This window comes from Phalacrocorax aristotelis, chromosome W (genome assembly GCF_949628215.1).
Source record: "Phalacrocorax aristotelis chromosome W, bGulAri2.1, whole genome shotgun sequence".
NCBI lineage: Eukaryota > Metazoa > Chordata > Aves > Suliformes > Phalacrocoracidae > Phalacrocorax > Phalacrocorax aristotelis.
Window position 1 is genome coordinate 6613810 of NC_134310.1, and position 69760 is coordinate 6683569.

The following is a 69760-nucleotide window of genomic DNA, read 5'->3' on the forward strand; positions in this document are numbered from 1 at the left end:
TCTTGAGCACGACCAGCGTCCCCTCCAGCAGGGACAGGGCTCATTGCAAAGGCCCTCAAAGCCAATCAAGACAATCACACCCTTCCTCAGGCCCACCTCACTCAGCCCCAGAGACCGGCTTTGCCTCCCTCACCCCCCAAAATAACCCAAATCACCCCCAGAATGGCGAGGGAGGGAGCTGCAGGCCAGCCAGGGACCCCCCTCCCCTTCTCTGCCTCCACTGTGGGCAGCCGCAACACTAAATAGGATGGGGGGTGGGGGTGAGAGGGGTTGGAAATAATTAAAAAGAAAAAACTCACTGCAGCAGCCAGAAAGTGCCTGGAAGTTTCACCCCTCTTTATTGCCTATTTCCCATCCGAGAGCCACAACGTGGGCCAGTGCAGCCAACGACGACTTCGGGGAGCCACCTCAGCTTTGCGGGTGGGGCTTGCAGAAGGTGCGGGGTGAGGTCCCGTCAGAGCAGCCCCCAGCACCGGCGGTCGTAGGGGATAAGCCCCTTCCTTTGAGCAGTCTCAGTGACGCCGCTGGGGTGCTGGGAGCCCCTCTGGAGCCTGCACAGGCGCGCTCTCGGTGCCACCAGCATGTTATGGCGCAGCTCCCGGGGTCGCTGCTGCTCAGCATCTCGTCTCACATGCTGACCTGCTCCGAGCATCGTCATCAACCGATAACTACCGTCCCCTGCACCAGCTGCACCACCACTGCCCGCAGCTCTCAGGGCCCACACAGAGTTATTGTGCTCGAGTGAAGTGGAAAAGAAAAAAAGAAAAATCCCCAAACGCAAAGGTCAATGAGCCTCAGTGCTGGAGGGTAAGCTTTCCTCTCCCCATGCTGCTGCTGAAGCCCTTGGTGCCATCAGGGCCATTGGGCAGGCGAAGCACCCCACCCCGCAGGCCAAGGGGCTCAGGCACCCGATTTCCTGCCAGGGAATTTCTGGGAGGAGGTGTGGCATGCAGAGCAGGCCTGCTGCCCCTGGGTGCCCAGGTATCCACCCCGCTCCCCCAGCCGCAGCCGTGGGGCCACTCCGTGCTGGAGCAGAAGCCGTGGCAGCCACCGGTGCCCAAGCCCATCCCGAGTGGGGGGAAGACTTTCCTGGTGAGGAGCGATCTTGTAAAGGTGTTGCTAAAGTCCCTGGGCTGGAAGGTGCTGCATAGGCAGATGGGTACTGAGGGTTCCGTGTTCAGGAGCAGGGACGGTGACACTGGAGCATTGCCTGACTCCGGAGAGCGGTAGAGCAGGGAGCCCCCAATGCCATCGGGGAAGGTCGTGGCCGCCGCCTGCGCCTTCCAATCCCACTGGTGGCCCAGCTTCTTCGCCACCTCCCTCTTGTTCTGAGGTTCCTTCTTGGAGACCTTCCAGCAGAGCCAGACCACCCTGATGCTCTCACCGCACTGGTGGCTTCGGCAGCCGAGGTGCTCAAAGGCCCTGCGGGCGCTCCCCAGCCTATCGTACTCCACCAGGGCACAGCGCTTTCTCAGCAGCTCGGGGAAGAGCGACGTGTATTTCCGCACATCCGAGGGCAGCTTGCGGCCCGGCTGCAGGATGCGGATGGATACAATGGCACCAAAGGGGCTGAACATACTCACGATGGTCTCCATGAAGTTATTCTGGATCGGCAGCAGCTCCCAGGCCAGCAGCAGTTTGCTGGGGGAGAAGCTCCGCAGGGACTCGGAAAGGGGGACCCGCCGCCTCACTTTGGTGCCCTCCTTGTTCACTTCCAGCAGCTCCGAGAACTGCAGGGCGTAGAGTGTGAGCCGCCAGTCACGCGTCAGGTATTTCATCTGTGGGAGAAAGGGAGCCACTGCGTCCCCATGAGCGTCCCCAGGCAGGGACCACCCTCAATCCATCATCCAGGCACGCTGAAGTCACGGCAAGGCACCATCCCCCTTTCACATGAGCAGATGCGGGTCTGCAGCAGGTGGTCTCCAGTGCCCCCTGGATTGCAGCAACAAGCTGCTGCTTCCCAGTACCTCACACCAGCAGCACTTCACTGCGCTTTTTCGGTTAAGGGATGGTCTCTCCCAAAGCAGCGCGGGGGGACAACGGGCAGAAGAGGCAAATCCAGCACTGAGGACTGTTCACTGCTTCCCCAGCCACCCTCCCTGGTTGCAGAACTGCTGCAGCACATCGAGGGCAGGGAGCAGAGCCCAGCTCTGCACCACCCGCACTTCCCTGGGACACAGACAGCCTGAGGGGAGCCTGGACCTCCCCACACACCCCACCAGAGACACACAGAGCACACCCAGACACCCTCCACCCAAAGGCCCTTTCCCACCCCGGCTGGCAGGTGCCATGGGCTGCCTACCTCCTTGAAGGACGTCAGCAGTTTGATGCTGACGAAGCCCATCTTGTTGTTTTGGACATGTTTCAGAAGGAAAGCATCCTTGGACAGGTTCTCATCAGAAAAGTAGAACTCCACCTGGGACACAATTCTCCGGACCAGCTGCGGGTCGGGGGCGGAGGAGCTGCAGTCCAACAGATCAGCCCCACAGACATCGCTTTCATCAGAGAAGCTCCTGGCAGAGCAGCAGAGACAGGGGTGTGAGCTGGTGGCCTTTGGGACGCACAGCACTGCCTGGTCTCAGCTACAACAGTGCAGATGGCAGAGACACCGCAGAGACCCAGGGCCATCAGCTACAGGGGAGCAACGCCAGCCTGCACCCCGTGTGCCTCCCGATGCTGGGAGCACCAATGCCAGACCGTGAACCCCAATCCATCCCCGACAATGGACACATTCCCCTTGGGACAAACACGAGGCAAGAGCAGGGCTCAGCCCCCGCACGCATCCCAGCGGACACATACCCATTGAAGCTATTTAAGAAGTCCTCCTCTCTGATCAGGGCGAGTGAGCGGCTCTGCGGTGGAAGGAGATGCCGCTCCGGGAAGGAACTCCTTTGTTCCAGCTGAGGGGTGCTGCAGCTAGGCTGGGAAGCGAGCCCTGAGGCCACCCCGGAACTACCTGATGACATTGTCCTTCACCTGGGACATTACAAAGGAGAAGCACAGTGGTAGGAGGCTTCCCAACTGCAGCCAGCCCCAGGGCAGAGCCCTGCTCTGGGCTGCAGCCCCCAGCCCAGGGATGGGGGAGCAGAGGCAGCTCATTGCTGTGCCCTTACCTGCTTAGCAGTGCTGAGAAAGGCAGAAAGAGCTGGCTTTACCTCCTAGAGACCTGCAAGCAGCAGGCCCCAAACCTCCCCTCCTCCAAACTAAGGCTCCTAAAAGACAAAGTGAAATGAAGAGAGGTAAAACCCTTAGAGCACCCAAGCTGCTGGCTTATAAAGGCAGCCACTCAGAATGAGCTGCAGCAGGCAGTTATGGGCCTGCCCCCTCTGAGACCCAGCAGGCTCCAGGTGAAACCTGTCTGCTGGTTAAACAGCCCCAGCTCAGCCCCGGGAGCAGCCATGATTGCTAAGCCAGGCCAGGTAGGCAGGGGAGGGGCAGAGCCACTGGCACTGGTACCGGTACCCAGTGGTGCCCGGTGGTGCCCAGCAGGGTGGTGAACTGCTGCCAAGAGGCATCTTGATCTGTGCCTCAGTTTCTGTGTCTTGTGCAGAGGCAGTAAGAGTGACCTGGAGGTGGAAGGAGGGTTGAGTCCAGGGCACTCTTTGGGCTCCTGGTGCTGCCAGAGTGACAGGCAAAGGTCTTTCTTCCTGCAGCGCTATTCCTCATCCCAAGGAGAGGGAGCAGAAGAGCCCCAAGAATGGGCTGAAGCCCAGGGAAGGGCACAGGCCCCCTGGGAGGGGGTGACACTGTGGGGCAGGACGGCCCATAGCTTCAGTATGAGATGGGGAAGGAGGTCCGGGATGAAGCTCATCCTTGATGCTTGACCTGCCACCATGGGCAGCGTGGAGATGGGGACATGGCTGTCAGAGCAGCGGGGGCTTGGGCAGGCAGGGCGGCTGTGCCAGGGTACGGTGGGCTGCCCAGGCGGCCGAGAACGGGAGCTGCCCATCTGTGCAGGCATGGGCTTTAGCCGATGTTGCTCTGTGCGCTGTGGCCACAAGGACCAGCCAAGGGCTCGCCACGCGTCCACCCTGAGCTCTCAGAACCACCTGTCACCAGACTGTCAGCACCTCCCATGCGGGCAGCCTGGTCCCCGGCTGCAGCACTGCAGTCTCCCCTGCCCAAACACCCTGCCCCAGCCATGCAGGGCTGCTGCCGATGAACCCCCGGGCTGTGCCGCACTCTCCAGCTCAAAGCTCGTCCTTCTGGGATGAGTCCCGGGGACCGGCAATGCCGAACCTCTTCTGGGGTGTCACAAGCCCGCCGTTTTCCCTGGGAGCGGTGCACTTGCTGTCACCCCCGTACCACCTCCTGCCACTCTCTGCTGGTTGGGAAGCGTGTGTCGGTGAGATGGTGGGTGGAAGAGAATGTCGTGGGGTGAGAGGTGGCCTGCCTGGCAGGGGAGCTGGCAACAGCCACGGTCCCTGAAGGGTGGTGGCACTTGGTGGCAGGGGACAACGAGGGCACACCTCACCTGAACTTGCAAAGGGTGGCAGGACACCACAGGGCCGAACTCCACCCGCCCCCATCTACGTTGCCTCTAGACTGGAAGTACCTGCTGCTGCCAACCAGCCTTTGCCCACGCGCGGGCACGGCCTGTCCCTGGCAGGCAGCAAGGGGCCGCGCAGGCAGCCCCGCTTCCCCCGCCCTTCGCTGGGGTCCCATTGCCGAGCCCGGCAGCTCCCCGGCCTGCCAGCCCAGCCCCGCAGCAACGCTCGCGCCAGAGTCTCTGCAGGGATTTGCCCCCCGGGGAGGGGCGATGGAGCCATCAGCGAGCCGAACGGGGCCGTGGGCGCCTTCTAACGGCAGCATTCTGAGCTGCGCTTCGCTTTCCACCTGCAGCCGGGTACGCTCGGGGTCAGGAGGGGCTGCTCTGCTCCCCAGGGGGAAATAAGGCCCTCGTTCCCGCCCTGAGAGCTGGTATCCGAAGGAAGGTTCAGGCTGGTCCAGCCGTCCCCGCAAGACGGGATAATCCAGAGGGGGAGTGAAGCGAGCGAGGACACAGAGGGAGAGGCTGACGGTAAAGCTTCCCCTTCCCAAGGGGAGAGAGCAGGAATGACCTGTCAGCCGGCACACCCCTGTCTCGCTGCTCCCATCCTCCACACCTAGTCTGGAAGCATAATTAGAAAATGCTTCTTGTGGCCCCGTGCAGAGCAGCAGCCTGACCTTTCAGACGCTTCTCCCCTCCGTGAACTTTGGTGTAACGGGCATATTACCCCTGCAAACCGGCCGCTCTGCTGTGGTGACTCTGCCTCCCTGCAGACACCGGATCCCTGGCCAAAAGTGCTTTAACTGGACTGCAGTGGGCAGATCCTGCACCTCCCCCGGACACTGTAAGGCTGCAGCATCTGCCTGACACCTCCTTTCAGTGACTGAAGAAGAAATGGGACCACAACAATTCTTGTACAGGCCTGAGCATTTGATACGTGTTTATTGCTCTTCCCAGCTAAAGCTGGGAATTTTGTGCATGTCGGGTTTAGGTGGTTATCCAAGCTCCTTGCACGGTGCTGCAGAGCTCCAGAGCATCTCGTTTGCCCGTCCGTGGTAAGCAGAAGGTGGCCGGGTTTGGTCGGTAGCGGCTGCAAGGAAGAGCCAATGCGCCAGCTGAAGTTAAGATCACGCTCAGTGGGAGCAGGGGAGTTTAGGGCTTGATTGCTCCGTTGCTTTTTTAGACCATCTGATCTCATTGGCAGGATCTGAAGTGCAGACTCTGACCCAGGGCGTATTCCTAGTCGTTATTTACAAATATATCCAGCTTTCTCACTTGTCTCCTGCTGCTTCGATATGAGACATTTACAGACAAACATCACCCCGACAGACAACAGCACGGGACAGTAAGAGGGAAAGATGTGCCACTACACACACCTTCTTTTCCCTTTCCACTAGCAATATTTTTCCAAGTGCCACAGCTACCTTAGTACCATTCCGAACGAGCAAATAATATATTTGGATAGAATATGCTCTGCTATGAAAATGTACATGGGACCCCTGGAAAAGCTCACATCAAACACTTCATCACACTCACAGCGTCACATCCAATGGGAGAGTAAGTCAGGCCAAGCAGTGTGGTGACAAAGGCTCCTTAGCTGTCTCCCAAGAGGTGAGACAAGAGAGTAAACACCTCAAGTGTATGTACACGGATGCACGCAGTCTAGGTAACAACAGGAGGAACTGGAGCTCCGTGCCCACTCAGAAGGGTACGACATCGTAGGAGTAAATGAAACATGGTGGGACACCTCAGACGACTGGGGCATCACAATGGACGGTTACAAGCTCTTTTGTAAAGATAGGCAAGGTAGACTAGGTGGAGGAGTTGCACTCTTGTCATGGTTTTAGGTGGGGTAGAGTTGATTTTCTTCACTCCAGCTGGTATAGTGCTGTGCTTTGGACTTAGCATGGAAAAAAAATGTTGAGACAACACGCAGATGTTTTGGGCTGTTGCTGGGTAGCGCTTGTACTATTCAAGGACTTTTCTAGCCTCCCATGCTCTGCTGGGTGCACAAGAAGCCGGGAGGGGAGGGGGCACAGCTAAGAGAGCGGATTCAAACTGACCAAAGGGATATTCCATATCCTGTAACGTCATGCCCAGTATGTTAACTGGGAGGGGCTGGCCGGGGGAGGGAGGAAGCAATCGCGGCTCGGGGACGGGCAGCGTCGGTCGGTGGGTGGTGAGCGGTTGTATCGTTCGTGTTTCTGTGGTTTTTTTCCCTTTATTTTCCCTTTCCTTTCCTTTTCCATTTTATTATCTTAACATTATTGTCATTACTATCATAATCATTATAATTATTATTATTTTATTGTAATCCTTAAACTGTGCTTATCTCAACCCACAAGTGCTTTTGCTTGTCCAATTCTCTTCCCCATGCCACAGGGGTGGGGGGCAGTGAGCAAGCGGCTGGGTGGTGCTCAGTTGCCAGCTGAGGCTGAACCACGACAACTCTACATCAAGGAACACCTGGAATGTATCGAAGCCAACTATGGTGATAGTGGCTGCTCTATCGAATGCCTCTGGGTTAAAGCCAAAGGGGTCATATCCAAGCAGGACCTCACAGTGGCCTTCTGCTATCGACCTCCTAACCATGGTGACGAAGCCGACAAAGTGATACTTGGGGCACTAAAGCAAGCTTCTGGCCAACAGAGCCTGGTCCTGATGGGTGACTTCAACTACCCAGACATCTCCTGGAAGAACAATACGGCAGCTTGCATGCCATCTACCAAGTTCCTGGAGTGTATAGAGGACTCTTTCCTGATACAAATGATAGACGTGCCAACCAGGAAGGAGGCGCTGCCGCACTTGCTATTCACAAACCGGGAAAGCCCGCTTTGTAATATCTTGGTTAGTGACAGCCTTGGCTGCAGCGACCACAATATTGTGGAGTTTGGGATCCTGCTGAGTGTGCTGAAGGTCACCTCTAAGACAAGGGTTCTAGGTTTTAGAAGAGCAAACTTCAGTGCGCTCAGGGCTCAACTCGGAGGGATTCGATGGGAGGCTTCCATGGAATACAAAGGAGGTAGTGAGAGCTGGGAATTCTTCAAGAACTCCCTATTGGAAGCACAAAACCAGTTTATCCTCTACAAAGGAAGAGGAAGTAGGCAGAGCAAGAGGCCCCCATGGCTCAACCATGACCTCCTGGGTCTACTCAAATCCAGAAGGGAAGCACACCAGAAATGGAGAAGCGGAGGATTGTCCACAGAGAACTACAAGGGCATAGCCAGAGAGTGCAGAGACGCAGTCAGAAAAGCAAAAGCCCAATTTGAATTGAAACTGGCTGTAGACATAAAAAATAACAAGAAAGGGTTCTTCAGATGTGTCAACCACAAGCAGAAAAAGAAGGAAAACATAGGCCCATTGTTAAACGGAAAAGGAGAATCAATCACCAATGATGCAGAAAAGGCAGAGGTCCTCAACACCTTCTTCACCTCAGTCTTTACCAGCACTGCAGGGTCCCAGGCTTTGGGAACAAAATTGCCAATTGAACCAAACACCGACCCACCGTCGGTGAAGGAAGAGTTAGTATATGAACTACTAGAGGAGCTTGACCCCCACAAATCAATGGGCCCTGACGACATCCACCCGAGGGTGTTGAGAGAGCTTGCTGACATCATCGTAAAGCCGCTCTCCATAAGCTTTGAAGAAGTCAGGGAGAACGGTGGACGTCCCTGAGGACTGGAGGAAGGCAAATGTTACCCCTGTCTACAAGAAGGGCTTGAGGGAGGATCTGGGTAACTGTAGGCCCATCAGCCTTACTTCAGTCCCTGGGAAAGTTATGGAACGAATCCTCCTGGGGGCCATCACAAGTCAATTGAAGCACGTGATTGGGAAAAGCCAACATGGCTTCACTAAAGGCAGATCGTGCTTGACTAACCTGGTGGCCTTCTATGACAAAGTGACTTGCCTGGTGGACATGGGGCGGGCGGTGGACATTGTCTACCTGGACTTCTCCAAGGCCTTTGATACGGTCCCCCATAGTCTCCTCCTGGAGAAATGGATGTGTTATGGGCTAGAGAAGCGGTCTGTGCAGTGGGTGGGGAACTGGCTGACAGGCCGCACCCAAAGGGTGGTGGTAAATAGCTCTTTCTCAAACTGGCAACCTGTCACTAGTGGAGTCCCCCAGGGATCGATATTGGGCCCAGTGTTATTCAACATCTTTATAAGTGATCTGGATACTGGCATCAAGAGTAGCCTGATGGAGTTTGCTGATGACACCAAGTTGAGTGGGGAAGCAGACATGCCAGAAGGGAGAGCTGCTCTGCAGGGAGATCTGGATAGGTGGGAGGAGTGGGCCAGCAAGAAGCTTACAAAGTTCAACAAGGAGAAGTGTAAGGTCATGCACCTGGGAAGACATAATCCGGGAGTGCAGCACAGACTGGGATCCACCTGGCTGGAGAGCAGCTCTGTGGAAAGGGACCTGGGGGTCCTGGTGGACAGAAAGCTCAACATGAGCCAACAGTGGCTGCTGTGGCCAAGAAGGCCAACAGGCTGCTGGGTTGCATCAAAAAGGGCATCGCCAGCAGAGATAAAGAAGTCATTATCCCACTCTACTCAGCGCTTGTCAGGCCACACCTGCGTACACACCTGTGTACAGTTCTGGTCCCCTCTATACAAAAAGGATGTGGACAGGCTGGAAGGGGTCCAGGGAAGGGCCACCAAGATGATCAGAGGACTGGGAAGCTGCCGTACGAGGATAGGCTGGGAGAACTGGGTTTGTTCAGCCTTGAGAAAAGGAGGCTCAGAGGGGATCTCATCCCCATGTACCAGTACTTAAGGGGTAGTTACAAAGAAGATGGAGACTCCCTTTTTACACGGAGTCCCATGGAGAGGACAAGGGGCAATGGACACAAATTGCTCTTGGGGAGATTCCGACTGGACACCAGAGGGAAATTTTTCACACTGAGGAGAGTCAACCATTGGAATAATCTCCCCAGGAAAGTGGTTGACTCGGCCACGTTGGACACTTCAAGAGTCGTCTGGACAGGGTGCTGGGCCGTCTTGTTTAGACTCTGCTCTTCCTAGAAAGGTTGGACTAGATGACCTCTGAGGTCCCTCCCAACCCCTGATTCTGTGATTCTGTGATTCTGTGATCATTAGAAATAATAATAAAAATAATCATAATAAAAGCTATTTATGACGCGGCCTTTATTCACAGAAAGATTTGCCCCAGGGCTTTGTTTTTGCAGTTTGGCTCGATGACAGATTCCCCCACCCACCTCTGCCCTGTAGTCCGCACCAGCCCAGACCCCCAGGACACAGAAAGGGAGAATAAAACCCTGCTGGGGCAGAAGCTCCACCAGCTCAGCCCCGCCGGAGCCACCATCACAATGTTTCACAAGCGCACCCCCCGTGCTCCGGGGGGCTGTGTCCACCTCGCTGCCCAGGTCAGTCACTCATGTCCTCTGTAAAGGACAGCTCTTGGCATGAGAACGGCGACCGGAGGGGAAGAGCTCCTTTCTCCTAACAGAGCAGGGTGGAGGAGCCAGCACGAGGTTCCCCCTCGCACAGTAATTCAACCCTGACCCAGCAGGATTCCCCTTGAGGGAGAGGAGGCACCTTTGTCCAGCGGTGTTGGAGACAGAGGTGTGAGGTCACCAAACTGAAAGACAAAGGCATTACAAGGTGAGTGAGGCTTATGGAGACCAGACCTGAAGCTGGCATCCGTTTCCAAGCAATTTTAACAAGCAGCCTAAGTGCTCCAGAGGAAGCACGAGCATCAGCAGTGCCGGCGGTGAAAAGCAGAAAGCAAAACCAACCACATATTTTGGGGAAAAGTCTGCCGCTGGCATTGAAGCCTCTGGGCAAACACCACACGCAACAATCCAAGGCAGGATGGAGCTGTGGAACGAAGGGAGAAATGTTTCTGTCTGCCATGTCAGGGCCAAGTGCTGCCACAGACTGAAGGATGGTGCCTTTTCTCCAGCCCTCTGCGTCTCTCGGGCATCTACTCAGGCATGCCAGCTATTCCCCTCTCCTGGGGCTCTACCATCACTCCACCCTGTGCAACTCTGTGCAAAGCCTTCGCATTCGTGTCACAGAAGTGCTTTGCCTTGCAAGGCCGCCGTGTCAAGTGTAACCAGAGAGCTGGGGATATATTGGGTTCTGGAGACGTGTTGTCTCCCTCTGTGACGAGGTCTGAAACACTAAATTGCTATAACAGTAGTGTTGAAAAGTCATGCAAAGTTGGGCAGCGGAAGGCACTGAGGAGAGCAGGAGTTTAAAAGTGAGCGATGGAAATGGAAGGACACGATTCATCCTCTTTTGCTGGGAAGAATCAGCCTCCTCCTGGACAACAGAAATATTGCACGGGTTGAAAGAAGGCAAAACCTGATGGATGAAAGCCTGCCACAGCTAGGTCTTGCTGGAAGCCACTCTCTGCCTTTCATGTTCCTTGAATATCAATAAAGACAGAGGTTTTGCAGGGAATAGTGGGAACTTGCAGCACTGCTGACTTGGGGCAACAGCATGGGCCTAAAGGGGGTGGGGGGGAAGCAACAGGCATTTGTTTTGCCTGGCTCCCCTACATGAGCTCCAGGGAAGGAAGAAAACAGGTATGAGCTTCAAGGAGCAAATGAGATCAGTTTTAAACTAACAGTAGTTGCTATATTGTTATCACAAGTTGATGAGGGCCTTTTAAATCTAGGCGTTTTTCAGAGGGAAAGAGTAGAAGTGACCTCAGCTAGGCAGGACAGGACCTGCCTGCAAGCCAGGTGTAGGAAACTATAGGATTGAATCAACATGTGGGTCCCATGGTAAGTTGTTTGAGATAGAAAGCGGGCTGGAGGACTATGGACATGCGATGGAATTAGCTTGACTACAGACCCGGCATCAGACCCGCTGATGGAAAATCACAGAGAATCTGCAAGTCACCAGGAGGAGGAAGAAAGGCGAGGGATATCTCGGCCTTGAGAGCAAACGATGAACAAGAAAGGCGAGGGACATTTCGACCTTGAGAGCAAACGATAAACAAGAACAAGGAATTTTGGCACGAAGTGCAGAAATAGACTGTTCGTTAGGGAAGTGTCGCAACCCGTGAAGCTTGTTTACAAGAGCATATAAAAGCACTGCGACTTAAAAATAAAGCTGAAGCTTGCTCTATCACTCACATTGAGTTGGCTGCTTGCTTTCCTCGCTCGCCGCAATTGGCGCCCGAACAGGGACCTGAAAAGGACTATTTCTGATACGGCAGCGAGAGACGGAGACGCACTGGCAGACGGCAGCCAGGGGGCAAAAGAGGAGTCGTTTTATGCATCATTCCTGATACGTTCCGACCCTCCGGCCTGGACCCAACCTCGGAATTCAAGAGGGGATCCGCTTTCCGCAGTTGAAGCTAACCCGGGAGCGAGAGCCGTACAAACGACGCTGATTATCCTCACATCGGGCGATGGAGGTCGAGGTAGCTTTTGAATTATTAAAGCGCTTTTTAGAAAAGCAGGGAGTAAGTCAGTTAAAAGACTTGTCAGGGCTAGTTGCAGTGGGCAAAGCGAAAGGGTTTTTTAAAGAACCGGAGTCGATTTTTGAAGTAGAGGAGTGGAGAGCTTATGGTGATTGCTTGTGGGACTTGGTGATAGATGACGATAAGACAGCGAAAAAGCTAATGAAACCTTGGTGGGAAGTGATTAACTCTATGAAAAAATGTAAAACTGAAAAAAGATTAGCAACAGCCGCCTCTGATCGGCTAGACAACTGTGACCCCAATGCTGGAAAGATTGGAATTGGCTTAGACAATCCCTCGCCTCCCTTCTCGGGGATCCCAGTTACTGTACCTCGAAGACCCCTTGCTCCTCCTCCTCCCCCTCCTGGTAGATCTACATCATAGAAAGATGAGAAGCAAAAGGAGCACTCATAAGTTTGAGGACAACTGTGACTCTACAGCTGAATTTTGGAATCCGACAAAGATCATAGCTGCTTCCTTCTTGGCTCCTGGAGTTGGTGTTGCTCAAAGCCTCACAACATTAAACAAGCTAGGGTGTTGGCTAGCTAAGCAAACAAATGCCACATCAGAGGCATTATCTGACTTATTACTAGATGTAGACTCCGTAAGACACGCTACGTTGCAAAACCGCGCAGCCATAGAGTTTTTGCTTTTAGCCCAAGGACATGGGTGTGCTGAATTTGAAGGGATGTGTTGCATGAATCTATCAGATCACTCGGAATCAATACATGCAAGTCTTGAGAGCTTAAGAAGGAGGGTCTCAGAACTTAGGGAGGATGATCCATGGCGTTGGTTTAACAGCTTGTTTAATGGATGGGGCATTGGCAATTGGATCAAGAGTATTTTGCAGATGGGACTAATGATATTTATAATGTTTATCATTATATTAATGTGTGTCCCTTGTATATCGCAATGTATGCAACGAATGATGGAAAGAAGTATGAATGCCGTGTTCCTTTCTCAAGGAACAAAAGAAAAAGGGGGAAATGTGGGAAACTATAGGATTGAATCAACATGTGGGTCCCATGGTAAGTTGTTTGAGATAGAAAGCGGGCTGGAGGCTTATGGGCATGCGATGGAATTAGCTTGACTACAGACCCGGCATCAGACCCGCTGATGGAAAATTACAGAGAATCTGCAAGTCACCAGGAGGAAGAAGAAAGGCGAGGGATATCTCGGCCTTGAGAGGAAACGATAAACAAGAACAAGGAATTTTGGCACGAAGTGCAGAAATAGACTGTTCGTTAGGGAAGTGTCGCAACCCGTGAAGCTTGTTTACAAGAGCATATAAAAGCACTGCGACTTAAAAATAAAGCTGAAGCTTGCTCTATCACTCACATTGAGTTGGCTGCTTGCTTTCCTCGCTCGGCGCAAGCCAGGCACTGGATTTAGTGTCTGATTGGTTAAAAGAAAACTCCAGTCCATGCCCCACACACCCTCCAACACAAACAACCCACCGTTTCTCTTCTTCAAGTCAAAGACAGAGAGAGGGGCTGAGTGTGCGTGTAACTGGAGCTTGCAGAGGCCTGAGCAAGTTCCGTGAACAGTACCACCGAAAGCTGCAGGGAAAGGAACTTTTGGACCTTTCTTTGCTTGGTTTAGTTTTTTTGATGGGTCTTTGCCCTGGCAGGAATCCCGCCATCAGGGTTGGTGCCCACAGGTAATGGAGAGAAGTAGGGAGATCCTTTTCCTCCCTCCTCCAGGCCGCCAAAGGCCAGCTGATGCTCAACTGCCCCCAAACCCACCAGCTCAGCTATTAGCAAGCCAGGATGGAAGGGGCTCAAGGAGCTGGATTCTTGTGCCAGGCACGCAGAAAGCTCAGTACCTGCTTCGGCTATGATGGCTACAAAAACACGTTCAGGGCACAGCGCTGTTTGTGAAACACACGAGTTCCAACCTCTTAAAGAGCTGCTTAGTGTGGGTTTGTTTCTAGGGAATTAACAATTCTCACCTCTCCCATTCCAGCAGTCGGCCTCTCCCCTGTTGCCTGGGCAACACGGTGCTCTACCAGATAAACCACGGATTCATCGCAGAGCAGGCAAATCAGGTGGAAGGAACCAAAGCTGGCAGCACTGCGCAAGGGCAGGTCCCGGATCGCCATGGAGCTGGAACACGGCTGGGAAACAAAATATTTGGGTGGAAATTTATACGTGCGTCACGGCTGATGTGAATTCTTGACCCTGAAGGCACTGTGGGACACAGTGCTCTGTTCCTACCTCGAACCCAAGAGTATCAAAGCACTTTCAGAAATTAGTCCTATCCCCATCCTGAAAGGATACAGGAGACACAACGCTCCCTTCTGTACCAGGGCAGAGCAACAGTTAACCAGAGTTGCACGGGAGTAAAGAACTTGGCCTTGGCTTTCCAAGGAGCTATTGACGTGCCCTGAGCCCGATGCAGAAATATCTCCAAAGTGAGAAAGAAAATGTACCTATAGAAAGACCATTTCAGCAAGACCTGTCTGGCTGCTTTGGGGAAGCTGGGACTGCCCTCGTGATGCTTCAGGACTTGAGTAACAACATTATCCAGCCAGCTAGCCCACTGGTGCAGAGAACTCTGCTGCTGCAGAGTGAGCTTGAAATCCCGCTCCAGCTTCTGTACCATGCCTTCCTCGCACTGGCACACCCACGAGGCTTGCTCCTGCTCGGGAAGAAGGGCTGACAGTTACTCACGCCAAGCCTGCACGGTTGGTCCATCCCAACCTAGGAATTCAGCTGCATTTCTAGTAGACAAGGACCCCAGACCAGCTCTGAGCCATGTCTCCTCCGAGCTGCCCTGACCACAATATTATTATGAGAACTATATTTTTGTTGGTAGCACTGCTTCTTACAGAAGCTCCTTAGTACCTTCCCCACTACTCACAGTGAGATGGCAGACTTACCCGGGAAAGTAACACCCAAACCGTTTAATTGCCCATTTAATTGCCTTTTAGTTCTGGCAATAAGATGCTGGTTACCAGCAGACAACCTCATAAGAGACTCCCAGTTCTAGACAACACGACCGAGGAGCAGATACCGTAAGTTACCTGCACGTTGGTGAAGTCGACCCGATTGAGATCGCCGAGCATCTCGTTTATCTGGGAAGTGTTCTGCAGCACCGCACGGGCGGCCTGAGCCAGGCGGTTCAGCGATGCGTAGCTCCGTAACGTCTGCGCAAAGGCACTCACTACCCCCACCTGCAACACAGCAACACAGGGCTCCGCGAGCAGGAGGCCACGGGGCTGGAAGGCAAACTCTTCTCAATGCTGAGCTCAAGCACACGGTGCGCATCAGCTGGGATCACCTGCACAGTCCCACCCACGCTGCTGCCCAAAGCATAGCCGAGTGCTCCAGAGCACCACTTTTGCACCACCTATCGTGTCTCGCAAACCAGCCTCTGCATTTCTTTTCTTTAAACTAAGGGGTTTCCCCACTCTGCCTCTAGCAGTGACTGGCAAGGTGAGAAGCGGCTGCAAGAATCCATGGCTTCAGGAGAGGGGCAGTAGGAGCCTGAGGTTCAATCTCTGCAACGCCATTCAGTCCAGGGGGTGTCCTGCAATTTTTAGTAGGACAGCTTCATGCCATGCAGAGATTTTCTTCCAGAAAGCTTATCTGCAATCCCGGGACATGGGAACGGCTCAACGGACAGAGCACCATCAGCCTCTGGTACAAAGGGATTGCCCTGCCTGTCCTCCCACTCCTTGCCGATTTGCGTTGATAGATATTCATTATATGGTGCTAGTCTGGAGTACATGTGGCCAAACCCCAGCAGTGATTTCCAGTCCCTGCGGAAAACTGCAACGCGCACACACTCAGTTCCTACCCTGGACCTGCCGCGTGCTCCCTCTGCTTACCTTGGCCCGGACAATCTCGGGGGGAAGTTCACTCATTGCGTTCATCAGCCACCCTTCCAAACTCTTGGCAAAATTACCAACTGCTTGTGTAAGCGTGCCTGCAAAGAAGTCTGCAGAGTTAGAAAAGCTGCTCCATGTCATCTTGGGACACCACTTGCTAGCTGAGAGCTGCTGTGGAAAGCACAGCCGCTGATCTGGGTAGCTGTGAGCTCAACTTAGCGTCAGGGAAACCAGCTGGGTCCTTGACTCCGAGCCAACGTCAGGAGAAGTGATACGCAATCAACCAAACTTTAAAAAGCATGGGGATTTCCAGGGGCCACAAAGTACCATCGACGTAGAGCAACGCGGCAGGAGAACTTCTGCTGTTGCCATCGTATTTTAGCCTGCATTCAACCCAAAACCCTCTACTTCAGCTTTTACAATGGAAACCCTTGTGGCAAGCGGTAGCCAGACCGAGTGAGTCACGGATCGCTGCTTCTCACACGCAACATCCCGTGACTCAGCCCAGCGAGGAGCAGGAGCCGAGCTGGAGTTGGGACCACCCGTGTCCTCCCAGCCACGCCGCAGGATACTCACTGGGCTCCGGCCTGAGCACGTCTGGGATGAGAATCTCCACCAGGGCCTGGTACAGGATGTGATCACAGTCCCTCATCCGTTTGAGGATGGGTTCGTATTTGCACAGAGTGATCAGCTGATCTCCTGGGAGGGTCCCTTCGTGTTCTTTGTCGCTGTGGGAGGATGAGGAGGGAGGCAGCCTTAGCAGCAAGTTTGCCTTCAGGGCATTCACCCTTCCTCTTGATTTCTAACCCCGGTTTTCAACAGAAAAAAAAATCTATTCATGTTTCTTTCAAAGGGAAACGTTTGATCGTTTGTACAAGTCTTTGCTGACTCTGCACGCGCCTCTCTGTCCACGGGGTCAGAGCCCTGGCCACAGCTTTCCCTCAAATCCCTAGCAACCAGTGCTTGGCCTTCGCTCCTTCCAGCTTTAGCTTGAGTTGCCTTTCACACACTCACGTTCATGTGCACCTGGGCATTGTACTTCACTACAGTCGTTTCGGCAAGCAAAGGCTTAGCTGGTTCTTCCTCACGGACCCAGCTCTTTCCAAAACCTTCACACTCTCTCCTCTGCCCTCAACCTCCACACCTGTAGCAGCGGGGACAAAATGTGTGCGGCGAATGGTTTTTGAGCAGATTAGGCGGTGTTGACAGATCCTACAAATGGTTTTGAGGTGTTTAACACCTTCAAATGCTGAAAGTTTTCAGAAGGAAAAGGATTTTCTGTTTTGATGAGAACAGAGCATATTGTCTCTTAACTGAATGCGGTCAAACAAGCTGGTGTTATTTTCACTTTATAGGGGTACGGAAACTTGTTCTGCATGATTAAGGCGTAAGCTATTTGGTGAAACTGCAAGCAGAGAAAATGTAAGCCTTAAGCACTGCCAGAGCATCAAAGCAGAGCTGCTAAGACACTATGGTGGGAACTGGGAATTTGCCCTGGACTTTCCCCTTGCGTTACATCAAAACCATTAAAGCCAAGCCTTGGACACAGTATAAAGCGGCACTTACAGCCTCTGCCCGAGTGGTTTTTGTAAATGAACTCCACAAGCATACTCCTCGGACACTCACACAGAGAAACCGGCCACCAAGTACCTAAACTTTCTCTTAAGTGGAACCATATTCTGCACTTTATCATGCTTTCAGTTTGCCACTTGCATAATACTTTGGGTTTATATTTGTAGATAAATAAATCAGGGGGAGGGAGTGCTTTGTTTACCTGTCGCGATTATTGGCAGTGGTATGGAGAGGAATTAGAGTGCACAGCCTTAGCAAGAGAGGCTAGTTCAGACAGAGCCCTGCAGAAATGCTGCCTCCAGTATCCAGCGAGCCTCTCAGTACCTAGCACGGCTCTCTCTGTGGTGTTCAAATTTGCTTTGGAGATCTGCCCGTAAGTAAAAGATTTTGAAACAATTAAACCAAGGTACAGTGATTCGTTGTGGGAAGACATCCATTGGGTAACATCTACTGAGAACAACAGGGCCATATTCTACAGATTATTACGGGGTATTTGCTTATTACTCAAATTGTTCCCATTTTGCTTCTGAAAATGTCAGTATCAGAAGCCCTTATATAATCTGTAGTAGTGGACCGTTCAGACTTTTAATACGCATTTTAACAAGAAACCTTCACCTTTCCAATCTTCTCTGTTTGCACTTGTTTCCATCCCCGTCTCTTGGCAGCAGATTCCCAACGTGCAAACGATGACAAAAAGGCAGGAACAACAAGCCAGGCAGGAGTACCAAGATCAGAGCAGCTTCACCTGCCATTACCTGCCTCAAAACATGGGGCACTTGAAAGATTTGGATAGCCATCCAAAGAAGTGAGTCGGTTGAGGTGTCACTAAAGCCTCCGAGTCCGAGATGTCACGGAGACCGAGACCTAATGACATGGGACCGTTACTGTCGGCTCCTGCTGGCCATTTACAAAAGCATCATCCCGTTCTCATCCGTCCAAACGCTCTCTGCATTTCTGATCAGCACTTGTTACAGGAGGTATAAGGCACAGAGAGGTACCTAATCGGAGCAGATGCTTTCCTCAGGGGTCTGAGCTTTGGGCGGTCAGTACAATATTGAACACTTCTGACACTCCTTGTAACGCCTCTGCAGGGAAGTGAATACTTTCGACTCCTACAAAGCACTCAGAATGCCTAACGGGGCAGAAAAGGCTTCAGGCACTTTTAACAGATAAATTACCACCAAAAAAAGGATCATTCAAAAATAATCAAAGCACAGCAGTGTACCTGGATGGCAGGGCGGTGGAGCCATCGCTAGATGGTGTTTTAGGACTCCAGAAGGTTTGCCACAGTTTCTCAAGATAATGAAATTGAAGAGTCATTACAACATCCCAAGTCACCTAACAACAAAGAACGCAGCTCATTAGCTGCCCTCCTAGCACCTTGACACACAGTGTAGGCATAAATTTCATGTGCTGTCGTTTAGATTTTATAATTTACAAGAAGACTAACAGAAAGGGCATTGTTTTAATAATCAACATAACATAAAACAGGTCCCACAATGAAAAAATAAGATAAAGCGCAATATTTCAGCTGTAATACCTAGCAAATCAAGCATTCCCTATTATATTCTAGCTTTTCCCAAGAGCAGGATACGAGATGAGCACATGAATTATCTCCCACATCAATTAATAAGGCAATTAAAATAATTCCATAGAATCACCTCACAGTGTCGACTGTAAAGAGCAGGATTCTCACATCATTCACGGTGACCCCTTCTTGTAAGAGGCTGTTACCTAGATCAGGGGCCGGGAACTCAGGAAAGACATGGGTTACATCCAGGGGAAAAAAAAATGGTGGGGAAAGATGGTGAGAGTTAGGCAGGACTCAATGAGCCGGACTACTGGTGAGTGCAAGGCGCTGCTGTCTTTCCTGCTTCAGCTGGGGATGAAAAAGGAGAAATGAGGCCAATAATCTAGTGCTTTCCCCATTCACGCTGCTATGCTGGGCAAAAAGCAAACAATCGCAGCCTGCTTTATTTACTGTTGAAAGGAAAAGGTTTTCTTTCCCTTTGTAATGAAAGAAACAAGAATACGTTGCCCTCATCTACTGCGCCTCCCATTACGTTTTCTCTGGAGCCTGAAAAATGTCTCTGTGGTAATTGGAGGGTACAATGGAAAATATAATTGGACAGAGACGTATCAGCAGCAGTTGTACTGCAGAGGAGGCCCAGAGCTGGCCAGGGTTTGGTATCTCTGCTGGAGAGGACGGAGACACGTAGATCCACACAGCAAAGCCAGAGAGCCTGTCTCCTAAGAGAAGGTCCGTAGGGATCGTCTGCATCTGATACATACTGCAGCCTTTGCAATGCAGAGACTCGCTCTTCTCCCTCCGGCTGCCTGCCTTAGCAAGGCTCTTCAGGACCTCCACGCCTTCCATCCAACTGGGACAAAACCCCATGGATTAAAACCATACTTAGAGGGAACCAACAGACCTGAGGGTACAAGGAAAAAGCCTTCCTGTGGGTGTGGGAGTCAGCAAATACACTTAGCAAGTGTGATGTTACAAGAGCGTGGCTTGGGATTTACAGAGGCACAGGCAAACACATAGACGTTGTTTGCAACACAGTCATGCAGAGTTTTGTGTTTCTCATGTCATACAGGAGGTTAACATTCTAGGGCAGCATTTGAGGGTTGACTCTTTCTAGCATCTAGTCAAGTGGAGGGGCAAAATGAGAACTTCCTTTTGAAAAGCACTCCTCAAGACAGAATGAAAGGCAAGTTTGCCCAACGTGACACCAATAAAAGAAGAAACTGAGAAGCAGAGCTGGAGCGGGTGCCGGAGCGCAGGCTCTCTGTCTCGGGAGCTGACTTTTGCATTTACTTTCTGTTTGGGAGCTGAAGAAATAAGTTCTTCTGCTCCTTCTTCACTCCAGCAAGAACCAGAAGTGTCTGTGCTTCCAGGAGACAATTCCAAATTCCTTTGCACATGGTGTTTTTATATTCAGAATTGCTCAGACGTAAGACAAACCACAGCACTATTTAACTTGCACTGTGGCACAAAGGAAAAAAATTCCAATAGCCCAAACAAAACCCCAAAGCCACCCAAGCACAACACAAGCCCCCAAGTTCTTCACACTGATTTGGCAGAACAAGTCCATAGCTGAGGTCCTAGGACAGTTTGGTCAGAGGGAGGCAGTGAAAAGCACCACATACGGTGGCATTCTCTCTAGCAGCGGGCTGGATCAAGCCGCTGGCAAACAGAACAGGCAGATAAACGCTGTTTCATAGAATCATGGAATAGTTTGGCTTGGAAAGGAGTTTTAGGGGCCATCTAGTCATAGGGGTTATTGGGAGGTGGCAAGACGGTATTGGGGACCCAAGGGAGTTTTGGTGGGGTGGCAGGGATGTGGAGGAGATGGAGGGAGTGGGTGGTGGTTGAGTAGGGGTGGTGTACTTTGGGGGTAGGTTGGGGCAGGAGGGGATGTCGTAGGTTTGCTGGTATCTGTTGTGTTGGTTTCTGTTTCCATGAAAAGCTGTTTGTGCAAATGGCTGTGTGCCCACGTGGGAGGGGGAGGGAGCACAGGGGCCACCGTGAAAGGGCACCCAAGGGGTACAGAAGCCCTGCTGAGCCCCAAATCACAGCCAGCCAGCCCCAAAGGGCACCAAGACACAGCCAGGGCCGACTCAGTGCCCACAGGGCAGGCAATGGCAGGGGGGACAGCACGGACACAGGCTTCCCCGGGCAAAGCGGCCCTTTGGTGGGGGAGCCACGACAGACAGCTCCTTGCAGGACTCACGGACACAGCCCCACGCAGAAAGCAGCACGGGGCCCCTGGGACAGGGACACAGCTCGGGGGCTGGGGAGGGCACAGACACGCCCCAACAAGGCCTGCAAGGCCTCCGTCTTGAGCACGACCAGCGTCCCCTCCAGCAGGGACAGGGCTCATTGCAAAGGCCCTCAAAGCCAATCAAGACAATCACACCCTTCCTCAGGCCCACCTCACTCAGCCCCAGAGACCGGCTTTGCCTCCCTCACCCCCCAAAATAACCCAAATCACCCCCAGAATGGCGAGGGAGGGAGCTGCAGGCCAGCCAGGGAACCCCCTCCCCTTCTCTGCCTCCACTGTGGGCAGCCGCAACACTAAATAGGATGGGGGGTGGGGGTGAGAGGGGTTGGAAATAATTAAAAAGAAAAAACTCACTGCAGCAGCCAGAAAGTGCCTGGAAGTTTCACCCCTCTTTATTGCCTATTTCCCATCCGAGAGCCACAACGTGGGCCAGGGCAGCCAACGACGACTTCGGGGAGCCACCTCAGCTTTGCGGGTGGGGCTTGCAGAAGGTGCGGGGTGAGGTCCCGTCAGAGCAGCCCCCAGCACCGGCGGTCGTAGGGGATAAGCCCCTTCCTTTGAGCAGTCTCAGTGACGCCGCTGGGGTGCTGGGAGCCCCTCTGGAGCCTGCACAGGCGCGCTCTCGGTGCCACCAGCATGGCATGGCGCAGTTCCTGGGGTCGCTGCTGCTCAGCATCTCGTCTCACATGCTGACCTGCTCCGAGCATCGTCATCAACCGATAACTACCGTCCCCTGCACCAGCTGCACCACCACTGCCCGCAGCTCTCAGGGCCCACACAGAGTTATTGTGCTCGAGTGAAGTGGAAAAGAAAAAAAGAAAAATCCCCAAACCCAAAGGTCAAAGAGCCTCAGTGCTGGAGGGTAAGCTTTCCTCTCCCCATGCTGCTGCTGAAGCCCTTGGTGCCATCAGGGCCATTGGGCAGGCGAAGCACCCCACCCCGCAGGCCAAGGGGCTCAGGCACCCGATTTCCTGCCAGGGAATTTCTGGGAGGAGGTGTGGCATGCAGAGCAGGCCTGCTGCCCCCGGGTGCCCACGTATCCACCCCGCTCCCCCAGCCGCAGCCGTGGGGCCACTCCGTGCTGGAGCGGAAGCCGTGGCAGCCACCGGTGCCCAAGCCCATCCCGAGCGGGGGGAACACTTTCCTGGTGAGGAGCGATCTTGTAAAGGTGTTGCTAAAGTCCCTGGGCTGGAAGGTGCTGCATGGGCAGGTGGGTGCTGAGGGTTCCGTGTTCAGGAGCAGGGACGGTGACACTGGAGCATTGCCTGACTCCGGAGAGCGGTAGAGCAGGGAGCCCCCAATGCCATCGGGGAAGGTCGTGGCCGCCGCCTGCGCCTTCCAATCCCACTGGTGGCCCAGCTTCTTCGCCACCTCCCTCTTGTTCTGAGGTTCCTTCTTGGAGACCTTCCAGCAGAGCCAGACCACCCTGATGCTCTCACCGCACTGGTGGCTTCGGCAGCCGAGGTGCTCAAAGGCCCTGCGGGCGCTCCCCAGCCTATCGTACTCCACCAGGGCACAGCGCTTTCTCAGCAGCTCGGGGAAGAGCGACGTGTATTTCCGCACATCCGAGGGCAGCTTGCGGCCCGGCTGCAGGATGCGGATGGATACAATGGCACCAAAGGGGCTGAACATACTCACGATGGTCTCCATGAAGTTATTCTGGATCGGCAGCAGCTCCCAGGCCAGCAGCAGTTTGCTGGGGGAGAAGCTCCGCAGGGACTCGGAAAGGGGGACCCGCCGCCTCACTTTGGTGCCCTCCTTGTTCACTTCCAGCAGCTCCGAGAACTGCAGGGCGTAGAGTGTGAGCCGCCAGTCACGCGTCAGGTATTTCATCTGTGGGAGAAAGGGAGCCACTGCGTCCCCATGAGTGTCCCCAGGCAGGGACCACCCTCAATCCATCATCCAGGCACGCTGAAGTCACGGCAAGGCACCATCCCCCTTTCACATGAGCAGATGCGGGTCTGCAGCAGGTGGTCTCCAGTGCCCCCTGGATTGCAGCAACAAGCTGCTGCTTCCCAGTACCTCACACCAGCAGCACTTCACTGCGCTTTTTCGGTTAAGGGATGGTCTCTCCCAAAGCAGCGCGGGGGGACAACGGGCAGAAGAGGCAAATCCAGCACTGAGGACTGTTCACTGCTTCCCCAGCCACCCTCCCTGGTTGCAGAACTGCTGCAGCACTTCGAGGGCAGGGAGCAGAGCCCAGCTCTGCACCACCAGCACTTCCCTGGGACACAGACAGCCTGAGGGGAGCCTGGACCTCCCCACACACCCCACCAGAGACACACAGAGCACACCCAGACACCCTCCACCCAAAGGCCCTTTCCCACCCCGGCTGGCAGGTGCCATGGGCTGCCTACCTCCTTGAAGGACGTCAGCAGTTTGATGCTGACGAAGCCCATCTTGTTGTTTTGGACATGTTTCAGAAGGAAAGCATCCTTGGACAGGTTCTCATCAGAAAAGTAGAACTCCACCTGGGACACAATTCTCCGGACCAGCTGCGGGTCGGGGGCGGAGGAGCTGCAGTCCAACAGATCAGCCCCACAGACATCGCTTTCATCAGAGAAGCTCCTGGCAGAGCAGCAGAGACAGGGGTGTGAGCTGGTGGCCTTTGGGACGCACAGCACTGCCTGGTCTCAGCTACAACAGTGCAGATGGCAGAGACACCGCAGAGACCCAGGGCCATCAGCTACAGGGGAGCAACGCCAGCCTGCACCCCGAGTGCCTCCCAATGCTGGGAGCACCAATGCCAGACCGTGAACCCCAATCCATCCCCGACAATGGACACATTCCCCTGGGGACAAACACGAGGCAAGAGCAGGGCTCAGCCCCCGCACGCATCCCAGCGGACACATACCCATTGAAGCTATTTAAGAAGTCCTCCTCTCTGATCAGGGTGAGCGAGCGGCACTGCGGTGGAAGGAGATGCCGTGCCGGGAAGGAACTCCTTTGTTCCAGCTGAGGGGTGCTGCAGCTGGGCTGGGAAGCGAGCCCTGAGGCCACCCCGGAACTACCTGATGACATTGTCCTTCGCCTGGGACATTACAAAGGAGAAGCACAGTGGTAGGAGGCTTCCCAGCTGCAGCCAGCCCCAGGGCAGAGCCCTGCTCTGGGTTGCAGCCCCCAGCCCAGGGATGGGGGAGCAGAGGCAGCTCGTTGCTGTGCCCTTACCTGCTTAGCAGTGCTGAGAAAGGCAGAAAGAGCTGGCTTTACCTCCTAGAGACCTGCAAGCAGCAGGCCCCAAACCTCCCCTCCTCCAAACTAAGGCTCCTAAAAGACAAAGTGAAATGAAGAAAGGTAAAGCCCTTAGAGCACCCAAGCTGCTGGCTTATAAAGGCAGCCACTCAGAATGAGCTGCAGCAGGCAGTTATGGGCCTGCCCCCTCTGAGACCCAGCAGGCTCCAGGTGAAACCTGTCTGCTGGTTAAACAGCCCCAGCTCAGCCCCGGGAGCAGCCATGATTGCTAAGCCAGGCCAGGTGGGCAGGGGAGGGGCAGAGCCACTGGCACTGGTACCGGTACCCAGTGGTGCCCGGTGGTGCCCAGCAGGGTGGTGAACTGCTGCCATGAGGCATCTTGATCTGTGCCTCAGTTTCTGTGTCTTGTGCAGAGGCAGTAAGAGTGACCTGGAGGTGGAAGGAGGGTTGAGTCCAGGGCACTCTTTGGGCTCCTGGTGCTGCCAGAGTGACAGGCAAAGGTCTTTCTTCCTGCAGCGCTATTCCTCATCCCAAGGAGAGGGAGCAGAAGAGCCCCAAGAATGGGCTGAAGCCCAGGGAAGGGCACAGGCCCCCTGGGAGGGGGTGACACTGTGGGGCAGGACGGCCCATAGCTTCAGTATGAGATGGGGAAGGAGGTCCGGGATGAAGCTCATCCTTGATGCTTGACCTGCCACCATGGGCAGCGTGGAGATGGGGACATGGCTGTCAGAGCAGCGGGGGCTTGGGCAGGCAGGGCGGCCGTGCCAGGCCGGGGGCGATGCCAGGGCATGGTGGGCTGCCCAGGCGGCCGAGAACGGGAGCTGCCCATCTGTGCAGGCATGGGCTTTAGCCGATGTTGCTCTGTGCGCTGTGGCCACAAGGACCAGCCAAGGGCTCGCCACGCGTCCACCCTGAGCTCTCAGAACCACCTGTCACCAGACTGGCAGCACCTCCCATGCGGGCAGCCTGGTCCCCGGCTGCAGCACTGCAGTCTCCCCTGCCCAAACACCCTGCCCCAGCCATGCAGGGCTGCTGCCGATGAACCCCCGGGCTGTGCCGCACTCTCCAGCTCAAAGCTCGTCCTTCTGGGATGAGTCCCGGGGACCGGCAATGCCGAACCTCTTCTGGGGTGTCACAAGCCCCCCGTTTTCCCTGGGGGCGGTGCACTTGCTGTCACCCCCGTACCACCTCCTGCCACTCTCTGCTGGTTGGGAAGCGTGTGTCGGTGAGATGGTGGGTGGAGGAGAATGTCCTGGGGTGAGAGGTGGCCTGCCTGGCAGGGGAGCTGGCAACAGCCACGGTCCCTGAAGGGTGGTGGCACTTGGTGGCAGGGGACAACGAGGGCACACCTCACCTGAACTTGCAAAGGGTGGCAGGACACTACAGGGCCGAACTCCACCCCCCCCCATCTACGTTGCCTCTAGACTGGAAGTACCTGCTGCTGCCAACCAGCCTTTGCCCACGCGCGGGCACGGCCTGTCCCTGGCAGGCAGCAAGGGGCCGCGCAGGCAGCCCCGCTTCCCCCGCCCTTCGCTGGGGTCCCATTGCCGAGCCCGGCAGCTCCCCGGCCTGCCAGCCCAGCCCCGCAGCAACGCTCGCGCCAGAGTCTCTGCAGGGATTTGCCCCCCGGGGAGGGGCGATGGAGCCAGCAGCGAGCCGAACGGGGCCGTGGGCGCCTTCTAACGGCAGCATTCTGAGCTGCGCTTCGCTTTCCACCTGCAGCCGGGTACGCTCGGGGTCAGGAGGGGCTGCTCTGCTCCCCAGGGGGAAATAAGGCCCTCGTTCCCGCCCTGAGAGCTGGTATCCGAAGGAAGGTTCAGGCTGGTCCAGCCGTCCCCGCAAGACGGGATAATCCAGAGGGGGAGTGAAGCGAGCAAGGACACAGAGGGAGAGGCTGACGGTAAAGCTTCCCCTTCCCATGGGGTGAGAGCAGGAATGACCTGTCAGCCGGCACACCCCTGTCTCGCTGCTCCCATCCTCCACACCTAGTCTGGAAGCATAATTAGAAAATGCTTCTTGTGGCCCCGTGCAGAGCAGCAGCCTGACCTTTCAGACGCTTCTCCCCTCCGTGAACTTTGGTGTAACGGGCATATTACCCCTGCAAACCGGCCGCTCTGCTGTGGTGACTCTGCCTCCCTGCAGACACCGGATCCCTGGCCAAAAGTGCTTTAACTGGACTGCAGTGGGCAGATCCTGCACCTCCCCCGGACACTGTAAGGCTGCAGCATCTGCCTGACACCTCCTTTCAGTGACTGAAGAAGAAATGGGACCACAACAATTCTTGTACAGGCCTGAGCATTTGATACGTGTTTATTGCTCTTCCCAGCTAAAGCTGGGAATTTTGTGCATGTCGGGTTTAGGTGGTTATCCAAGCTCCTTGCACGGTGCTGCAGAGCTCCAGAGCATCTCGTTTGCCCGTCCGTGGTAAGCAGAAGGTGGCCGGGTTTGGTCGGTAGCGGCTGCAAGGAAGAGCCAATGCGCCAGCTGAAGTTAAGATCACGCTCAGTGGGAGCAGGGGAGTTTAGGGCTTGATTGCTCCGTTGCTTTTTTAGACCATCTGATCTCATTGGCAGGATCTGAAGTGCAGACTCTGACCCAGGGCGTATTCCTAGTCGTTATTTACAAATATATCCAGCTTTCTCACTTGTCTCCTGCTGCTTCGATATGAGACATTTACAGACAAACATCACCCCGACAGACAACAGCACGGGACAGTAAGAGGGAAAGATGTGCCACTACACACACCTTCTTTTCCCTTTCCACTAGCAATATTTTTCCAAGTGCCACAGCTACCTTAGTACCATTCCGAACGAGCAAATAATATATTTGGATAGAATATGCTCTGCTATGAAAATGTACATGGGACCCCTGGAAAAGCTCACATCAAACACTTCATCACGCTCACAACGTCACCTCCAACGGGAGAGTAAGTCAGGCCAAGCAGTGTGGTGACAAAGGCTCCTTAGCTGTCTCCCAAGAGGTGAGACAAGAGAGGAAACACCTTGTAGCTGTACGCTTCTACGGGAGAACTTGTCTTGGGCCACATATCTCCGGGACACAGGGCTCTACCCACCCTGGGGACAGTGATGCACAGACATCAATATGATGGGTACAAAATGTCCGTTTATTTGGCTGCGTCACACGCTTATATAGCTCTTGCGCTTCCTGTTCCTGCCACTCCTATGGGGAGGAGTCTATCTTTCCGTCACATCCCGTGATCTTCCGGTCGCCGATCCCTGTCTATTCCCCTACATCGCCCCCTACCCATGCTATGAAAAATTCTACAAATCTACTTGCGTAAGCGGATACATATTGTGGGCAGGTCTATCTATATTCATGTAACTCTCGCAGGCGCTCTCTGATTTGTCTTATAACACAGCATAACAATGACAGCCCACAAGTAACCATGGTTACTACACACAACAAGATCCCCCCAATTATTACTATCCAATCCCAGTTCATATCTCTCTTTTGCCGCCCTTTCCCAGTGTCGCTCTCTTTGCAATAGTGCTTGCGATCTCGTCAAGGAGCTCATTTCTTTTCCCAATGGTACGGCTAGCATGAGGATCCATGTCAGCAGACCCTGCAAAGAGACAACTCAGAGAGGGATTATTCATTGTACATCCTTGCACAGTTCTGCTTTCACACACTTTGCAGGCACCCACTCTATGCACCCTTCATTCTCAACCGCAGCGTAGCCCCTCCCCAGGCATCTCAGTTTCCATCCTCTCTCCCATTGCTCACTGCCCGGGAACCTTACTCGTACCTGCGGATAGCGCTCGCCTGCTTGAGCTTTGCCAAAGTGCTTCTCCACTGCTGTAACTTGCTCCTGCCCGCGTATAAAATGATTAAGCGAATATAATGCACGCATTAAAATAGTTTGCTGAGCTGCTACGGGTATAGCTCCCTTATACCCCTCCCCAAGCTGTATTATTTTTGCTTTCAAGGTGTGATGAGCGCGTTCTACTATTGCCTGCCCTGTGCTATTGTAAGCAATGCTGTGTTTTAATACAATATTCCAAGCTTTACACCATTCTTGGGTACTTCGAGCCCGAAAGCATGGTCCATTATCTGTTTTTATCTCGGTGGGCTTTCCAAGCCACGCCATTACCGTGGTCCAATGCGCAGCCAACTGCGTTGCGGTCTGCTTCCGATGTCGAGTAGCCATGATGACTCCACTATATGTATCAATTGTAATTGCCAGGTGCCGTCCGGGGGCCAACTGTGGACATTCAGTAAAGTCAGTCTGCCAGATAGCATTTGCTTCCAGTCCTCGAGGGTTGACTCCTGCCTCCCACAATGGCGAGTGCTGACAGTAAGGACAGATGGCTACTACTTCTCTTGCTGCTCTTATTGAGATGCCACACTCCTTTGCCAAGGCTTTAGCACCCAGGTGCAGTTGGTCATGCAGTTTCTTTGCCTCCGTCAATGTCCAGACTCCCGCGGCTGCCTCATCAGCCATGCGATTCCCCTCAATCAGTGGTCCAGGCCCCGTCTGATGACTGCGAATGTGAATTACTGTCACAGTTGCTCCTCGCTGCGATAAAGCAACCTCTAGCATCAAGGCAATTTCCGTGTGTGGTACACCCTCTCGTTTCATGGACATGACTAATTTATACACGTATAAGGAGTCCATGCACACATTTATATGCCGATCTATATCCTTTCGCAGGGCCATCCCTAGCGCTTTCACCTCCAGCCACTGCACACTTTTACCCCGCTCCTCATACGTCTGGCGCATCCACTATTCCCTTCTTTCCACACTACCGCCGCTCTGTTCGTCTTCGAGGAAGCGTCTGTGAAATATGTTGGTCCTGGGTGAGGGGTATCCAAAACTCTACTATCCACACTTAAATCCACCACTTTGGCTGTGTCGGCCCACCTCTGTACCGTGCCTGTGACGATTTTCCCTGGGTATGAGTATACTGCCAATTGTATATCCTCTTCACTCTCTACCACCTTCTGCCATTTGTCCCCATTCCACGGCACTGTGAGCTTATCTGGCTCCTTCCCAAAGATTCCCTTGCTTTCCCGTCGCAGACGCCAAATCATTCCCCCAGCTACCTTGACTTTTGTGGAGAATGCATCCTTGGGAACCTTCTGATATATCCATCGCAGTGGTTTTTCTTCCCCTGCCCGTATTTGATATAGCAATCCTAATCCTCCACCGGCGGTCAGAATCCAACCTGTGATTAATTCCTCCTGGGGGTCCCACCGCCATACTCCTTCCTTTTGCATTCGACGTTCTATCATCTGCAACTGCTGGACTGCCTCAGTGTCTAAACTCCTGGGCTCCCATGGGTCGGTCCCTTTCAGCAACGCATAGAAAGGTTGCATCTCCTCACCGGTGACGCGCACGAATGTCCGCAACCACTGCAGTGCTCCTACCAGCTTCTGTACATCGTGTAAATTTTTAACCCTAGGTGTAAGTTTAATAGGCTGAGCTTGTATGCAATCCCCTTGTATTCTAGCACCCAGAAATCCACACACTGGTCCTCGCTGTACCTTTGCCTCAGCTGCCTTGAGGCCCTGTCTCTCAAGGCCCCTTTGGGTGTCTGAAAAGACTTGTTCACACAACGCCTCGGTGGGCGCAGCTATGAGGACGTCATCCATGTAGTGGATCATGTAGATTCTCTCCTGATACTGTTGCCTTGCTTGCTGCAATGCAGAAGCCACATACCTCTGGCAGATCGCTGGAGAATTTTTCATCCCCTGCGGAAGTACTGTCCACTGCCATCTACTACCTGGTTCTGCGCGGTTCACCGCAGGCAGAGTAAAGGCAAATCTCTTTCTATCATCTGGATGTAGCGGAATGCTGAAGAAGCAGTCTTTGATATCTAAAACAATGACTCGCCATCCTTTTGGGACAGCACTCAAATCTGGTAGGCCAGGTTGGAGAGGCCCCATGTCCTCCATTTGCTGATTTACTGCTCTAAGGTCATGCAGCATCCTCCATTGGTTTTTATCTTTCTTTTTTACAGCAAATATAGGGGTGTTCCACGGGCTCATCGAGGGCTCTAGGTGCCCTGCTTCGTGCTCTCATTTTACTATAGCTCTTACAGCCTCTATTTTCTCTGTTGTCAGGGGCCACTGCTCCACCCAGACGGGCTGTTCGGTTTTCCACACTAACTTGTGCTGACAAAGCCCCTCTGAGGCAGTGGCCCTTATGCTAAATTTTTCAACCCGATCCCCATCTGGGCAAGGGCGTCTCGCCCTAACAAGGGGCTTGCTACCCCATCTGCTCCTAGTATGGTCACTACGGCCGTGAGGAGCTTCCCTGCCTCCTCGTCCATGACTTCGAGTTTCACAGGGCAAGTACTAGTCCTCGTTTGTTGTTCTCCTCCTACCCCTATTATACGCTTTCCCATGGCAAGGGGACAAGTTGGTGGCCACCGTTCGAGTGGCATCACTGTGACATCTGCCCCGGTATCCACTAACATTCCCGGGCATATCCGTGCCAGGCAACTCGGCTCTTGCGGGGTAATCATCACTGCTGCCATGGGTCTCTCGTCACAGACTATGACCAAGGCCACGCGGAGGCTGTAACCTGCAAATCTTGGTGGTTCTGCTCCCCTGCCTGAAGGGTCACTCCCCCTTGTCCCGCTATGGTGGGCCAAGCTCCTGGCACTGGCACCATGATGGGGGCCATTTGACTCACAGGAGGCGTGAATCCCCCTCGCTTCGCCCTCCTTTGGCCGTTTCCCGGCTTTGTGGTTGGACAATCTCTTGCCAGGTGTCCTGGCTTCCCACACACCTAGCACCTCCCTACTGGGCGCGCTCCTCCTCCATTATGTCCTCCCCTTTCCGCTAGCGGGCACCCAGCTTTAAAGTGCCCTTGCCGTCCACACAAGTGACATCTGGGCCCCACCCCGGCCGCTTGCACCAGCACCCTTTCTTCGCTTCCACAGTCAGGGTTCTGGCAGATGTGCGCTCCCGCACCGCCATGCTGATTCAACGCCTCCTGGCATAAGACATGCCTGATGGTTTGACCCAATGATGTCCCCACCGCCAGGGTGCGGAGGACATCTTGTGTTTGCGGATTTGCTTGACTTCGGAGGCAATCCATAACGACTGCCTCCTTGGCTGCTGGTGGCAATTCTGATTCTATAATAGCCTTCTGCAACCTGTCACAAAACGTTGTAAATGGCTCTGCTAGTCCTTGCTGTATCTTTTGCCAAGGTTCTGCTTTTTTCTCATACCTGCCCACTTCGCTATACGCTCTGCGGGAACTCTCCGTTACCGCTTGCAGCTCCCTGCCCCTTAATTCTGCTGCTTGCAACTGCGGGGTTTCCAGTCCTTGACTTCTGCCAGTGAGCCGGTCAAGGGTGGTCCTTCTCAGCGGGTGGCCCGGAACTGCCGCCACTTGCTGTACGAGGGCATGGCAGGCACTGTGCATTGCCTCCTTCCAAAGTATGTACATTGTGGGAGCCAATATTGCTTTTGCCAACTGCTTAGCATCAGAGGGGGTCAACGGCGCTGCATGCGCAGCGTCCAGCAGCAATCCTACTCCTTCGTCTTTCACCCCTTTTCTCTAATTTCTCGCCATAAACTTCGCACTAGCTTGGCATCTATCAGCATCCACTCCACCCCTCCTCCTGGAGCTAGTCGGACAGGGAAGATCCCGGGCATCTCTATCCTTACTCCATCAAGGCTACAATCTCTGGCTATCAGCCGCCAGTTAGGTAACTCGACTGACTGTCGCTGGGGTGCCCCCTTCATTAAGAGTCCTGTCTGCCGCCGAGTTACTTCCCCTAGTGCGCGCATAGCCTGCTGCAGCTGCCGCAGCACGTCCTCCGCGGACCCCTCCGGAGCTGCAGCACTCCAGACCTCCCCTTTTGGCGGTCCCTCCCCTCCCTCACTCTGACTGGTCCTCCGAGTCCCTGCTGCCTTATGCCTCTTTTTTGCGCGCTGCAGGCAAGCTGCCCCCTCTTCCCACATGTGGGCATCGGTTTCTCCCCCAATTTCTGATTCGCTGCTACTCGAGGTTGTTCTATACCCCCCCTGTCCTCCCCTCCAGGCACCCCAATCCCCCTCCTCGTCCGACTCCCATCTCAAGGGTTGCCCCGGGAGCCAGTCTCGAGGGTTGGGCAGAGGGCGGTGCCGCTGCCGGCGCTGCTGCCGCTGATGATCATCTTTCTCCTTCCGCTCCGTCACTCCCGCTGCGTCCGCTGCCACGTCACCCTCCCCGCGCCTGTGCCAAATCGTACCAGGGGTATGCGGGGGGGAGGCATTCCAAGGGTCCTGCTGGCTCAACAGGGAACACCGCCGCTTCCCGATCCACCTCTTTGGGAGCCTCAGACTGAGTCGCTGGCCAGGCTACTCCATCCAAACTCTCCCCTTCTTCCCCATCCCCCGCGATGCTTGCCCCTGTCTGCGTCCCCACTGCCCCTCCTGGGTCTATTTCCGGGCTACTGTCGCCTGTAGCACCGTGCAGGCACCGCCGCGCCTGCCGCCACGTCTCCTGATCATCCCGAGCTTTCAAGAGTAATCGGTGTATCTTTCCCCAGAGCTGTATGTACTGGGGTTTTCCCATCATAGCCCTTTCGGCTAACTCCTCTTCAATTCTCGCACAATTATCTTTATTAAATATGTCTGTGGGACTTCGTATGAGCCCCTGCGTAATCATCCATTGGATGGCCTTTGAGGTAGGCGCCTTCGATATCGAAGTACCATATTCCTTCCCCAATCCCTTCAGTACCTTTACGACTGTACCTATTACGTGCCCGCCATCCTGCGGCTACCTGTCCCACCCCTGCGTGCCTCAAGTTGTCATTTCCCCCCAGCGAACTTGCCATGCCGCCCCGCCGATCGCGTCGGGGTCACCACTTGTAGATGTACGCTTCTGTGGAAGAACTTATCTTGGGCCGCATATCTCCGGGACACAGGGCTCTACCCACCCTGGGGACAGTGATGCACAGACATCAATATGATGGATACAAAATGTCCGTTTATTTAGCTGCGTCACACGCTTATATAGCTCTTGCGCTTCCTGTTCCTGCCACTCCTATGGGGAGGAGTCTATCTTTCCGTCACATCCCGTGATCTTCCGGTCGCCGATCCCTGTCTATTCCCCTACAACACCTCAAGTGAATGTACACGGATGCACGCAGTCTAGGTAACAACAGGAGGAACTGGAGCTCCGTGCCCACTCAGAAGGGTACGACATCGTAGGAGTAAATGAAACATGGTGGGACACCTCAGACGACTGGGGCATCACAATGGACGGTTACAAGCTCTTTTGTAAAGATAGGCAAGGTAGACTAGGTGGAGGAGTTGCACTCTTGTCATGGTTTTAGGTGGGGTAGAGTTAATTTTTTTCACTCCAGCTGGTATAGTGCTGTGCTTTGGACTTAGCATGGAAAAAAAATGTTGAGACAACACGCAGATGTTTTGGGCTGTTGCTGGGTAGCGCTTGTACTATTCAAGGACTTTTCTAGCCTCCCATGCTCTGCTGGGTGCACAAGAAGCCGGGAGGGGAGGGGGCACAGCTAAGAGAGCGGATTCAAACTGACCAAAGGGATATTCCATATCCTGTAACGTCATGCCCAGTATGTTAACTGGGAGGGGCTGGCTGGGGGAGGGAGGAAGCAATCGCGGCTCGGGGACGGGCAGCGTCGGTCGGCGGGTGGTGAGCGGTTGTATCGTTCGTGTTTCTGTGGTTTTTTTCCCTTTATTTTCCCTTTCCTTTCCTTTTCCATTTTATTATCTTAACATTATTGTCATTACTATCATAATCATTATAATTATTATTATTTTATTGTAATCCTTAAACTGTGCTTATCTCAACCCACAAGTGCTTTTGCTTGTCCAATTCTCTTCCCCATGCCACAGGGGTGGGGGGCAGTGAGCAAGCGGCTGGGTGGTGCTCAGTTGCCAGCTGAGGCTGAACCACGACAACTCTACATCAAGGAACACCTGGAATGTATCGAAGCCAACTATGGTGATAGTGGCTGCTCTATCGAATGCCTCTGGGTTAAAGCCAAAGGGGTCATATCCAAGCAGGACCTCACAGTGGGCTTCTGCTATCGACCTCCTAACCATGGTGACGAAGCCGACAAAGTGATACTTGGGGCACTAAAGCAAGCTTCTGGCCAACAGAGCCTGGTCCTGATGGGTGACTTCAACTACCCAGACATCTCCTGGAAGAACAATACGGCAGCTTGCATGCCATCTACCAAGTTCCTGGAGTGTATAGAGGACTCTTTCCTGATACAAATGATAGACGTGCCAACCAGGAAGGAGGCGCTGCCGGACTTGCTATTCACAAACCGGGAAAGCCTGCTTTGTAATATCTTGGTTAGTGACAGCCTTGGATGCAGCGACCACAATATTGTGGAGTTTGGGATCCTGCTGAGTGTGCTGAAGGTCACCTCTAAGACAAGGGTTCTAGGTTTTAGAAGAGCAAACTTCAGTGCGCTCAGGGCTCAACTCGGAGGGATTCGATGGGAGGCTTCCATGGAATACAAAGGAGGTAGTGAGAGCTGGGAATTCTTCAAGAACTCCCTATTGGAAGCACAAAACCAGTTTATCCTCTACAAAGGAAGAGGAAGTAGGCAGAGCAAGAGGCCCCCATGGCTCAACCATGACCTCCTGGGTCTACTCAAATCCAGAAGGGAAGCACACCAGAAATGGAGAAGCGGAGGATTGTCCACAGAGAACTACAAGGGCATAGCCAGAGAGTGCAGAGACGCAGTCAGAAAAGCAAAAGCCCAGTTTGAATTGAAACTGGCTGTAGACATAAAAAATAACAAGAAAGGGTTCTTCAGACGTGTCAACCACAAGCAGAAAAAGAAGGAAAACATAGGCCCATTGTTAAACGGAAAAGGAGAATCAATCACCAATGATGCAGAAAAGGCAGAGGTCCTCAACACCTTCTTCACCTCGGTCTTTACCAGCACTGCAGGGTCCCAGGCTTTGGGAACAAAATTGCCAATTGAACCAAACACCGACCCACCGTCGGTGAAGGAAGAGTTAGTATATGAACTACTAGAGGAGCTTGACCCCCACAAACCAATGGGCCCTGACGACATCCACCCGAGGGTGTTGAGAGAGCTTGCTGACATCATCGTAAAGCCGCTCTCCATAAGCTTTGAAGAAGTCAGGGAGAACGGTGGACGTCCCTGAGGACTGGAGGAAGGCAAATGTTACCCCTGTCTACAAGAAGGGCTTGAGGGAGGATCCGGGTAACTGTAGGCCCATCCGCCTTACTTCAGTCCCTGGGAAAGTTATGGAACGAATCCTCCTGGGGGCCATCACAAGTCAATTGAAGCACGTGATTGGGAAAAGCCAACATGGCTTCACTAAAGGCAGATCGTGCTTGACTAACCTGGTGGCCTTCTATGACAAAGTGACTTGCCTGGTGGACATGGGGCGGGCGGTGGACATTGTCTACCTGGACTTCTCCAAGGCCTTTGATACGGTCCCCCATAGTCTCCTCCTGGAGAAATGGATGTGTTATGGGCTAGAGAAGCGGTCTGTGCAGTGGGTGGGGAACTGGCTGACAGGCCGCACCCAAAGGGTGGTGGTAAATAGCTCTTTCTCAAACTGGCAACCTGTCACTAGTGGAGTCCCCCAGGGATCGATGTTGGGCCCAGTGTTATTCAACATCTTTATAAGTGATCTGGATACTGGCATCAAGAGTAGCCTGATGGAGTTTGCTGATGACACCAAGTTGAGTGGGGAAGCAGACATGCCAGAAGGGAGAGCTGCTCTGCAGGGAGATCTGGATAGGTGGGAGGAGTGGGCCAGCAAGAAGCTTACAAAGTTCAACAAGGAGAAGTGTAAGGTCATGCACCTGGGAAGACATAATCCGGGAGTGCAGCACAGACTGGCACCCACCTGGCTGGAGAGCAGCTCTGTGGAAAGGGACCTGGGGGTCCTGGTGGACAGAAAGCTCAACATGAGCCAACAGTGGCTGCTGTGGCCAAGAAGGCCAACAGGCTGCTGGGTTGCATCAAAAAGGGCATCGCCAGCAGAGATAAAGAAGTCATTTTCCCACTCTACTCAGCGCTTGTCAGGCCACACCTGCGTACACACCTGTGTACAGTTCTGGTCCCCTCTATACAAAAAGGATGTGGACAGGCTGGAAGGGGTCCAGAGAAGGGCCACCAAGATGATCAGAGGACTGGGAAGCTGCCGTACGAGGATAGGCAGGGAGAACTGGGTTTGTTCAGCCTTGAGAAAAGGAGGCTCAGAGGGGATCTCATCCCCATGTACCAGTACTTAAGGGGTAGTTACAAAGAAGATGGAGACTCCCTTTTTACACGGAGTCCCATGGAGAGGACAAGGGGCAATGGACACAAATTGCTCTTGGGGAGATTCCGATTGGACACCAGAGGGAAATTTTTCACACTGAGGAGAGTCAACCATTGGAATAATCTCCCCAGGAAAGTGGTTGACTCGGCCACGTTGGACACTTCAAGAGTCGTCTGGACAGGGTGCTGGGCCGTCTTGTTTAGACTCTGCTCTTCCTAGAAAGGTTGGACTAGATGACCTCTGAGGTCCCTCCCAACCCCTGATTCTGTGATTCTGTGATTCTGTGATCATTAGAAATAATAATAAAAATAATCATAATAAAAGCTATTTATGACACGGCCTTTATTCACAGAAAGATTTGCCCCAGGGCTTTGTTTTTGCAGTTTGGCTCGATGACAGATTCCCCCACCCACCTCTGCCCTGTAGTCCGCACCAGCCCAGACCCCCAGGACACAGAAAGGGAGAATAAAACCCTGCTGGGGCAGAAGCTCCACCAGCTCAGCCCCGCCGGAGCCACCATCACAATGTTTCACAAGCGCACCCCCCGTGCTCCGGGGGGCTGTGTCCACCTCGCTGCCCAGGTCACTCATGTCCTCTGTAAAGGACAGGTCTTGGCATGAGAATGGCGACCGGAGGGGAAGAGCTCCTTTCTCCTAACAGAGCAGGGTGGAGGAGCCAGCACGAGGTTCCCCCTCCCACAGTGATTCAACCCTGACCCAGCAGGATTCCCCTTGAGGGAGAGGAGGCACCTTTGTCCAGCGGTGTTGGAGACAGAGGTGTGAGGTCACCAAACTGAAAGACAAAGGCATTACAAGGTGAGTGAGGCTTATGGAGACCAGACCTGAAGTTGGCATCTGTTTCCAAGCAATTTTAACAAGCAGCCTAAGTGCTCCAGAGGAAGCACGAGCATCAGCAGTGCCGGCGGTGAAAAGCAGAAAGCAAAACCAACCACATATTTTGGGGAAAAGTCTGCCGCTGGCATTGAAGCCTCTGGGCAAACACCACACGCAACAATCCAAGGCAGGATGGAGCTGTGGAATGAAGGGAGAAATGTTTCTGTCTGCCATGTCAGGGCCAAGTGCTGCCACAGACTGAAGGATGGTGCCTTTTCTCCAGCCCTCTGCATCTCTCGGGCAGCTGCTCAGGCATGCCAGCTATTCCCCTCTCCTGGGGCTCTACCATCACTCCACCCTGTGCAACTCTGTGCAAAGCCTTTGCATTCGCGTCACGGAAGTGCTTTGCCTTGCAAGGCCGCCGTGTCAAGTGTAACCAGAGAGCTGGGGATATATTGGGTTCTGGAGACGTGTTGTCTCCCTCTGTGACGAGGTCTGAAACACTAAATTGCTATAACAGTAGTGTTGAAAAGTCATGCAAAGTTGGGCAGCGGAAGGCACTGAGGAGAGCAGGAGTTTAAAAGTGAGCGATGGAAATGGAAGGACACGATTCATCCTCTTTTGCTGGGAAGAATCAGCCTCGTCCTGGACAACAGAAATATTGCACGGGTTTAAAGAAGGCAAAACCTGATGGATGAAAGCCTGCCACAGCTAGGTCTTGCTGGAAGCCACTCTCTGCCTTTCATGTTCCTTGAATATCAATAAAGACAGAGGTTTTGCAGGGAATAGTGGGAACTTGCAGCACTGCTGACTTGGGGCAACAGCATGGGCCTAAAGGGGGTGGGGGGGAAGCAACAGGCATTTGTTTTGCCTGGCTCCCCTACATGAGCTCCAGGGAAGGAAGAAAACAGGTATGAGCTTCAAGGAGCAAATGAGATCAGTTTTAAACTAACAGTAGTTGCTATATTGCTATCACAAGTTGATGAGGGCCTTCTAAATCTAGGCATTTTTCAGAGGGAATGAGTAGAAGTGACCTCAGCTAGGCAGGACAGGACCTGCGTGCAAGCCAGGTGTGGGAAACTATAGGATTGAATCAACATGTGGGTCCCATGATAAGTTGTTTGAGATAGAAAGTGGGCTGGAGGACTATGGGCATGCGATGGAATTAGCTTGACTACAGACCCGGCATCAGACCCGCTGATGGAAAATTACAGAGAATCTGCAAGTCACCAGGAGGAGGAAGAAAGGCGAGGGATATCTCGGCCTTGAGAGCAAACGATAAACAAGAAAGGCGAGGGACATTTCGACCTTGAGAGCAAACGATAAACAAGAACAAGGAATTTTGGCACGAAGTGCAGAAATAGACTGTTCGTTAAGGAAGTGTCGCAACCCGTGAAGCTTGTTTACAAGAGCATATAAAAGCACTGCGACTTAAAAATAAAGCTGAAGCTTGCTCTATCACTCACATTGAGTTGGCTGCTTGCTTTCCTCGCTCGCCGCAATTGGCGCCCGAACAGGGACCTGAAAAGGACTATTTCTGATACGGCAGCGAGAGACGGAGACGCACTGGCAGACGGCAGCCAGGGGGCAAAAGAGGAGTCGTTTTATGCATCATTCCTGATACGTTCCGACCCTCCGGCCTGGACCCAACCTCGGAATTCAAGAGGGGATCCGCTTTCCGCAGTTGAAGCTAAGCCGGGAGCGAGAGCCGTACAAACGACGCTGATTATCCTCACATCGGGCGATGGAGGTCGAGGTAGCTTTTGAATTATTAAAGCGCTTTTTAGAAAAGCAGGGAGTAAGTCAGTTAAAAGACTTGTCAGGGCTAGTTGCAGTGGGCAAAGCGAAAGGGTTTTTTAAAGAACCGGAGTCGATTTTTGAAGTAGAGGAGTGGAGAGCTTATGGTGATTGCTTGTGGGACTTGGTGATAGATGACGATAAGACAGCGAAAAAGCTAATGAAACCTTGGTGGGAAGTGATTAACTCTATGAAAAAATGTAAAACTGAAAAAAGATTAGCAACAGCCGCCTCTGATCGGCTAGACAACTGTGACCCCAATGCTGGAAAGATTGGAATTGGCTTAGACAATCCCTCGCCTCCCTTCTCGGGGATCCCAGTTACTGTACCTCGAAGACCCCTTGCTCCTCCTCCTCCCCCTCCTGGTAGATCTACATCATAGAAAGATGAGAAGCAAAAGGAGCACTCATAAGTTTGAGGACAACTGTGACTCTACAGCTGCATTTTGGAATCCGACAAAGATCATAGCTGCTTCCTTCTTGGCTCCTGGAGTTGGTGTTGCTCAAAGCCTCACGACATTAAACAAGCTAGGGTGTTGGCTAGCTAAGCAAACAAATGCCACATCAGAGGCATTATCTGACTTATTACTAGATGTAGACTCCGTAAGACACGCTACGTTGCAAAACCGCGCAGCCATAGAGTTTTTGCTTTTAGCCCAAGGACATGGGTGTGCTGAATTTGAAGGGATGTGTTGCATGAATCTATCAGATCACTCGGAATCAATACATGCAAGTCTTGAGAGCTTAAGAAGGAGGGTCTCAGAACTTAGGGAGGATGATCCATGGCATTGGTTTAACAGCTTGTTTAATGGATGGGGCATTGGCAATTGGATCAAGAGTATTTTGCAGATGGGACTAATGATATTTATAATGTTTATCATTATATTAATGTGTGTCCCTTGTATATCGCAATGTATGCAACGAATGATGGAAAGAAGTATGAATGCCGTGTTCCTTTCTCAAGGAACAAAAGAAAAAGGGGGAAATGTGGGAAACTATAGGATTGAATCAACATGTGGGTCCCATGGTAAGTTGTTTGAGATAGAAAGCGGGCTGGAGGACTATGGACATGCGATGGAATTAGCTTGACTACAGACCCGGCATCAGACCCGCTGATGGAAAATCACAGAGAATCTGCAAGTCACCAGGAGGAGGAAGAAAGGCGAGGGATATCTCGGCCTTGAGAGCAAACGATAAACAAGAACAAGGAATTTTGGCACGAAGTGCAGAAATAGACTGTTCGTTAAGGAAGTGTCGCAACCCGTGAAGCTTGTTTACAAGAGCATATAAAAGCACTGCGACTTAAAAATAAAGCTGAAGCTTGCTCTATCACTCACATTGAGTTGGCTGCTTGCTTTCCTCGCTCGGCGCAAGCCAGGCACTGGATTTAGTGTCTGATTGGTTAAAAGAAAACTCCAGTCCATGCCCCACACACCCTCCAACACAAACAACCCACCGTTTCTCTTCTTCAAGTCAAAGACAGAGAGAGGGGCTGACTGTGCGTGTAACTGGAGCTTGCAGAGGCCTGAGCAAGTTCCGTGAACAGTACCACCGAAAGCTGCAGGGAAAGTACCTTTTGGACCTTTCTTTGCTTGGTTTAGTTTTTTTGATGGGTCTTTGCCCTGGCAGGAATCCCGCCGTCAGGGTTGGTGCCCACAGGTAATGGAGAGAAGTAGGGAGATCCTTTTCCTCCCTCCTCCAGGCCGCCAAAGGCCAGCTGATGCTCAACTGCCCCCAAACCCACCAGCTCAGCTATTAGCAAGCCAGGATGGAAGGGGCTCAAGGAGCTGGATTCTTGTGCCAGGCACGCAGAAAGCTCAGTACCTGCTTCGGCTATGATGGCTACAAAAACACGTTCAGGGCACAGCGCTGTTTGTGAAACACACGAGTTCCAACCTCTTAAAGAGCTGCTTAGTGTGGGTTTGTTTCTAGGGAATTAACAATTCTCACCTCTCCCATTCCAGCAGTCGGCCTCTCCCCTGTTGCCTGGGCAACACGGTGCTCTACCAGATAAACCACGGATTCATCGCAGAGCAGGAAAATCAGGTGGAAGGAACCAAAGCTGGCAGCACTGCGCAAGGGCAGGTCCCGGATCGCCATGGAGCTGGAACACGGCCGGGAAACAAAATATTTGGGTGGAAATTTATACGTGCGTCACGGCTGATGTGAATTCTTGACCCTGAAGGCACTGTGGGACACAGTGCTCTGTTCCTACCTCGAACCCAAGAGTATCAAAGCACTTTCAGAAATTAGTCCTATCCCCATCCTGAAAGGATACAGGAGACACAACGCTCCCTTCTGTACCAGGGCAGAGCAACAGTTAACCAGAGTTGCACGGGAGTAAAGAACTTGGCCTTGGCTTTCCAAGGAGCTATTGACGTGCCCTGAGCCCGATGCAGAAATATCTCCAAAGTGAGAAAGAAAATGTACCTATAGAAAGACCATTTCAGCAAGACCTGTCTGGCTGCTTTGGGGAAGCTGGGACTGCCCTCGTGATGCTTCAGGACTTGAGTAACAACATTATCCAGCCAGCTAGCCCACTGGTCCAGAGAACTCTGGTGCTGCAGAGTGAGCTTGAAATCCCGCTCCAGCTTCTGTACCATGCCTTCCTCGCACTGGCACACCCACGAGGCTTGCTCCTGCTCGGGAAGAAGGGCTGACAGTTACTCACGCCAAGCCTGCACGGTTGGTCCATCCCAACCTAGGAATTCAGCTGCATTTCTAGTAGACAAGGACCCCAGACCAGCTCTGAGCCATGTCTCCTCCGAGCTGCCCTGACCACAATATTATTATGAGAACTATATTTTTGTTGGTAGCACTGCTTCTTACAGAAGCTCCTTAGTACCTTCCCCACTACTCACAGTGAGATGGCAGACTTACCCGGGAAAGTAACACCCAAACCGTTTAATTGTCCATTTAATTGCCTTTTAGTACTGGCAATAAGATGCTGGTTACCAGCAGACAACCTCATTAGAGACTCCCAGTTCTAGACAACACGACCGAGGAGCAGATACCGTAAATTACCTGCACGCTGGTGAAGTCGACCCGATTGAGATCGCCGAGCATCTGGTTTATCTGGGAAGTGTTCTGCAGCACCGCACGGGCGGCCTGAGCCAGGCGGTTCAGCGATGCGTAGCTCCGTAACGTCTGCGCAAAGGCACTCACTACCCCCACCTGCGACACAGCAACGCAGGGCTCCACAAGCAGGAGGCCACGGGGCTGGAAGGCAAACTCTTCTCAATGCTGAGCTCAAGCACATGGTGCGCATCAGCTGGGATCACCTGCACAGTCCCACCCACGCTGCTGCCCAAAGCATAGCCGAGTGCTCCAGAGCACCACTTTTGCACCACCTATCGTGTCTCGCAAACCAGCCTCTGCATTTCTTTTCTTTAAACTAAGAGGTTTCCTCACTCTGCCTCTAGCAGTGACTGGCAAGGTGAGAAGCGGCTGCAAGAATCCATGGCTTCAGGAGAGGGGCAGTAGGAGCCTGAGGTCCAATCTCTGCAATGCCATTCAGTCCAGGGGGTGTCCTGCAATTTTTAGTAGGACAGCTTCATGCCATGCAGAGATTTTCTTCCAGAAATCTTATCTGCAATCCCGGGATGTGGGAACGGCTCAACGGACAGAGCACCATCAGCCTCTGGTACAAAGGGATTGCCCTGCCTGTCCTCCCACTCCTTGCCGATTTGCGTTGATAGATATTCATTATATGGTGCTAGTCTGGAGTACATGTGGCCAAACCCCAGCAGTGATTTCCAGTCCCTGCGGAAAACTGCAACGCGCACACACTCAGTTCCTACCCCGGACCTGCCCCGTGCTCCCTCTGCTTACCTTGGCCTGGACAAGCTCGGGGGGAAGTTCACTCATTGCGTTCATCAGCCACCCTTCCAAACTCTTGGCAAAATTACCAATTGCTTGTGTAAGCGTGCCTGCAAAGAAGTCTGCAGAGTTAGAAAAGCTGCTCCATGTCATCTTGGGACACCACTTTCTAGCTGAGAGCTGCTGTGGAAAGCACAGCCGCTGATCTGGGTAGCTGTGAGCTCAACTTAGCGCCAGGGAAACCAGCTGGGTCCTTGACTCCGAGCCAACGTCAGGAGAAGTGATACGCAATCAACCAAACTTTAAAAAGCATGGGGATTTCCAGGGGCCACAAAGTACCATCGACGTAGAGCAACGCGGCAGGAGAACTTCTGCTGTTGCCATCGTATTTTAGCCTGCATTCAAACCAAAACCCTCTACTTCAGCTTTTACAATGGAAACCCTTGTGGCAAGCGGTAGCCAGACCGAGTGAGTCACGGATCGCTGCTTCTCACACGCAACATCCCGTGACTCAGCCCAGCGAGGAGCAGGAGCTGAGCTGGAGTTGGGACCACCCGTGTCCTCCCAGCCACGCCGCAGGATACTCACTGGGCTCCGGCCTGAGCACGTCTGGGATGAGAATCTCCACCAGGGCCTGGTACAGGATGTGATCACAGTCTCTCATCCGTTTGAGGATGGGTTCGTATTTGCACAGAGTGATCAGCTGATCTCCTGGGAGGGTCCCTTCGTGTTCTTTGTCGCTGTGGGAGGATGAGGAGGGAGGCAGCCTTAGCAGCAAGTTTGCCTTCAGGGCATTCACCCTTCCTCTTGATTTCTAACCCCGGTTTTCAACAGAAAAAAAAATCTATTCATGTTTCTTTCAAAGGGAAACGTTTGATCGTTTGTACAAGTCTTTGCTGACTCTGCACGCGCCTCTCTGTCCACGGGGTCAGAGCCCTGGCCACAGCTTTCCCTCAAATCCCTAGCAACCAGTGCTTGGCCTTCGCTCCTTCCAGCTTTAGCTTGAGTTGCCTTTCACACACTCACGTTCATGTGCACCTGGGCATTGTACTTCACTACAGTCGTTTCGGCAAGCAAAGGCTTAGCTGGTTCTTCCTCACGGACCCAGCTCTTTCCAAAACCTTCACACTCTCTCCTCTGCCCTCAACCTCCACACCTGTAGCAGCGGGGACAAAATGTGTGCGGCGAATGGTTTTTGAGCAGATTAGGCGGTGTTGACAGATCCTACAAATGGTTTTGAGGTGTTTAACACCTTCAAATGCTGAAAGTTTTCAGAAGGAAAAGGATTTTCTGTTTTGATGAGAACAGAGCATATTGTCTCTTAACTGAATGCGGTCAAACAAGCTGGCGTTATTTTCACTTTATAGGGGTACGGAAACTTGTTCTGCACGATTAAGGCGTAAGCTATTTGGTGAAACGGCAAGCAGAGAAAATGTAAGCCTTAAGCACTGCCAGAGCATCAAAGCAGAGCTGCTAAGACACTATGGTGGGAACTGGGAATTTGCCCTGGACTTTCCCCTTGCGTTACATCAAAACCATTAAAGCCAAGCCTTGGACACAGTATAAAGCGGCACTTACAGCCTCTGCCCGAGTGGTTTTTGTAAATGAACCCCACAAGCATAGTCCTCGGACACTCACACAGAGAAACCGGCCACCAAGTACCTAAACTTTCTCTTAAGTGGAACCATATTCTGCACTTTATCATGCTTTCAGTTTGCCACTTGCATAATACTTTGGGTTTATATTTGTAGATAAACAAATCAGGGGGAGGGAGTGCTTTGTTTACCTGTCGCGATTATTGGCAGTGGTATGGAGAGGAATTAGAGTGCACAGCCTTAGCAAGAGAGGCTAGTTCAGACAGAGCCCTGCAGAAATGCTGCCTCCAGTATCCAGCGAGCCTCTCAGTACCTAGCACGGCTCTCTCTGTGGTGTTCAAATTTGCTTTGGAGATCTGCCCGTAAGTAAAAGATTTTGAAACAATTAAACCAAGGTACAGTGATTCGTTGTGGGAAGACATCCATTGGGTAACATCTACTGAGGACAACAGGGCCATATTCTACAGATTATTACGGGGTATTTGCTTATTACTCAAATTGTTCCCATTTTGCTTCTGAAAATGTCAGTATCAGAAGCCCTTATATAATCTGTAGAAGTGGACCGTTCAGACTTTTAATACGCATTTTAACAAGAAACCTTCACCTTTCCAATCTTCTCTGTTTGCACTTGTTTCCATCCCCATCTCTCGGCAGCAGATTCCCAACGTGCAAACGATGACAAAAAGGCAGGAACAACAAGCCAGGCAGGAGTACCAAGATCAGAGCAGCTTCGCCTGCCATTACCTGCCTCAAAACATGGGGCACTTGAAAGATTTGGATAGCCATCCAAAGAAGTGAGTCAGTTGAGGTGTCACTAAAGCCTCCGAGTCCGAGACGTCACGGAGACCGAGACCTAATGACACAGGACCGTTACTGTCGGCTCCTGCTGGCCATTTACGAAAGCATCATCCCGTTCTCATCCGTCCAAACGCTCTCTGCGTTTCTGATCAGCACTTGTTACAGGAGGTATAAGGCACAGAGAGGTACCTAATCGGAGCAGATGCTTTCCTCAGAGGTCTGAGCTTTGGGCGGTCAGTACAATATTGAACACTTCTGACACTCCTTGTAACGCCTCTGCAGGGAAGTGAATACTTTCGACTCCTACAAAGCACTCAGAATGCCTAACGGGGCAGAAAAGGCTTCAGGCACTTTTAACAGATAAATTACCACCAAAAAAAGGATCATTCAAAAATAATCAAAGCACAGCAGTGTACCTGGATGGCAGGGCGGTGGAGCCATCGCTAGATGGTGTTTTAGGACTCCAGAAGGTTTGCCACAGTTTCTCAAGATAATGAAATTGAAGAGTCATTACAACATCCCAAGTCACCTAACAACAAAGAACGCAGCTCATTAGCTGCCCTCCTAGCACCTTGACACACAGTGTAGGCATAAATTTCATGTGCTGTCGTTTAGATTTTGTAATTTACAAGAAGACTAACAGAAAGGGCATTGTTTTAATAATCAACATAACATAAAACAGGTCCCACAATGAAAAAATAAGATAAAGCGCAATATTTCAGCTGTAATACCTAGCAAATCAAGCATTCCCTATTATATTCTAGCTTTTCCCAAGAGCAGGATACGAGATGAGCACATGAATTATCTCCCACATCAATTAATAAGGCAATTAAAATAATTCCATAGAATCACCTCACAGTGTCGACTGTAAAGAGCAGGATTCTCACATCATTCACGGTGACCCCTTCTTGTAAGAGGCTGTTACCTAGATCAGGGGCCGGGAACTCAGGAAAGACATGGGTTACATCCAGGGGAAAAAAAAATGGTGGGGAAAGATGGTGAGAGTTAGGCAGGACTCAATGAGCCGGACTACTGGTGAGTGCAAGGCGCTGCTGTCTTTCCTGCTTCAGCTGGGGATGAAAAAGGAGAAATGAGGCCAATAATCTAGTGCTTTCCCCATTCACGCTGCTATGCTGGGCAAAAAGCAAACAATCGCAGCCTGCTTTATTTACTGTTGAAAGGAAAAGGTTTTCTTTCCCTTTGTAATGAAAGAAACAAGAATACGTTGCCCTCATCTACTGCGCCTCCCATTACGTTTTCTCTGGAGCCTGAAAAATGTCTCTGTGGTAATTGGAGGGTACAATGGAAAATATAATTGGACAGAGACGTATCAGCAGCAGTTGTACTGCAGAGGAGGCCCAGAGCTGGCCAGGGTTTGGTATCTCTGCTGGAGAGGACGGAGACACGTAGATCCACACAGCAAAGCCAGAGAGCCTGTCTCCTAAGAGAAGGTCCGTAGGGATCGTCTGCAGCCTTTGCAATGCAGAGACTCGCTCTTCTCCCTCCGGCTGCCTGCCTTAGCAAGGCTCTTCAGGACCTCCACGCCTTCCATCCAACTGGGACAAAACCCCATGGATTAAAACCATACTTAGAGGGAACCAACAGACCTGAGGGTACAAGGAAAAAGCCTTCCTGTGGGTGTGGGAGTCAGCAAATAAACTTAGCAAGTGTGATGTTACGAGAGCGTGGCTTGGGATTTACAGAGGCACAGGCAAACACATAGACGTTATTTGCAACACAGTCAGTCATGCAGAGTTTTGTGTTTCTCATGTCATACAGGAGGTTAACATTCTAGGGCAGCATTTGAGGGTTGACTCTTTCTAGCATCTAGTCAAGTGGAGGGGCAAAATGAGAACTTCCTTTTGAAAAGCACTCCTCAAGACAGAATGAAAGGCAAGTTTGCCCAACGTGACACCAATAAAAGAAGAAACTGAGAAGCAGAGCTGGAGCGGGTGCCGGAGCGCAGGCTCTCCGTCTCGGGAGCTGACTTTTGCATTTACTTTCTGTTTGGGAGCTGAAGAAATAAGTTCTTCTGCTCCTTCTTCACTCCAGCAAGAACCAGAAGTGTCTGTGCTTCCAGGAGACAATTCCAAATTCCTTTGCACATGGTGTTTTTATATTCAGAATTGCTCAGACGTAAGACAAACCACAGCACTATTTAACTTGCACTGTGGCACAAAGGAAAAAAATTCCAATACCCCAAACAAAACCCCAAAGCCACCCAAGCACAACACAAGCCCCCAAGTTCTTCACACTGATTTGGCAGAACAAGTCCATAGCCGAGGTCCTAGGACAGTTTGGTCAGAGGGAGGCAGTGAAAAGCACCACATACGGTGGCATTCTCTCTAGCAGCGGGCTGGATCAAGCCGCTGGCAAACAGAACAGGCAGATAAACGCTGTTTCATAGAATCATGGAATAGTTTGGCTTGGAAAGGAGTTTTAGGGGCCATCTAGTCATAGGGGTTATTGGGAGGTGGCAAGACGGTATTGGGGAGCCAAGGGAGTTTTGGTGGGGTGGCAGGGATGTGGAGGAGATGGAGGGAGTGGGTGGTGGTTGAGTAGGGGTGGTGTACTTTGGGGGTAGGTTGGGGCAGGAGGGGATGTCGTAGGTTTGCTGGTATCTGTTGTGTTGGTTTCTGTTTCCATGAAAAGCTGTTTGTGCAAATGCCTGTGTGCCCGCGTGGGAGGGGGAGGGAGCACAGGGGCCACCGGGAAAGGGCACCCAAGGGGTACAGAAGCCCTGCTGAGCCCCAAATCACAGCCAGCGAGCCCCAAAGGGCACCAAGACACAGCCAGGGCCGACTCAGTGCCCACAGGGCAGGCAATGGCAGGGGGGACAGCACGGACACAGGCTTCCCCGGGCAAAGCAGCCCTTTGGTGGGGGAGCCACGACAGACAGCTCCTTGCAGGACTCACGGACACAGCCCCACGCAGAAAGCAGCACGGGGCCCCTGGGACAGGGACACAGCTCGGGGGCTGGGGAGGGCACAGACACGCCCCAACAAGGCCTGCAAGGCCTCCGTCTTGAGCATGACCAGCGTCCCCTCCAGCAGGGACAGGGCTCATTGCAAAGGCCCTCAAAGCCAATCAAGACAATCACACCCTTCCTCAGGCCCACCTCACTCAGCCCCAGAGACCAGCTTTGCCTCCCTCACCCCCCAAAATAACCCAAATCACCCCCAGAATGGCGAGGGAGGGAGCTGCAGGCCAGCCAGGGAACCCCCTCCCCTTCTCTGCCTCCACTGTGGGCAGCCGCAACACTAAATAGGATGGGGGGTGGGGGTGAGAGGGGTTGGAAATAATTAAAAAGAAAAAACTCACTGCAGCAGCCAGAAAGTGCCTGGAAGTTTCACCCCTCTTTATTGCCTATTTCCCATCCGAGAGCCACAACGTGGGCCAGGGCAGCCAACGACGACTTCGGGGAGCCACCTCAGCTTTGCGGGTGGGGCTTGCAGAAGGTGCGGGGTGAGGTCCCGTCAGAGCAGCCCCCAGCACCGGCGGTCGTAGGGGATAAGCCCCTTCCTTTGAGCAGTCTCAGTGACGCCGCTGGGGTGCTGGGAGCCCCTCTGGAGCCTGCACAGGCGCGCTCTCGGTGCCACCAGCATGGCATGGCGCAGTTCCTGGGGTCGCTGCTGCTCAGCATCTCGTCTCACATGCTGACCTGCTCCGAGCATCGTCATCAACCGATAACTACCGTCCCCTGCACCAGCTGCACCACCACTGCCCGCAGCTCTCAGGGCCCACACAGAGTTATTGTGCTCGAGTGAAGTGGAAAAGAAAAAAAGAAAAATCCCCAAACCCAAAGGTCAAAGAGCCTCAGTGCTGGAGGGTAAGCTTTCCTCTCCCCATGCTGCTGCTGAAGCCCTTGGTGCCATCAGGGCCATTGGGCAGGCGAAGCACCCCACCCCGCAGGCCAAGGGGCTCAGGCACCCGATTTCCTGCCAGGGAATTTCTGGGAGGAGGTGTGGCATGCAGAGCAGGCCTGCTGCCCCTGGGTGCCCAGGTATCCACCCTGCTCCCCCAGCCGCAGCCGTGGGGCCACTCCGTGCTGGAGCGGAAGCCGTGGCAGCCACCGGTGCCCAAGCCCATCCCGAGTGGGGGGAAGACTTTCCTGGTGAGGAGCGATCTTGTAAAGGTGTTGCTAAAGTCCCTGGGCTGGAAGGTGCTGCATGGGCAGGTGGGTGCTGAGGGTTCCGTGTTCAGGAGCAGGGACGGTGACACTGGAGCATTGCCTGACTCCGGAGAGCGGTAGAGCAGGGAGCCCCCAATGCCATCGGGGAAGGTCGTGGCCGCCGCCTGCGCCTTCCAATCCCACTGGTGGCCCAGCTTCTTCGCCACCTCCCTCCTGTTCTGAGGTTCCTTCTTGGAGACCTTCCAGCAGAGCCAGACCACCCTGATGCTCTCACCACACTGGTGGCTTCGGCAGCCGAGGTGCTCAAAGGCCCTGCGGGCGCTCCCCAGCCTATCGTACTCCACCAGGGCACAGCGCTTTCTCAGCAGCTCGGGGAAGAGCGACGTGTATTTCCGCACATCCGAGGGCAGCTTGCGGCCCGGCTGCAGGATGCGGATGGATACAATGGCACCAAAGGGGCTGAACATACTCACGATGGTCTCCATGAAGTTATTCTGGATCGGCAGCAGCTCCCAGGCCAGAAGCAGTTTGCTGGGGGAGAAGCTCCGCAGGGACTCGGAAAGGGGGACCCGCCGCCTCACTTTGGTGCCCTCCTTGTTCACTTCCAGCAGCTCCGAGAACTGCAGGGCGTAGAGTGTGAGCCGCCAGTCACGCGTCAGGTATTTCATCTGTGGGAGAAAGGGAGCCACTGCGTCCCCATGAGTGTCCCCAGGCAGGGACCACCCTCAATCCATCAACCAGGCAGGCTGAAGTCACGGCAAGGCACCATCCCCCTTTCACATGAGCAGATGCGGGTCTGCAGCAGGTGGTCTCCAGTGCCCCCTGGATTGCAGCAACAAGCTGCTGCTTCCCAGTACCTCACACCAGCAGCACTTCACTGCGCTTTTTTGGTTAAGGGATGGTCTCTCCCAAAGCAGCGCGGGGGGACAACGGGCAGAAGAGGCAAATCCAGCACTGAGGACTGTTCACTGCTTCCCCAGCCACCCTCCCTGGTTGCAGAACTGCTGCAGCACATCGAGGGCAGGGAGCAGAGCCCAGCTCTGCACCACCAGCACTTCCCTGGGACACAGACAGCCTGAGGGGAGCCTGGACCTCCCCACACACCCCACCAGAGACACACAGAGCACACCCAGACACCCTCCACCCAAAGGCCCTTTCCCACCCCGGCTGGCAGGTGCCATGGGCTGCCTACCTCCTTGAAGGACGTCAGCAGTTTGATGCTGACGAAGCCCATCTTGTTGTTTTGGACATGTTTCAGAAGGAAAGCATCCTTGGACAGGTTCTCATCAGAAAAGTAGAACTCCACCTGGGACACAATTCTCCGGACCAGCTGCGGGTCGGGGGCGGAGGAGCTGCAGTCCAACAGATCAGCCCCACAGACATCGCTTTCATCAGAGAAGCTCCTGGCAGAGCAGCAGAGACAGGGGTGTGAGCTGGTGGCCTTTGGGACGCACAGCACTGCCTGGTCTCAGCTACAACAGTGCAGATGGCAGAGACACCGCAGAGACCCAGGGCCATCAGCTACAGGGGAGCAACGCCAGCCTGCACCCCGTGTGCCTCCCGATGCTGGGAGCACCAATGCCAGACCGTGAACCCCAATCCATCCCCGACAATGGACACATTCCCCTTGGGACAAACACGAGGCAAGAGCAGGGCTCAGCCCCCGCACGCATCCCAGCGGACACATACCCATTGAAGCTATTTAAGAAGTCCTCCTCTCTGATCAGGGCGAGCGAGCGGCTCTGCGGTGGAAGGAGATGCCGCGCCGGGAAGGAACTCCTTTGTTCCAGCTGAGGGGTGCTGCAGCTGGGCTGGGAAGCGAGCCCTGAGGCCACCCCGGAACTACCTGATGACATTGTCCTTCACCTGGGACATTACAAAGGAGAAGCACAGTGGTAGGAGGCTTCCCAACTGCAGCCAGCCCCAGGGCAGAGCCCTGCTCTGGGCTGCAGCCCCCAGCCCAGGGTTGGGGGAGCAGAGGCAGCTCGTTGCTGTGCCCTTACCTGCTTAGCAGTGCTGAGAAAGGCAGAAAGAGCTGGCTTTACCTCCTAGAGACCTGCAAGCAGCAGGCCCCAAACCTCCCCTCCTCCAAACTAAGGCTCCTAAAAGACAAAGTGAACTGAAGAAAGGTAAAGCCCCTAGAGCACCCAAGCTGCTGGCTTATAAAGGCAGCCACTCAGAATGAGCTGCAGCAGGCAGTTATGGGCCTGCCCCCTCTGAGACCCAGCAGGCTCCAGGTGAAACCTGTCTGCTGGTTAAACAGCCCCAGCTCAGCCCCGGGAGCAGCCATGATTGCTAAGCCAGGCCAGGTAGGCAGGGGAGGGGCAGAGCCACTGGCACTGGTGCCGGTACCCAGTGGTGCCCGGTGGTGCCCAGCAGGGTGGTGAACTGCTGCCATGAGGCATCTTGATCTGTGCCTCAGTTTCTGTGTCTTGTGCAGAGGCAGTAAGAGTGACCTGGAGGTGGAAGGAGGGTTGAGTCCAGGGCACTCTTTGGGCTCCTGGTGCTGCCAGAGTGACAGGCAAAGGTCTTTCTTCCTGCAGCGCTATTCCTCATCCCAAGGAGAGGGAGCAGAAGAGCCCCAAGAATGGGCTGAAGCCCAGGGAAGGGCACAGGCCCCCTGGGAGGGGGTGACACTGTGGGGCAGGACGGCCCATAGCTTCAGTATGAGATGGGGAAGGAGGTGCGGGATGAAGCTCATCCTTGATGCTTGACCTGCCACCATGGGCAGCGTGGAGATGGGGACATGGCTGTCAGAGCAGCGGGGGCTTGGGCAGGCAGGGCAGACGTGCCAGGGTACGGTGGGCTGCCCAGGCGGCCGAGAACCGGAGCTGCCCATCTGTGCAGGCATGGGGTTTAGCCGATGTTGCTCTGTGCGCTGTGGCCACAAGGACCAGCCAAGGGCTCGCCACGCGTCCACCCTGAGCTCTCAGAACCACCTGTCACCAGACTGTCAGCACCTCCCATGCGGGCAGCCTGGTCCCCGGCTGCAGCACTGCAGTCTCCCCTGCCCAAACACCCTGCCCCAGCCATGCAGGGCTGCTGCCGATGAATCCCTGGGCTGTGCCGCACTCTCCAGCTCAAAGCTCGTCCTTCTGGGATGAGTCCCGGGGACCGGCAATGCCGAACCTCTTCTGGGGTGTCACAAGCCCCCCGTTTTCCCTGGGGGCGGTGCACTTGCTGTCACCCCCGTACCACCTCCTGCCACTCTCTGCTGGTTGGGAAGCGTGTGTCGGTGAGATGGTGGGTGGAAGAGAATGTCCTGGGGTGAGAGGTGGCCTGCCTGGCAGGGGAGCTGGCAACAGCCACGGTCCCTGAAGGGTGGTGGCACTTGGTGGCAGGGGACAACGAGGGCACACCTCACCTGAACTTGCAAAGGGTGGCAGGACACTACAGGGCCGAACTCCACCCCCCCCCATCTACGTTGCCTCTAGACTGGAAGTACCTGCTGCTGCCAACCAGCCTTTGCCCACGCGCGGGCACGGCCTGTCCCTGGCAGGCAGCAAGGGGCCGCGCAGGCAGCCCCGCTTCCCCCGCCCTTCGCTGGGGTCCCATTGCCGAGCCCGGCAGCTCCCCGGCCTGCCAGCCCAGCCCCGCAGCAACGCTCGCGCCGGAGTCTCTGCAGGGATTTGCCCCCCGGGGAGGGGCGATGGAGCCAGCAGCGAGCCGAACGGGGCCGTGGGCGCCTTCTAACGGCAGCATTCTGAGCTGCGCTTCGCTTTCCACCTGCAGCCGGGTACGCTCGGGGTCAGGAGGGGCTGCTCTGCTCCCCAGGGGGAAATAAGGCCCTCGTTCCCGCCCTGAGAGCTGGTATCCGAAGGAAGGTTCAGGCTGGTCCAGCCGTCCCCGCAAGACGGGATAATCCAGAGGGGGAGTGAAGCGAGCAAGGACACAGAGGGAGAGGCTGACGGTAAAGCTTCCCCTTCCCAAGGGGAGAGAGCAGGAATGACCTGTCAGCCGGCACACCCCTGTCTCGCTGCTCCCATCCTCCACACCTAGTCTGGAAGCATAATTAGAAAATGCTTCTTGTGGCCCCGTGCAGAGCAGCAGCCTGACCTTTCAGACGCTTCTCCCCTCCGTGAACTTTGGTGTAACGGGCATATTACCCCTGCAAACCGGCCGCTCTGCTGTGGTGACTCTGCCTCCCTGCAGACACCGGATCCCTGGCCAAAAGTGCTTTAACTGGACTGCAGTGGGCAGATCCTGCACCTCCCCCGGACACTGTAAGGCTGCAGCATCTGCCTGACACCTCCTTTCAGTGACTGAAGAAGAAATGGGACCACAACAATTCTTGTACAGGCCTGAGCATTTGATACGTGTTTATTGCTCTTCCCAGCTAAAGCTGGGAATTTTGTGCATGTCGGGTTTAGGTGGTTATCCAAGCTCCTTGCACAGTGCTGCAGAGCTCCAGAGCATCTCGTTTGCCCGTCCGTGGTAAGCAGAAGGTGGCCGGGTTTGGTCGGTAGCGGCTGCAAGGAAGAGCCAATGCGCCAGCTGAAGTTAAGATCACGCTCAGTGGGAGCAGGGGAGTTTAAGACTTGATTGCTCCGTTGTTTTTTTAGACCATCTGATCTCATTGGCAGGATCTGAAGTGCAGACTCTGACCCAGGGCGTATTCCTAGTCGTTATTTACAAATATATCCAGCTTTCTCACTTCTCTCCTGCTGCTTCGATATGAGACATTTACAGACAAACATCACCCCGACAGACAACAGCACGGGACAGTAAGAGGGAAAGATGTGCCACTACACACACCTTCTTTTCCCTTTCCACTAGCAATATTTTTCCAAGTGCCACAGCTACCTTAGTACCATTCCGAACGAGCAAATAATATATTTGGATAGAATATGCTCTGCTATGAAAATGTACATGGGACCCCTGGAAAAGCTCACATCAAACACTTCATCACGCTCACAACGTCACATCCAACGGGAGAGTAAGTCAGGCCAAGCAGTGTGGTGACAAAGGCTCCTTAGCTGTCTCCCAAGAGGTGAGACAAGAGAGGAAACACCTCAAGTGTATGTACACGGATGCACGCAGCCTAGGTAACAACAGGAGGAACTGGAGCTCCGTGCCCACTCAGAAGGGTACGACATCGTAGGAGTAAATGAAACATGGTGGGACACCTCAGACGACTGGGGCATCACAATGGACGGTTACAAGCTCTTTTGTAAAGATAGGCAAGGTAGACTAGGTGGAGGAGTTGCACTCTTGTCATGGTTTTAGGTGGGGTAGAGTTAATTTTCTTCACTCCAGCTGGTATAGTGCTGTGCTTTGGACTTAGCATGGAAAAAAAATGTTGAGACAACACGCAGATGTTTTGGGCTGTTGCTGGGTAGCGCTTGTACTAGTCAAGGACTTTTCTAGCCTCCCATGCTCTGCTGGGTGCACAAGAAGCCGGGAGGGGAGGGGGCACAGCTAAGAGAGCGGATTCAAACTGACCAAAGGGATATTCCATATCCTGTAACGTCATGCCCAGTATGTTAACTGGGAGGGGCTGGCCGGGGGAGGGAGGAAGCAATCGCGGCTCGGGGACGGGCAGCGTCGGTCGGCGGGTGGTGAGCGGTTGTATCGTTCGTGTTTCTGTGGTTTTTTTCCCTTTATTTTCCCTTTCCTTTCCTTTTCCATTTTATTATCTTAACATTATTGTCATTACTATCATAATCATTATAATTATTATTATTTTATTGTAATCCTTAAACTGTGCTTATCTCAACCCACAAGTGCTTTTGCTTGTCCAATTCTCTTCCCCATGCCACAGGGGTGGGGGGCAGTGAGCAAGCGGCTGGGTGGTGCTCAGTTGCCAGCTGAGGCTGAACCACGACAACTCTACATCAAGGAACACCTGGAATGTATCGAAGCCAACTATGGTGATAGTGGCTGCTCTATCGAATGCCTCTGGGTTAAAGCCAAAGGGGTCATATCCAAGCAGGACCTCACAGTGGGCTTCTGCTATCGACCTCCTAACCATGGTGACGAAGCCGACAAAGTGATACTTGGGGCACTAAAGCAAGCTTCTGGCCAACAGAGCCTGGTCCTGATGGGTGACTTCAACTACCCAGACATCTCCTGGAAGAACAATACGGCAGCTTGCATGCCATCTACCAAGTTCCTGGAGTGTATAGAGGACTCTTTCCTGATACAAATGATAGACGTGCCAACCAGGAAGGAGGCGCTGCCGGACTTGCTATTCACAAACCGGGAAAGCCCGCTTTGTAATATCTTGGTTAGTGACAGCCTTGGCTGCAGCGACCACAATATTGTGGAGTTTGGGATCCTGCTGAGTGTGCTGAAGGTCACCTCTAAGACAAGGGTTCTAGGTTTTAGAAGAGCAAACTTCAGTGCGCTCAGGGCTCAACTCGGAGGGGTTCGATGGGAGGCTTCCATGGAATACAAAGGAGGTAGTGAGAGCTGGGAATTCTTCAAGAACTCCCTATTGGAAGCACAAAACCAGTTTATCCTCTACAAAGGAAGAGGAAGTAGGCAGAGCAAGAGGCCCCCATGGCTCAACCATGACCTCCTGGGTCTACTCAAATCCAGAAGGGAAGCACACCAGAAATGGAGAAGCGGAGGATTGTCCACAGAGAACTACAAGGGCATAGCCAGAGAGTGCAGAGACGCAGTCAGAAAAGCAAAAGCCCAGTTTGAATTGAAACTGGCTGTAGACATAAAAAATAACAAGAAAGGGTTCTTCAGATGTGTCAACCACAAGCAGAAAAAGAAGGAAAACATAGGCCCATTGTTAAACGGAAAAGGAGAATCAATCACCAATGATGCAGAAAAGGCAGAGGTCCTCAACACCTTCTTCACCTCGGTCTTTACCAGCACTGCAGGGTCCCAGGCTTTGGGAACAAAATTGCCAATTGAACCAAACACCGACCCACCGTCGGTGAAGGAAGAGTTAGTATATGAACTACTAGAGGAGCTTGACCCCCACAAATCAATGGGCCCTGACGACATCCACCCGAGGGTGTTGAGAGAGCTTGCTGACATCATCGTAAAGCCGCTCTCCATAAGCTTTGAAGAAGTCAGGGAGAACGGTGGACGTCCCTGAGGACTGGAGGAAGGCAAATGTTACCCCTGTCTACAAGAAGGGCTTGAGGGAGGATCCGGGTAACTGTAGGCCCATCAGCCTTACTTCAGTCCCTGGGAAAGTTATGGAACGAATCCTCCTGGGGGCCATCACAAGTCAATTGAAGCACGTGATTGGGAAAAGCCAACATGGCTTCACTAAAGGCAGATCGTGCTTGACTAACCTGGTGGCCTTCTATGACAAAGTGACTTGCCTGGTGGACATGGGGCGGGCGGTGGACATTGTCTACCTGGGCTTCTCCAAGGCCTTTGATACGGTCCCCCATAGTCTCCTCCTGGAGAAATGGATGTGTTATGGGCTAGAGAAGCGGTCTGTGCAGTGGGTGGGGAACTGGCTGACAGGCCGCACCCAAAGGGTGGTGGTAAATAGCTCTTTCTCAAACTGGCAACCTGTCACTAGTGGAGTCCCCCAGGGATCGATATTGGGCCCAGTGTTATTCAACATCTTTATAAGTGATCTGGATACTGGCATCAAGAGTAGCCTGATGGAGTTTGCTGATGACACCAAGTTGAGTGGGGAAGCAGACATGCCAGAAGGGAGAGCTGCTCTGCAGGGAGATCTGGATAGGTGGGAGGAGTGGGCCAGCAAGAAGCTTACAAAGTTCAACAAGGAGAAGTGTAAGGTCATGCACCTGGGAAGACATAATCCGGGAGTGCAGCACAGACTGGGATCCACCTGGCTGGAGAGCAGCTCTGTGGAAAGGGACCTGGGGGTCCTGGTGGACAGAAAGCTCAACATGAGCCAACAGTGGCTGCTGTGGCCAAGAAGGCCAACAGGCTGCTGGGTTGCATCAAAAAGGGCATCGCCAGCAGAGATAAAGAAGTCATTATCCCACTCTACTCAGCGCTTGTCAGGCCACACCTGCGTACACACCTGTGTACAGTTCTGGTCCCCTCTATACAAAAAGGATGTGGACAGGCTGGAAGGGGTCCAGGGAAGGGCCACCAAGATGATCAGAGGACTGGGAAGCTGCCGTACGAGGATAGGCTGGGAGAACTGGGTTTGTTCAGCCTTGAGAAAAGGAGGCTCAGAGGGGATCTCATCCCCATGTACCAGTACTTAAGGGGTAGTTACAAAGAAGATGGAGACTCCCTTTTTACACGGAGTCCCATGGAGAGGACAAGGGGCAATGGACACAAATTGCTCTTGGGGAGATTCCGATTGGACACCAGAGGGAAATTTTTCACACTGAGGAGAGTCAACCATTGGAATAATCTCCCCAGGAAAGTGGTTGACTCGGCCACGTTGGACACTTCAAGAGTCATCTGGACAGGGTGCTGGGCCGTCTTGTTTAGACTCTGCTCTTCCTAGAAAGGTTGGACTAGATGACCTCTGAGGTCCCTCCCAACCCCTGATTCTGTGATTCTGTGATTCTGTGATCATTAGAAATAATAATAAAAATAATCATAATAAAAGCTATTTATGACACGGCCTTTATTCACAGAAAGATTTGCCCCAGGGCTTTGTTTTTGCAGTTTGGCTCGATGACAGATTCCCCCACCCACCTCTGCCCTGTAGTCCGCACCAGCCCAGACCCCCAGGACACAGAAAGGGAGAATAAAACCCTGCTGGGGCAGAAGCTCCACCAGCTCAGCCCCGCCGGAGCCACCATCACAATGTTTCACAAGCGCACCCCCCGTGCTCTGGGGGGCTGTGTCCACCTCGCTGCCCAGGTCACTCATGTCCTCTGTAAAGGACAGGTCTTGGCATGAGAACGGCGACCGGAGGGGAAGAGCTCCTTTCTCCTAACAGAGCAGGGTGGAGGAGCCAGCACGAGGTTCCCCCTCGCACAGTAATTCAACCCTGACCCAGCAGGATTCCCCTTGAGGGAGAGGAGGCACCTTTGTCCAGCGGTGTTGGAGACAGAGGTGTGAGGTCACCAAACTGAAAGACAAAGGCATTACAAGGTGAGTGAGGCTTATGGAGACCAGACCTGAAGTTGGCATCTGTTTCCAAGCAATTTTAACAAGCAGCCTAAGTGCTCCAGAGGAAGCACGAGCATCAGCAGTGCCGGCGGTGAAAAGCAGAAAGCAAAACCAACCACATATTTTGGGGAAAAGTCTGCCGCTGGCATTGAAGCCTCTGGGCAAACACCACACGCAACAATCCAAGGCAGGATGGAGCTGTGGAATGAAGGGAGAAATGTTTCTGTCTGCCATGTCAGGGTCTGCTGCTGCCACAGACTGAAGGATGGTGCCTTTTCTCCAGCCCTCTGCATCTCTCGGGCAGCTGCTCAGGCATGCCAGCTATTCCCCTCTCCTGGGGCTCTACCATCACTCCACCCTGTGCAACTCTGTGCAAAGCCTTCTCATTCGCGTCACGGAAGTGCTTTGCCTTGCAAGGCCGCCGTGTCAAGTGTAACCAGAGAGCTGGGGATATATTGGGTTCTGGAGACGTGTTGTCTCCCTCTGTGACGAGGTCTGAAACACTAAATTGCTATAACAGTAGTGTTGAAAAGTCATGCAAAGTTGGGCAGCGGAAGGCACTGAGGAGAGCAGGAGTTTAAAAGTGAGCGATGGAAATGGAAGGACACGATTCATCCTCTTTTGCTGGGAAGAATCAGCCTCGTCCTGGACAACAGAAATATTGCACGGGTTTAAAGAAGGCAAAACCTGATGGATGAAAGCCTGCCACAGCTAGGTCTTGCTGGAAGCCACTCTCTGCCTTTCATGTTCCTTGAATATCAATAAAGACAGAGGTTTTGCAGGGAATAGTGGGAACTTGCAGCACTGCTGACTTGGGGCAACAGCGTGGGCCTAAAGGGGGTGGGGGGGAAGCAACAGGCATTTGTTTTGCCTGGCTCCCCTACATGAGCTCGAGGGAAGGAAGAAAACAGGTATGAGCTTCAAGGAGCAAATGAGATCAGTTTTAAACTAACAGTAGTTGCTATATTGCTATCACAAGTTGATGAGGGCCTTTTAAATCTAGGCATTTTTCAGAAGGAAAGAGTAGAAGTGACCTCAACTAGGCAGGACAGGACCTGCCTGCAAGCCAGGTGTGGGAAACTATAGGATTGAATCAACATGTGGGTCCCATGGTAAGTTGTTTGAGATAGAAAGCAGGCTGGAGGCTTATGGGCATGCGATGGAATTCGCTTGACTACAGACCCGGCATCAGACCCGCTGATGGAAAATTACAGAGAATCTGCAAGTCACCAGGAGGAGGAAGAAAGGCGAGGGATATCTCGGCCTTGAGAGCAAACGATGAACAAGAAAGGCGAGGGACATTTCGACCTTGAGAGCAAACGATAAACAAGAACAAGGAATTTTGGCACGAAGTGCAGAAATAGACTGTTCGTTAGGGAAGTGTCGCAACCCGTGAAGCTTGTTTACAAGAGCATATAAAAGCACTGCGACTTAAAAATAAAGCTGAAGCTTGCTCTATCACTCACATTGAGTTGGCTGCTTGCTTTCCTCGCTCGCCGCAATTGGCGCCCGAACAGGGACCTGAAAAGGACTATTTCTGATACGGCAGCGAGAGACGGAGACGCACTGGCAGACGGCAGCCAGGGGGCAAAAGAGGAGTCGTTTTATGCATCATTCCTGATACGTTCCGACCCTCCGGCCTGGACCCAACCTCGGAATTCAAGAGGGGATCCGCTTTCCGCAGTTGAAGCTAAGCCGGGAGCGAGAGCCGTACAAACGACGCTGATTATCCTCACATCGGGCGATGGAGGTCGAGGTAGCTTTTGAATTATTAAAGCGCTTTTTAGAAAAGCAGGGAGTAAGTCAGTTAAAAGACTTGTCAGGGCTAGTTGCAGTGGGCAAAGCGAAAGGGTTTTTTAAAGAACCGGAGTCGATTTTTGAAGTAGAGGAGTGGAGAGCTTATGGTGATTGCTTGTGGGACTTGGTGATAGATGACGATAAGACAGCGAAAAAGCTAATGAAACCTTGGTGGGAAGTGATTAACTCTATGAAAAAATAAAAAACTGAAAAAAGATTAGCAACAGCCGCCTCTGATCGGCTAGACAACTGTGACCCCAATGCTGGAAAGATTGGAATTGGCTTAGACAATCCCTCGCCTCCCTTCTCGGGGATCCCAGTTACTGTACCTCAAAGACCCCTTGCTCCTCCTCCTCCCCCTCCTGGTAGATCTACATCATAGAAAGATGAGAAGCAAAAGGAGCACTCAAAAGTTTGAGGACAACTGTGACTCTACAGCTGAATTTTGGAATCCGACAAAGATCATAGCTGCTTCCTTCTTGGCTCCTGGAGTTGGTGTTGCTCAAAGCCTCACGACATTAAACAAGCTAGGGTGTTGGCTAGCTAAGCAAACAAATGCCACATCAGAGGCATTATCTGACTTATTACTAGAGGTAGACTCCGTAAGACACGCTACGTTGCAAAACCGCGCAGCCATAGAGTTTTTGCTTTTAGCCCAAGGACATGGGTGTGCTGAATTTGAAGGGATGTGTTGCATGAATCTATCAGATCACTCGGAATCAATACATGCAAGTCTTGAGAGCTTAAGAAGGAGGGTCTCAGAACTTAGGGAGGATGATCCATGGCATTGGTTTAACAGCTTGTTTAACGGATGGGGCATTGGCAATTGGATCAAGAGTATTTTGCAGATGGGACTAATGATATTTATAATGTTTATCATTATATTAATGTGTGTCCCTTGTATATCACAATGTATGCAACGAATGATGGAAAGAAGTATGAATGCCGTGTTCCTTTCTCAAGGAACAAAAGAAACAGGGGGAAATGTGGGAAACTATAGGATTGAATCAACATGTGGGTCCCATGGTAAGTTGTTTGAGATAGAAAGCGGGCTGGAGGACTATGGGCATGCGATGGAATTAGCTTGACTACAGACCCGGCATCAGACCCGCTGATGGAAAATCACAGAGAATCTGCAAGTCACCAGGAGGAGGAAGAAAGGCGAGGGATATCTCGGCCTTGAGAGCAAACGATAAACAAGAAAGGCGAGGGACATTTCGACCTTGAGAGCAAACGATAAACAAGAACAAGGAATTTTGGCACGAAGTGCAGAAATAGACTGTTCGTTAGGGAAGTGTCGCAACCCGTGAAGCTTGTTTACAAGAGCATATAAAAGCACTGCGACTTAAAAATAAAGCTGAAGCTTGCTCTATCACTCACATTGAGTTGGCTGCTTGCTTTCCTCGCTCGCCGCAATTGGCGCCCGAACAGGGACCTGAAAAGGACTATTTCTGATACGGCAGCGAGAGACGGAGACGCACTGGCAGACGGCAGCCAGGGGGCAAAAGAGGAGTCGTTTTATGCATCATTCCTGATACGTTCCGACCCTCCGGCCTGGACCCAACCTCGGAATTCAAGAGGGGATCCGCTTTCCGCAGTTGAAGCTAACCCGGGAGCGAGAGCCGTACAAACGACGCTGATTATCCTCACATCGGGCGATGGAGGTCGAGGTAGCTTTTGAATTATTAAAGCGCTTTTTAGAAAAGCAGGGAGTAAGTCAGTTAAAAGACTTGTCAGGGCTAGTTGCAGTGGGCAAAGCGAAAGGGTTTTTTAAAGAACCGGAGTCGATTTTTGAAGTAGAGGAGTGGAGAGCTTATGGTGATTGCTTGTGGGACTTGGTGATAGATGACGATAAGACAGCGAAAAAGCTAATGAAACCTTGGTGGGAAGTGATTAACTGTATGAAAAAATAAAAAACTGAAAAAAGATTAGCAACAGCCGCCTCTGATCGGCTAGACAACTGTGACCCCAATGCTGGAAAGATTGGAATTGGCTTAGACAATCCCTCGCCTCCCTTCTCGGGGATCCCAGTTACTGTACCTTGAAGACCCCTTGCTCCTCCTCCTCCCCCTCCTGGTAGATCTACATCATAGAAAGACGAGAAGCAAAAGGAGCACTCATAAGTTTGAGGACAACTGTGACTCTACAGCTGAATTTTGGAATCCGACAAAGATCATAGCTGCTTCCTTCTTGGCTCCTGGAGTTGGTGTTGCTCAAAGCCTCACGACATTAAACAAGCTAGGCGTTGGCTAGCTAAGCAAACAAATGCCACATCAGAGGCATTATCTGACTTATTACTAGATGTAGACTCCGTAAGACACGCTACGTTGCAAAACCGCGCAGCCATAGAGTTTTTGCTTTTAGCCCAAGGACATGGGTGTGCTGAATTTGAAGGGATGTGTTGCATGAATCTATCAGATCACTCGGAATCAATACATGCAAGTCTTGAGAGCTTAAGAAGGAGGGTCTCAGAACTTAGGGAGGATGATCCATGGCGTTGGTTTAACAGCTTGTTTAATGGATGGGGCATTGGCAATTGGATCAAGAGTATTTTGCAGATGGGACTAATGATATTTATAATGTTTATCATTATATTAATGTGTGTCCCTTGTATATCGCAATGTATGCAACGAATGATGGAAAGAAGTATGAATGCCGTGTTCCTTTCTCAAGGAACAAAAGAAACAGGGGGAAATGTGGGAAACTATAGGATTGAATCAACATGTGGGTCCCATGGTAAGTTGTTTGAGATAGAAAGCGGGCTGGAGGACTATGGACATGCGATGGAATTAGCTTGACTACAGACCCGGCATCAGACCCGCTGCTGGAAAATCACAGAGAATCTGCAAGTCACCAGGAGGAGGAAGAAAGGCGAGGGATATCTCGGCCTTGAGAGCAAACGATGAACAAGAAAGGCGAGGGACATTTCGACCTTGAGAGCAAACGATAAACAAGAACAAGGAATTTTGGCACGAAGTGCAGAAATAGACTGTTCGTTAGGGAAGTGTCGCAACCCGTGAAGCTTGTTTACAAGAGCATATAAAAGCACTGCGACTTAAAAATAAAGCTGAAGCTTGCTCTATCACTCACATTGAGTTGGCTGCTTGCTTTCCTCGCTCGCCGCAATTGGCGCCCGAACAGGGACCTGAAAAGGACTATTTCTGATACGGCAGCGAGAGACGGAGACGCACTGGCAGACGGCAGCCAGGGGGCAAAAGAGGAGTCGTTTTATGCATCATTCCTGATACGTTCCGACCCTCCGGCCTGGACCCAACCTCGGAATTCAAGAGGGGATCCGCTTTCCGCAGTTGAAGCTAAGCCGGGAGCGAGAGCCGTACAAACGACGCTGATTATCCTCACATCGGGCGATGGAGGTCGAGGTAGCTTTTGAATTATTAAAGCGCTTTTTAGAAAAGCAGGGAGTAAGTCAGTTAAAAGACTTGTCAGGGCTAGTTGCAGTGGGCAAAGCGAAAGGGTTTTTTAAAGAACCGGAGTCGATTTTTGAAGTAGAGGAGTGGAGAGCTTATGGTGATTGCTTGTGGGACTTGGTGATAGATGACGATAAGACAGCGAAAAAGCTAATGAAACCTTGGTGGGAAGTGATTAACTGTATGAAAAAATAAAAAACTGAAAAAAGATTAGCAACAGCCGCCTCTGATCGGCTAGACAACTGTGACCCCAATGCTGGAAAGATTGGAATTGGCTTAGACAATCCCTCGCCTCCCTTCTCGGGGATCCCAGTTACTGTACCTCGAAGACCCCTTGCTCCTCCTCCTCCCCCTCCTGGTAGATCTACATCATAGAAAGACGAGAAGCAAAAGGAGCACTCATAAGTTTGAGGACAACTGTGACTCTACAGCTGAATTTTGGAATCCGACAAAGATCATAGCTGCTTCCTTCTTGGCTCCTGGAGTTGGTGTTGCTCAAAGCCTCACGACATTAAACAAGCTAGGGTGTTGGCTAGCTAAGCAAACAAATGCCACATCAGAGGCATTATCTGACTTATTACTAGATGTAGACTCCGTAAGACACGCTACGTTGCAAAACCGCGCAGCCATAGAGTTTTTGCTTTTAGCCCAAGGACATGGGTGTGCTGAATTTGAAGGGATGTGTTGCATGAATCTATCAGATCACTCGGAATCAATACATGCAAGTCTTGAGAGCTTAAGAAGGAGGGTCTCAGAACTTAGGGAGGATGATCCATGGCGTTGGTTTAACAGCTTGTTTAATGGATGGGGCATTGGCAATTGGATCAAGAGTATTTTGCAGATGGGACTAATGATATTTATAATGTTTATCATTATATTAATGTGTGTCCCTTGTATATCGCAATGTATGCAACGAATGATGGAAAGAAGTATGAATGCCGTGTTCCTTTCTCAAGGAACAAAAGAAAAAGGGGGAAATGTGGGAAACTATAGGATTGAATCAACATGTGGGTCCCATGGTAAGTTGTTTGAGATAGAAAGCGGGCTGGAGGACTATGGGCATGCGATGGAATTAGCTTGACTACAGACCCGGCATCAGACCCGCTGATGGAAAATCACAGAGAATCTGCAAGTCACCAGGAGGAGGAAGAAAGGCGAGGGATATCTCGGCCTTGAGAGCAAACGATGAACAAGAAAGGCGAGGGACATTTCGACCTTGAGAGCAAACGATAAACAAGAACAAGGAATTTTGGCACGAAGTGCAGAAATAGACTGTTCGTTAAGGAAGTGTCGCAACCCGTGAAGCTTGTTTACAAGAGCATATAAAAGCACTGCGACTTAAAAATAAAGCTGAAGCTTGCTCTATCACTCACATTGAGTTGGCTGCTTGCTTTCCTCGCTCGCCGCAATTGGCGCCCGAACAGGGACCTGAAAAGGACTATTTCTGATACGGCAGCGAGAGACGGAGACGCACTGGCAGACGGCAGCCAGGGGGCAAAAGAGGAGTCGTTTTATGCATCATTCCTGATACGTTCCGACCCTCCGGCCTGGACCCAACCTCGGAATTCAAGAGGGGATCCGCTTTCCGCAGTTGAAGCTAAGCCGGGAGCGAGAGCCGTACAAACGACGCTGATTATCCTCACATCGGGCGATGGAGGTCGAGGTAGCTTTTGAATTATTAAAGCGCTTTTTAGAAAAGCAGGGAGTAAGTCAGTTAAAAGACTTGTCAGGGCTAGTTGCAGTGGGCAAAGCGAAAGGGTTTTTTAAAGAACCGGAGTCGATTTTTGAAGTAGAGGAGTGGAGAGCTTATGGTGATTGTTTGTGGGACTTGGTGATAGATGACGATAAGACAGCGAAAAAGCTAATGAAACCTTGGTGGGAAGTGATTAACTATATGAAAAAATATAAAACTGAAAAAAGATTAGCAACAGCCGCCTCTGATCGGCTAGACAACTGTGACCCCAATGCTGGAAAGATTGGAATTGGCTTAGACAATCCCTCGCCTCCCTTCTCGGGGATCCCAGTTACTGTACCTCGAAGACCCCTTGCTCCTCCTCCTCCCCCTCCTGGTAGATCTACATCATAGAAAGATGAGAAGCAAAAGGAGCACTCATAAGTTTGAGGACAACTGTGACTCTACAGCTGAATTTTGGAATCCGACAAAGATCATAGCTGCTTCCTTCTTGGCTCCTGGAGTTGGTGTTGCTCAAAGCCTCACGACATTAAACAAGCTAGGCGTTGGCTAGCTAAGCAAACAAATGCCACATCAGAGGCATTATCTGACTTATTACTAGATGTAGACTCCGTAAGACACGCTACGTTGCAAAACCGCGCAGCCATAGAGTTTTTGCTTTTAGCCCAAGGACATGGGTGTGCTGAATTTGAAGGGATGTGTTGCATGAATCTATCAGATCACTCGGAATCAATACATGCAAGTCTTGAGAGCTTAAGAAGGAGGGTCTCAGAACTTAGGGAGGATGATCCATGGCGTTGGTTTAACAGCTTGTTTAATGGATGGGGCATTGGCAATTGGATCAAGAGTATTTTGCAGATGGGACTAATGATATTTATAATGTTTATCATTATATTAATGTGTGTCCCTTGTATATCGCAATGTATGCAACGAATGATGGAAAGAAGTATGAATGCCGTGTTCCTTTCTCAAGGAACAAAAGAAACAGGGGGAAATGTGGGAAACTATAGGATTGAATCAACATGTGGGTCCCATGGTAAGTTGTTTGAGATAGAAAGCGGGCTGGAGGACTATGGGCATGCGATGGAATTAGCTTGACTACAGACCCGGCATCAGACCCGCTGATGGAAAATCACAGAGAATCTGCAAGTCACCAGGAGGAGGAAGAAAGGCGAGGGATATCTCGGCCTTGAGAGCAAACGATGAACAAGAAAGGCGAGGGACATTTCGACCTTGAGAGCAAACGATAAACAAGAACAAGGAATTTTGGCACGAAGTGCAGAAATAGACTGTTCGTTAGGGAAGTGTCGCAACCCGTGAAGCTTGTTTACAAGAGCATATAAAAGCACTGTGACTTAAAAATAAAGCTGAAGCTTGCTCTATCACTCACATTGAGTTGGCTGCTTGCTTTCCTCGCTCGCCGCAATTGGCGCCCGAACAGGGACCTGAAAAGGACTATTTCTGATACGGCAGCGAGAGACGGAGACGCACTGGCAGACGGCAGCCAGGGGGCAAAAGAGGAGTCGTTTTATGCATCATTCCTGATACGTTCCGACCCTCCGGCCTGGACCCAACCTCGGAATTCAAGAGGGGATCCGCTTTCCGCAGTTGAAGCTAAGCCGGGAGCGAGAGCCGTACAAACGACGCTGATTATCCTCACATCGGGCGATGGAGGTCGAGGTAGCTTTTGAATTATTAAAGCGCTTTTTAGAAAAGCAGGGAGTAAGTCAGTTAAAAGACTTGTCAGGGCTAGTTGCAGTGGGCAAAGCGAAAGGGTTTTTTAAAGAACCGGAGTCGATTTTTGAAGTAGAGGAGTGGAGAGCTTATGGTGATTGCTTGTGGGACTTGGTGATAGATGACGATAAGACAGCGAAAAAGCTAATGAAACCTTGGTGGGAAGTGATTAACTCTATGAAAAAATATAAAACTGAAAAAAGATTAGCAACAGCCGCCTCTGATCGGCTAGACAACTGTGACCCCAATGCTGGAAAGATTGGAATTGGCTTAGACAATCCCTCGCCTCCCTTCTCGGGGATCCCAGTTACTGTACCTCAAAGACCCCTTGCTCCTCCTCCTCCCCCTCCTGGTAGATCTACATCATAGAAAGACGAGAAGCAAAAGGAGCACTCATAAGTTTGAGGACAACTGTGACTCTACAGCTGAATTTTGGAATCCGACAAAGATCATAGCTGCTTCCTTCTTGGCTCCTGGAGTTGGTGTTGCTCAAAGCCTCACGACATTAAACAAGCTAGGGTGTTGGCTAGCTAAGCAAACAAATGCCACATCAGAGGCATTATCTGACTTATTACTAGATGTAGACTCCGTAAGACACGCTACGTTGCAAAACCACGCAGCCATAGAGTTTTTGCTTTTAGCCCAAGGACATGGGTGTGCTGAATTTGAAGGGATGTGTTGCATGAATCTATCAGATCACTCGGAATCAATACATGCAAGTCTTGAGAGCTTAAGAAGGAGGGTCTCAGAACTTAGGGAGGATGATCCATGGCGTTGGTTTAACAGCTTGTTTAATGGATGGGGCATTGGCAATTGGATCAAGAGTATTTTGCAGATGGGACTAATGATATTTATAATGTTTATCATTATATTAATGTGTGTCCCTTGTATATCGCAATGTATGCAACGAATGATGGAAAGAAGTATGAATGCCGTGTTCCTTTCTCAAGGAACAAAAGAAACAGGGGGAAATGTGGGAAACTATAGGATTGAATCAACATGTGGGTCCCATGGTAAGTTGTTTGAGATAGAAAGCGGGCTGGAGGACTATGGGCATGCGATGGAATTAGCTTGACTACAGACCCGGCATCAGACCCGCTGATGGAAAATTACAGAGAATCTGCAAGTCACCAGGAGGAGGAAGAAAGGCGAGGGATATCTCGGCCTTGAGAGCAAACGATAAACAAGAAAGGCGAGGGACATTTCGACCTTGAGAGCAAACGATAAACAAGAACAAGGAATTTTGGCACGAAGTGCAGAAATAGACTGTTCGTTAGGGAAGTGTCGCAACCCATGAAGCTTGTTTACAAGAGCATATTAAAGCACTGCGACTTAAAAATAAAGCTGAAGCTTGCTCTATCACTCACATTGAGTTGGCTGCTTGCTTTCCTCGCTCGCCGCAATTGGCGCCCGAACAGGGACCTGAAAAGGACTATTTCTGATACGGCAGCGAGAGACGGAGACGCACTGGCAGACGGCAGCCAGGGGGCAAAAGAGGAGTCGTTTTATGCATCATTCCTGATACGTTCCGACCCTCCGGCCTGGACCCAACCTCGGAATTCAAGAGGGGATCCGCTTTCCGCAGTTGAAGCTAAGCCGGGAGCGAGAGCCGTACAAACGACGCTGATTATCCTCACATCGGGCGATGGAGGTCGAGGTAGCTTTTGAATTATTAAAGCGCTTTTTAGAAAAGCAGGGAGTAAGTCAGTTAAAAGACTTGTCAGGGCTAGTTGCAGTGGGCAAAGCGAAAGGGTTTTTTAAAGAACCGGAGTCGATTTTTGAAGTAGAGGAGTGGAGAGCTTATGGTGATTGCTTGTGGGACTTGGTGATAGATGACGATAAGACAGCGAAAAAGCTAATGAAACCTTGGTGGGAAGTGATTAACTGTATGAAAAAACAAAAAACTGAAAAAAGATTAGCAACAGCCGCCTCTGATCGGCTAGACAACTGTGACCCCAATGCTGGAAAGATTGGAATTGGCTTAGACAATCCCTCGCCTCCCTTCTCGGGGATCCCAGTTACTGTACCTCGAAGACCCCTTGCTCCTCCTCCTCCCCCTCCTGGTAGATCTACATCATAGAAAGATGAGAAGCAAAAGGAGCACTCATAAGTTTGAGGACAACTGTGACTCTACAGCTGAATTTTGGAATCCGACAAAGATCATAGCTGCTTCCTTCTTGGCTCCTGGAGTTGGTGTTGCTCAAAGCCTCACGACATTAAACAAGCTAGGGTGTTGGCTAGCTAAGCAAACAAATGCCACATCAGAGGCATTATCTGACTTATTACTAGATGTAGACTCCGTAAGACACGCTACGTTGCAAAACCGCGCAGCCATAGAGTTTTTGCTTTTAGCCCAAGGACATGGGTGTGCTGAATTTGAAGGGATGTGTTGCATGAATCTATCAGATCACTCGGAATCAATACATGCAAGTCTTGAGAGCTTAAGAAGGAGGGTCTCAGAACTTAGGGAGGATGATCCATGGCGTTGGTTTAACAGCTTGTTTAATGGATGGGGCATTGGCAATTGGATCAAGAGTATTTTGCAGATGGG

General features: G+C 52.3%; 4 protein-coding genes across 4 annotated transcripts; all 4 read right to left on the reverse strand.

Annotated features, from left to right (window-relative positions):
• Positions 1 to 794: 794 nt before the first annotated feature.
• Positions 795 to 2966, reverse strand: LOC142049696 (la-related protein 6-like). Its single transcript, XM_075077625.1, has 3 exons — positions 2800 to 2966; positions 2303 to 2513; positions 795 to 1778 (listed from the first exon to the last, which is right to left on the reverse strand). The coding sequence occupies exons 1-3, from the start codon at positions 2964 to 2966 to the stop codon at positions 795 to 797; spliced, it is 1362 nt and encodes a 453-aa protein (XP_074933726.1).
• Positions 2967 to 21968: 19002 nt separating this feature from the next.
• Positions 21969 to 24140, reverse strand: LOC142049697 (la-related protein 6-like). The gene is made up of 3 exons (XM_075077626.1): positions 23974 to 24140; positions 23477 to 23687; positions 21969 to 22952 (listed from the first exon to the last, which is right to left on the reverse strand). The coding sequence occupies exons 1-3, from the start codon at positions 24138 to 24140 to the stop codon at positions 21969 to 21971; spliced, it is 1362 nt and encodes a 453-aa protein (XP_074933727.1).
• Positions 24141 to 26667: 2527 nt separating this feature from the next.
• On the reverse strand, positions 26668 to 49087 carry LOC142049699 (DNA-binding protein RFX2-like). Its single transcript, XM_075077627.1, is given in 12 exon segments — positions 26668 to 26795; positions 37108 to 37161; positions 37316 to 37358; positions 41146 to 41299; positions 41626 to 41834; positions 42220 to 42369; positions 43027 to 43124; positions 43603 to 43754; positions 45824 to 45936; positions 46260 to 46282; positions 46285 to 46422; positions 49069 to 49087. Coding segments are annotated over 12 exon segments (1281 nt in total).
• Positions 49088 to 49223: 136 nt separating this feature from the next.
• On the reverse strand, positions 49224 to 51395 carry LOC142049700 (la-related protein 6-like). The gene is made up of 3 exons (XM_075077628.1): positions 51229 to 51395; positions 50732 to 50942; positions 49224 to 50207 (listed from the first exon to the last, which is right to left on the reverse strand). The coding sequence occupies exons 1-3, from the start codon at positions 51393 to 51395 to the stop codon at positions 49224 to 49226; spliced, it is 1362 nt and encodes a 453-aa protein (XP_074933729.1).
• Positions 51396 to 69760: the final 18365 nt, after the last annotated feature.

Excerpts from the sequence above, each read along its gene's own strand:
- LOC142049696 (XM_075077625.1), bottom strand. The coding sequence starts at position 2,966 with ATGTCATCAGGTAGTTCCGGGGTGGCCTCAGGGCTCGCTTCCCAGCCT. Across the intron at positions 2,514-2,799 it reads TTCTTAAATAGCTTCAATGG|GAGCTTCTCTGATGAAAGCG; the intron begins GTATGTGTCCGC and ends CTGCTCTGCCAG. Across the intron at positions 1,779-2,302 it reads TGCTGACGTCCTTCAAGGAG|ATGAAATACCTGACGCGTGA; the intron begins GTAGGCAGCCCA and ends TTTCTCCCACAG.
- LOC142049697 (XM_075077626.1), bottom strand. The coding sequence starts at position 24,140 with ATGTCATCAGGTAGTTCCGGGGTGGCCTCAGGGCTCGCTTCCCAGCCC. Across the intron at positions 23,688-23,973 it reads TTCTTAAATAGCTTCAATGG|GAGCTTCTCTGATGAAAGCG; the intron begins GTATGTGTCCGC and ends CTGCTCTGCCAG. Across the intron at positions 22,953-23,476 it reads TGCTGACGTCCTTCAAGGAG|ATGAAATACCTGACGCGTGA; the intron begins GTAGGCAGCCCA and ends TTTCTCCCACAG.
- LOC142049700 (XM_075077628.1), bottom strand. The coding sequence starts at position 51,395 with ATGTCATCAGGTAGTTCCGGGGTGGCCTCAGGGCTCGCTTCCCAGCCC. Across the intron at positions 50,943-51,228 it reads TTCTTAAATAGCTTCAATGG|GAGCTTCTCTGATGAAAGCG; the intron begins GTATGTGTCCGC and ends CTGCTCTGCCAG. Across the intron at positions 50,208-50,731 it reads TGCTGACGTCCTTCAAGGAG|ATGAAATACCTGACGCGTGA; the intron begins GTAGGCAGCCCA and ends TTTCTCCCACAG.